We start from the raw sequence: 60,948 nt of genomic DNA on the forward strand, positions 1-60,948 counted from the left end.
CAACTCCTATTTCCCCCTGTTATCAAGAAAGGGAAAACAGTAACCTCTCCAGATCCTTGAGAATATAAATTCCTGATGGTGCACAGCAGGTCCTTGTTAAAAGGTTCCTAAACTAGGTATTCATTTCAAAGAGCATAACATTTCTATCATTTTTGCTTGCCAGTGGAAATGTAAAAAGTTTCTTTTTATTTTACTGTGAATACCTAACTGCAAAAGAGTAAGTGATTTCATGTAGAGACCACAGGGGCTATTGCTTGAGAGGACATAAATATTTTTTGCTCTCAGGCACTCATGTTCTTATTTATGACAGTTTACCAGTAGTAAAAGAACAGAGACCATGCCTGAGGAAAGATGTCTGCTTTACAGATACTTGGTAATGTTGCTATGTTTCCATCTCATGTTCTTCTTGGCTTTTGTGAATTCTCTCCTGGATAAGATTTAGCCTCCAGATTCTTGGGTGAAGACAGTGATTCCTCCCTAGTAAAGTAAAAAAATAAAATAAAATAAAAATAAATAAAACTGTAAGTAATGCTTTAGCTATTCTCACAGCAGCTTCTATGTAGCTTAAGGCTCATCATGGCGATCAGGATGCTTGTGTTTTCCAGATTCTCTTGCTAACAGTTTGGTGGCATGTTTTCTTCTAGCTGGGAAGTCTTGGTCTAGGGCAGTGATTCTCAGTGTGGGGGTGTAGCGGGTTATCCATTCACATAACACACTCTTCATTTCCCTGAGCAAACTTGCCCCCACAGGACACAACATAAATCATCAAACCACCAAACAAACAATGAAAACAATAAAGGGTTAACTCGTGCCATGTTTTTTTTTCCCCACACCCTTCCTGAGCAAGTACCCTGGTTCAATGCTGCCACCTTTAACCTCATAGCCTTTGCTCTCCCCCAGCTCCCTTCCCTGCGATCTTTTAACTGCCTCAGGGCCACCAGCTGGCCCAGTCCTCCCAGGCAGGCATGCAGTCATCTTCTCACTGGTTGCAGTTGGGTTGCAGCTTCTGAGATGTGCAGCCTGCTACAGGATGTAACCAGATTGTTTGAAAGGTGTCATGAGTTGTGAGGAGATAAGTGTAGCCTGAGCGTACACGGGTTTGTACTTCCCTCTCCAATGGAGGGAGTTATTGGCAGGGCAGTGTGCTGTGGAGGGACACAACAGCCCATCGGCCACCTCCGTGCCCTATAGAGTCAAGTCCAGTCAATCGATTACTTAACTGTATACGGATTTATTATTACAACAAAACCATTAAAGGGTAAGGACATAGATTATATATGTATGTACAAATTTACAAAACAATAAACCCTATAATTATATATACACACAGACACAGTTATCATTTAAAATACAGATGAACAATAGAACAAACCAGACCAAAGGATATCGATTGCGCAACCTTATAACGCTGTTGATATACAGACTATTACTTCAAATTATTCACATAAACTGTAAGACACAGTCCACAAATATAATCAGCAGTCCTCAGACTACCTGGGTGCCCTCCAGGGCAGGGGCCCCACCTCCAAGGTACCACTCCAAGGAAAGGAGGTGGGAGGAAGAAAAGGGAGAGAAATACTCCAAAGACTCCTAAGTTCCCCCGCTATCACCCAGGAGCGGCCCACGTGGTGCCCCTTTGCAGCCCTCGGGGGTCCCTCCCCTGTGGGGACCCTCTCTCCAGGGTAACTTACTACTCCACAGTCCCGGAGGGTTGCCTCTTGTTCTCCAGGTCAAGCTCTGTTCCCCACTGGGCTTTCTTGTTGCCTGACTGCTGCCACAATCCTGGCTTAGGCCCACATGCACCTCTGTGTGTAGTGGGCGCTTCGCCTTGTGCTAGGGGTTGGAGGCCTGGACAGCATTGTGCAGCACTGGGGCTCGGTCTGTTCCTGGACCCTCTGGGCAACATCATCTGCACTGAGCTGCTGCCCCGTGTCAGCGGCTGTAAACCCTGAGCCACCTCAAGCAGCTCCCAGGATCTCTCACCCTCTGTGCAGTGCCTCCTCCACCGAGCTCCCAGCCTCTTTCAGGGGATTGAGGACCTGAGCCACTCAAGCGCTCCAAAGATCCTGATCCGTGCACCATCCTGTGCACTGTGTCTCTGGCTGCACGCCAGAGGTTGCAGACCCGAACCACCTCACACAGCTCCCATGGTCTGGAGGCCATGCGCCGTGCTGCACACTGAGAGCCTAGCCACTGGAGCTGTGCCCAGCCGCTAGAAGTCTTCGGGGGCTCTTCCTGGGCTACTGCTTCGTCCTGCTGAGCAGTTCTCCTCAGCTTTTCTAAGCCTCTCTCTCCTCTATCCCCCACGCATCTGCCCCTCGTGCTGGGCATGCGGCTCCTTTTATATGCTCCAGGGCTCCGCCCCTGAAGTCTTCCGGACCTTACAGTTTGCAGTCTTCAATCAGGTCCGGGAGAGCTCTTCTGCCCCTCCTCTCAGGAAAGGGGAGTGATGTTATTTCTCTTGCTGCCTCCTGATTGGTGGATGGGCTCCACCAATCAAAGCAGCAGGATCTCAAGCGTGGGACTCAACCCAAGCTCTGGAAGGTAAGCCTGCTACATAAGCAGATAAGTGCAGTATCAGGGGGCGCTTGTACACGTGACAGGGGTTTAGTCCTCAGGGTTTTATTCCATGCCTCCTAAATTGAAACAGTGGGTTTTTAATTGAAACCTACCATTTTCATTTTTCTGTCACATTAAGAAAAGGGGCCTGATCCTTTTTTTTGTCAGAGCCGGAGCCTGCCCGCGGCTGGGGGCCAAGCTGCTGGCAGGGTAAGTGGCCACTGAGCTGTGGGGTGGGGGTGGGGAGAGCAGTGCTTCCCTCTGCAACAGCAGTGCCCCCCCAGTTCACCTGGGCGGGCTGCTCGTGGGACAGGTGCTGCCCAGCTCAGAGGCAGCACCCAGCTCAACCCAGGTTTCCACCAGGCAGGCTCAGGGCCAGGTGCTTCCTCTGAGCTGGGGCAGCACCTGGCCCACTAGCAGCCCACCTGGGCAGCCCCAGGAGCTACTGCCACGGTGGAGGGAAGGACCAGGGCCCTCTGCAGCTCAGGGGCCACTCGGCCTGTCAGAAGCTCGCCCCAAGGCTGCAGGAGAGGGGGGCAGGCTCCACCAAAAAAAAAAAAAAGGATCGGGCCCCTTGCTGCTTCTGCCCCTCAGCGGGCACCTGCTGAAAGAAGCAGCGGCAAGGGCCCGATCCTTTTTTTCTGCGGAGCCTGCCAGCCTCTCCCACAGCCAGGGTGAGCTGACAGCCACAATACATCATTGCAAACTAAGCTACATCCAAATGTAGTTTAGTTTGCAATGATGCAAACTCACGTAACCCCCCCCAAATTAGTGCATGTGTAATGTGTAACACCATTAAGCCACACATTTTTGTCACATGTACATTGTGACGACTGTCACGTATACAAGCACCTAGGCTTGTCCCTGCTTAGCCATTCCCCTACCTCTACTGCCTGGCCCCTCTGCAAGGAGGTAAGTATTGTAATATATATATATATAGTTTGTGAAATTAGGTGCTATGTCATTCATAAAAGTCCAAAAGTGTTGAGAGCCCACTCATAAATAGCCTACACCTGCACCTTGAGTCCTGCTTGTTCTTTGACTCTTCAGAAAGTTCATTTTATCTAGCTTGAATGCAGGTGGCAACCAACAATGAATGTGAAAGGCAACCTGCAAATTTCTCTCCTGTGTGACAGAATTACCACAGATACCAAAATGTGCACAACTCTGCGAATGGAAAACATGATGTTCCTAGGTGCTTGAGGCTGCCAGCAAAGACAGGCAGGATCACAACAGGTTCCTCAAAAACCCATTCAGATGACTGAGGTTAGTGGAAGTAAATGATGAGAGCTCAGTTCCATGTGAAAGGCAGCCCAGTGGTGAATGGCAACGCCTTGTGTTTAAAGTTGTCACTTAGCACAAATTGTATACTAGCAAGGAGTGTCTGCGGGTGCTTGTTACAGTCTGTTACCCTCACAGTTCTGGATGTTTTTTACTCCATGGACCACTGTCTTTTTCTCCCCAGAAATTGCCAATCAAGTTAATGATTGGAAGAGGCGTTTTAAATTTTATGCAAAACTCATCTCTGTGTTCGCTTTCCCTCAGTAAGTTTGACACACACACAGTACACCCACACACCCCCAAACAACTTCCAGACTAGTCAAGCTATATTTTCTACAAAGAAGAGAAAGAGGAGAGAGGATTGTTGTTGTTTCTATTTTAAATACCTGTGAGGCATGAAAATACAATTGCGGTGGTAGCATATAGGTCCCTAGATATCTCCAAATGGTTAATTTAGGTAATAATAGAAGACTATGCATGTTTGTTCTGCATAAAAAATCAGTTCTGATTAAGTATAAGAATGAGTACAGAAGAAATATAGTGACATCTGGTTCCTGCATACAAACAGCAACTACACTATAATACTGCAACTAAGTATAGTTGTTATGAAGACCCAGAGCTTGGAAAGTCCTGTCCACGTGACTGTTAGCCTTGTACTGAAGACCTTATGCAGGGAAAGGAAATGTCTTGGATAGCTCCTATGGGATTTAAGAAGCAAAAACAATTTAAAAATTCTGGACTTAGAGTGGTGAAAATAGAAATAAAAGATTGGGTCTGGACAGAGCATTTTGCCAAACTAAGATTTTATTTGAAAAACCTGGAGCTTAGATTCAAAGCAAGAATTTTAGCCTTTTGAGCCATTCACTGCTGTTGGCTGCTGCATGGCTTTTAATTAGATTAGAAACTCTAGGTGGCAGGGGTCATATCTCTGTTCTGTATTTACACAGCACCTAGCATAAGAGGGCCTTGATCTGTGATGGAGGATCCCAGGTATTGCGGTAATGCAAGCTAATCATAACTTCCCTGGAAATAGGGTAAGAAGAACTTTCAAGCAGGGATGTTTATTGTCTGTAAACCACCGCTTTGAGGGTAAGGAATGGCTTAAAATGTGAGGAAAAGGCTGTTGCAAGCTAAAACACAAAGGGGAGCAAAATTTTCTAGAGCTTGGTAAACTCCAAACACCCTTTTTTTGCTAAGAGGAGCTGTCTCTACTGCCATCCTTGCTTTGCAATTGCCATGTTGTGGTGGGACACACAACTAGGGGCATGTGAGTCATGGATAACAAGTCTGGTGGTTAAAGTGCAGAGGATAAGCAGGGAGCATAAATGGCCAAAGACAGTCTAGCATGCACAATTTTAGAGGAAATCACTGATTTGGAGTGCGGTCAGCCAGCACAAAAAGAGCCAGAATTTGGTTCACTAATTGGCAGGACTGGCTCCTGTGTCACCTGCTTCCCTCCACCCTTAGGAAAGGTGAAAGGGAGGGTAAGAAAATAGGTTGGAGCAAATTTTCAGCACATTCCTTACGAGAAACTATCCCTAGGGGACATGAGGTAGTACAGCTCTTTGGATGATCTATGCCATTGCAGGGTCACCACAAACTGCAAACAAAACTGCCTTAACCTCTTTCCTGACAGTCCCCCCTACATTGTTAGACTGAGCAGATCATAGCCCAGGAGGGAGAGAACTTGGCATGTTTGCATGCATTTGCAGTAGCTGGCCTGGCAACAAGAGTATACAGTCTCTCATTAAAAGCAATCACATGTCAGAGAAGTGATGGGTAACAAATGTTGCGTCTGTATTTAAAAAAGGCATTGGAAATGATCTGGGTATTATAGTCTAATATATTTTCTATCTCTAGCTAGCAAATCGGCTGAAATTTATAATTAAAACAAAACAGCAAAGCATCTGAACGATCATGAGCTGGCAAGTTAAACCCAGTGTGGTTTCTGCAAGGGAAATTTGCCTTGTTAATTCTTTAGACATTTTTGAATGTGTCAGTAAAGCAGTAGATAACGACTAACCAGATGACCTCCATTATTTCAAATTCCAGAGGGTCCCACACAAAAGCTTGAGAAAACGAAGCCATCAAGCTATGTGATGCAAAATGCTTCTCTGGATCAAAAACTGGCTAAAAGACCAAAAGCAAAGTGTAGGATTAAATGATCAGCTTTTATCAGGACAAACAGTTAACAGTAAGGTGTCCCAAAGTAGGGGTGTGCAAAGTGGGCCCTATTTGATTCAGATTTGGCCCGAATCAGGGACAGTTATTTGATTCGTTGATTCAGAGCACAGTCCCTGATTCGATTCGGCCGAATCTGAGTCTGAAGATTTGATGCTGATTTGGAGAATCAGCTGTGATTCAGACACAGCTTTAAATGTTTTTTCTACATATCTCAAGGTACCACCATGGCTTGTGAACACTGTGATGCTGGGGCAGATGGAGCGTCCCACAGGAGTGCCCGGGGGCCTCCATGTGCTCGGTGGCAGACCTGGAAGTGGACCAGATGTAGCTCTGGGTCCTCTGGGGAGTGCTCTGGGGGCTCCCCTTGTCTCCCCCGGCTCAGCAATTGGCCGCAGGGGGACCCCATGTGCCCCCCCCGACCCAGGAGGCACCAGTCACCAAGCTGGAGGGCCATAGGGAGACCCCTATGTGCTCCCCAGTGGACCCAGAAGTGGAGCAGAAATGCTTCTGATCTACTTCCAGGTCTGCTGCCGAACGTGGTGGGAAGTCCCCTGCGGTCCTGTGGGATGCTCCATCCATCCCACCATCACAGCTACCTAGAGGTATGTAGAAAAAACATTTAAACTGTGTCTATGTCCGAATCTCCAAATCTCTCCAAATCAGTTCTGTGGGTTCCAGTTTGATTGGGAGAAATTAAAGGGTCTTCTGATTCGATTTGGATTCGGAGATTCAGCCACCAAATTGGGCCAAATCTCTGCTGAATCAAATCAGGGACCAAAGTTTCACACAGCCCTATCTCCAAGCTCTGTACTAGGTCCTGTGGTGGTAAAAAAATTGTAACATTATGTATACCATTATAATTTCCACTGCTGTAGTTAAGGATCTGGAAAGCGGGGTGAGTAATGAGGTAAAATATTCAGAGTTATCTTAATAAAGGAAGGGATATTAAATTTCATGCTTTGGGGTTTGATCTAATCTCTGTTAAAGGCCAGGTTGAGATTCAGTGGGAAGGGAAGATTATTCCATATCTGCTACTATAGGGTTCTAGCAGCATCTTCTGAACCACAGAGGGGAAGCTACTTTTAGAGAGAGGTTAATAAACTAGATGAACCTTATGTCTGATCTAGTCTGATAATTCCTAAATTCCTTGAGAAAAAAGCCAGGGACCCAATAGCTGAAGGTACTGAGGTGCCTGCCCAAACAGATAGGGATCTGGTGAGATTTTCAAAAAAGGGATACAAGTTAGGCATCTAAATGCCTCATTACCCTTACAGCTCTAGTCCTATGTCTGTTATTCATCTGGAAGATGATTGGCAACCTTCAGCAGTGTATAAATAACCAACGCTAATCGAGCCCACATTCCTTACAGGTTGTTGCCTACGCCTTTTTGCTGATTCTTTCAAAGGAAAAATGTTACATTTTCACAGATCACGTTTAAACTGTTGTTGCAAGTGAACCAGTGAAACTGCTAGAATCTTTCCAGTGATAATCAGCTTAACTTTACTTTCTTCCCCTTTAATTTCTAATCATGAGAGCCTTTAAGACTTAAATTTTTACTGGAATAGCTTTTTATCCTTATGAACACATACAAAAACATTACAGTGAGACAATAGAAGTAGGGGGAAGTGGCTGAAGTGGTTGACTCAATGGGAAGTGTGTGTATGTTTGTGTTTGTATGTGTGTATGTGCACACATGTGTGTGTTGCAGGAAAATTACCCAGCCAGGGTGATATTTTCCAAACCCTTGAAGAACAAATTTCCAGAGTATATTTAGAGTATGTCGTTTGCTTCTGTATTTGAGAGTACTGGCAGCGGGTAAGCAGTGAATTTATGAAGTCTGTATCTGTTCCATTTTGCACTGAGGATAAAACTCTGGTGGGTATGTGCTCGTGTACTCACCAGTCCTTTGTGAAATGCATTAGAAAACTATAGCTTTTATATGAACTTTTGTATGGAATTAGATAAAGAATGATATACAAGCTCCATAAAACAGTTCAAGAACACTTTGGAAAGGATATTAACCTCCCTTCAGTTCTGTAAAGGCTTAGAGCAATTTTTTCAGGATCATGTTTTTCATGCCTATTAAATGTTATCACACATTTTTTCCCCTGATAAAGTATCTTGGCAAGAGAAAGGAGTCTGACGTGGACAGTCCAAATAGCATACTTAGTCTCCTTGTGCCTGGCATAGTATAGGGTTTGAGGCTTGTGGTAGGGACTATATAGCCCTGAAGGTAAAGAGCCCAGTTAAATGGCTTTGCAAAGGATCTCACCTGTGCTTGAATTAGCCCCAGATTAAGCCTGGAGATGGGGGTCAGAAGTTCCAGAGTTCTAATATGAGTTTGGCTACTCTCAAAATCAGGTCTTTTCATCAATAAAAATGAAGAATACAACTGCCTATTCACCCATCTCAGAAGGGAGTTATAATACTTATAGAGGTGACACGGAAGCCAGAGTGCCATGCAAAGATGAGTACTAGGGAACATGTTAATGAAAACCTTTTCTACATGCTCATTACTTCTTACAGTACCTAGAGATTTCACCCACTGAATGGTTAGTGGTAAACCTACAAAGAGGCTTAACAACTTTCATTCGCTTAACTTTTTTTCATACGCTTACATGCTGTGCACTAATGCCCATATCCACAAACACTTAAGTGCCCAGCTCCCATGGGATCTGTGCCTAACTGCTAAGACCATAGCTAGATGCAAGAAATAGGCATTATCTGCTCGTCTTGCTCAGACTGTGACTAGAAAGTGCTAAGAGGAGAAACAGTGCCACCAGCCAGTAATCAGAGAGAACTCAGACTTTGACCTCGCTTCCTGCTAAACAGACTCTTCTGCGGCCCCGTGGGACCCGAGAGGTGCACAGGCCAGATGGTGCTTTCAACCTAATCTCCTGCTCTGCAAGATAGCAGAGTCATATTGGTGCATGTGGGCTGCCAAAATCTGCTATTGCTCTCCAGGATGGCGTGTGCTGTCTGTCACCTGCAACTATTGCTTCCTCTGTTGCTGTGTGCTGTTAGCACAGAGCCAAGTCACAATACCTGCAGACCAGAATGAGACATAGCAGGTCAGAGTAGCAAAGGTCCCAAACTTTATTGTTACCACTTCTGCGCTGCCTACAGCTCTCCCCCTTTCTAGGGTGCCAGAGCTCCTGTATTGCCATTTCACTGCCGATGGCTCGATTCTAGGCTGTTGTGCGTTTAGTAGCGTACAATCTTCCATCCCATTGTCAAATTGAATTCAGATTAAAATGGCAATATTGTTTATCTATACATTGCAGTTGTACTAAGAGGCCTCAAATGGGCTGGGTTCCCACTGGGCCAGGGACTGTTCAAGCATAAAGCAAATGGCAATCTCTCTTCTGGAGAGCTTACACTCTAAAAGAAACAATGCAGAAAGCAGGGCTGGGTGGCACCTTAAACAAACCAGTTCAGAAAGGCATGAGATTTCATAGGCAACAGCCTACTTCTTCAAATGGACTTGCAGAAAGCAGGGGGTCTAAATAGACGGCAATTTAGACACAAAAGATACTGGAGTAGGGCACTGCTGAAAGAGGTGACGGTGGGTTGAGTAGGTCAATAGGGATAAACGAGGCATTTAACCCATTTAGAAACATAAGAGTTATAGAAGCAAATCCACCTAATAGGATAAGATTCCAGTCTGTTGAGACCATACTTAACATAATCCAGTCTGTGGATGATTTCTTATTCTTTAACTCTATGTTCAAGCTGGTTTTTAAACTTTTGTTGTTTAAGAACAGCTATTCTGAGGTCCATGATGGAATATCCAGAGAGGTTAAACTGTTCAGCCATGGGCTTTTGGGTCATTCTGGAACTGATGTATGCTCTGAGCCCATTCATTCTTTCATGTAGGAATCACCTTGTCTGTCCAGTCTCAGTTAGTAGCATTAGAGCAGATACAGTTTGAACATATGACTTGGCTGAGAAGTATGAGTGTAGTTAGGGGCAGATCCGGGGGGGGTGCAGTTGCACCCCCTTTTGGCTGTGTTGCTGAGCTTACCAACATGAGAGACTACAAGACCATGGGGACAAAGCTCAAGGATCTAAGAGCACGAGTGGTCTTCTCCTCAATCCTCCCAGTCAGAGACCGTGGCTGTCAGAGGGAGGTGTGCATTGAGGCGGTCAACTGAAGGCTTAGGAGATGGTGTCACCATGTAGACTTGGACTCTTCAACTTTGGTATGAAGTTCAATGATAGCGGTCGACACGCAAGAGGTGGTATTCACCTCATAACAAGAGGGAAGAAGCTCTTCTCTACAGGAATCACTGACTTGTTGAAGGGGGCTTTAAACTAGGCCTGTTTGGGGTGGGGGGGAGGAAAGGTTCCACTGCTCTACACAAATCCTCTAGCCATAACAACACAGGGGAGGGCATTCACATAGTGGACATCCAAATAGGTACTAATGTCCCTAGATACTGGCAGCATGTCAGAAAACCCAAGGCAACTAGGGGAGAACTCAGGTGTCTTTATGGGAATGCCAAGCATGGGAAATAAACAGGAGAAACTGGCACTCCTTCTGTTAGGCAAAGAATTTGATTTCATTGGGCTGACAGAGACCTGGTGGGATGACACTTATGATCAGGCAGTGGATACTGAGGGCTATAAGCTTTATAGGAAGGATCGTGTTGAGCAGAAAGGGGAAGGCTTGGCCCTCTATGTGAAAGAGCAGTACCCCTCCCTGCAGGTCATGTCTGACAGCAGGGAAAGGTCCCTTGAGACCCTCTGGGTCCAGATACAAGGGGGGATCAGGAGAGGGAGACCGGATGGTGGGGGTCTACTACAGGCCTCTCTCCCAAGAAGACAAGAGCAATCAGACATTCTCTGGAGAACTGACTGAGGCAGCTAACACTGAAGACATAATTGTCATAGCTGACTTCAACTACCCTGACATCTGTTGGGAGGACCATTCAGTTAGCTCCAGCAGGTCAGCCAATTTCTTAGCAGCCATAGATGATCTGGTTCTGACACAGGCTGTGAAAGTCCTGACTAGGGGTAAGGCCACTCTGGATTTAGTGCTGACCAAAGGTGGGGACATGATAAGTGACCTGAGGATTGGAGGTACCACTGTTGGAGGCAACAGTGATCACAACTTGATTTAGTTCACCATCCACTGAAAGGCTGGGAAATCAATTAGTAGAACAGAAAGGGGAACAGACTTTGGCAAACTCAGGAAGTTAGTTGGAGAGCCCCTCTGCGACCAGCGACTGGACCATTTGGGAGTTCAGGAATGGTGGTGCTTCCTTAAGGGAGCAAGTCTCACTGCTCAAAAAGAAGCCACCCCCACACAGACAAAAAGCAGGAAAGGATCCAAGAGACCTGTTAGGCTCAACAGGAATATTAGGGAACTACTGAAAAAGAAAAAAGCAGCTTACAAGCAGTGGAAGAATGGTTCAGCAGCCAGAGAGGAGTACACTTATATCACCAGGGTCTGCAGGTATGAGACACAGAAAGCCAAGGCAGGCATGGAGATCAAGTTGGCAACCGAAATAAAGTACAACAAAAAGTGCTTCTATAGATACGTAGGGAGCAAGAAAAAATCGGGCTCCACTGTGGCACCCCTACTGAATACAGAGGGCAGACAGAGCTCCTACATACTTACTGCACATCGATATTCCTGAAATCAAACAAGGGCTGGTCACCTGTCCAGAGGCCCAGGGAATACAGGAGACATCACACACTACACTAAATCAGTCCCGAACAGGTGAGGGATCTCTTAGAACACTTGGATGTTTTCAAGTCTGCTGGGACAGGTGACCTGCATCCACGAGCCCTAAAAGAACTGGCTGAGCTTATAGAAGGGGCATGGGCGAAGCTGTTCAAAGAGCCGTGGAACTCAGGAGTGGTCCTGGATGACTGGAAGAGGGCCAGCATGGTACCTATCTTCAAGAAAGGAAAGAGGGATAATCCTGCAACTACAAACTGCTCGGTCTGACTTCAGTCCTGGCAAAAAAAAATTGAAAAATTTGTTAAGGAGGCCATCAATTACAAGCTGGCAACTGGTGGGGTATTAAGAAGTAACCAGCATGGCTTTGTCAGGGGTAGATTATGCCTGACTTACCTGGTGTCCTTCTGTGACCAGGTAAGTAACCATCTGGACGAGGGGCATGAGGTTGATGTCATTTACTTGGGTTTCAGTAAAGTCTTTGATTCTGTTTCCCATGAGATTCTCTCAACTAAATTAGAGGATACTCTGCTGGACCAGTCTACAGTGAGGCAGGTGGACAACTGGCTTAGAAGCTGATCCCAGAGAGTTGTAATCAATGGGATGGCTTCATGCTGGAGGGCAGGCTCCAGTGGTGTCCCCTGTTGATCTGTGCTTGGACCTGTGCTCTTTAACATATTTATTAATGACTTGGATGGTGGGGAGGGGGTGCTCAGTGATACAAGATGACCTTGACAGACTGGTTTTATGGGTTGCACACACTCAGATGAGGTTTAACAGAGAAGTGCAGGGTTCTTCTCCTGGGTAGGAAGAACGTTCATCATATCTACATGATGGGTGGTAGTCCAGTGGCTAGCACAGCATCTGAATGGGACCTGGCGGTCACGATCGACTGGAAGATGAACATGAGTCAACAGTGCAATAAGGTTGCCAGCAGGGCACATAGAACCCTGGCATGTATCAGCCGATGTGTCACCAGGTCCAGGGAGGTGTTTCTCTCTTTCTGTTTGGTGTTGGTGAGGCCACAGCTGCAGTACTGTGTCCAGTTCTGGGCACCACACTTCAGGAAGGATGTGGATATGCTTGAGAAGGTACAAAGAAGGGCCACCCATATGATTAGTGGCCTGGAGGATAAGCCCTATGAGGAGAGACTCTGGGAACTGGGCCTGTTCAGTCTGAGTAAGAGAAGACTGAGAGGGGACTTGATAGCCACCTACAAGTACATCAGGGGTGAGCATCAAGATCTCAGGAAGCAACTCTTCAGGAAGGCACCTCAAGGGAGGACAAGGACCAACAGGCTAATAGAGGGAAAATTTAGGCTGGACATAAGAATTTTTTCTCTGTAAGGGTTATCAGAATCTGGAACATACTCCCAGTGGAGGTTGTGCAGTTGTCTTCCTTGGAGGTGTTCAAGATAAGGCTGGATAAGCACCTTGTTGAGATTGTTTGAGCCCAGTAACTTCCTGCCCATGGCAGGGAACTGGACTTGATGATCTTACAGGTCCCTTCTGGTCCTTCAATTCTATGAGTCTATGTCAGCACAGCTCCTGCCAAAGCTGCATGTATGCCATGAGCCACCTGTAGCCCATGCCCAGGCTGCCCTGCGGCTCCTTTCCACTGCTGTCACCCATAGCTGTACCCCACTTGCTGCCATCCTGGATTCACCCCTGGATCTAGTGGTGTGTCTAGGCTGAAAGCTGGGGCATGGAGGTAACTGTAGCAGTCAGTTCGTTTCTGATATCATGTGGCAGTGTTGTGGTCATTGTACAGTGGTGTCTAAGAAATTAATTTACTGGATGGAAGATTTAAGTGTCAGTTTGATGAACGAGCGAAAGAGATGGAATTTCTCTAGAGATTGCTTCTCATGTGTCCATACAATTAAGATGTCATGGGGTATACCAGAGGAATAGAGAGGGTGTCTGTGGAGGGAGTGGTCTTCAAGGTCTGTCCTAAATACATTGGCATACTGGCAGACCACGTGTGTGCCCATGGCAGTGCCATTTGTTTGTATGTATAGGCAGGGGCGATGCATAGGGGGTGCACATGCACACTCTGAGCATGGCGGTGCACCTTCTGGAAAAAGGACCTGCGGGCAGTCACTGCTCACCACCCCACTGCCAACACCATCAGCAGTGTTTGCGGGCAGTAGGTAATTCCCACTGGCCACCACTGATGCTGCCAGCTGCGGGTGGTCACCAACCCTTGGTCAGCCCTTGCCACCCCCCACCACCGACAGTGCTGGTGGTGTCTGCAGGAACTCCCCCACTTACTGCCACCGTGCTCTTGCTGCTCCCGCCACCGCCATGCTCCCACTGCCACAATGCCCCTTCACCCACGAGGGGCATGCACCGTTCATGCGTATAGGGAGTCTCCAAATCTGAAGTAATTGTGTGTGAGAACAAGTGGGAGAGCGTGATGGAATTAGAAGCAGTGGCCTGGCCAGGGATAATCTTCTTTATGGCTTGTAATCCCTCCTCATGGGAGATGTTGCTGCATAAAAATATGACATCCATGGTAACTTGCTGGAAGCTTGTGAATAGAGCATAGTTTCTTTAGGAAAGCCATGGCATCAGTTAAATTGTTGGCAACTCTAGTGGCATATAGAATAGGATAGCCAGAAATTCCTTCCATAATGCTGCCAATGCCAGAGACAATGGTGCTACATGTGAACACCCTAAAAGTTATGCATCTACAAAGTTAGTTGGTAATGAACAGAAAGTATGGTCAAGCTTCAGCCTGGGGACAGAGTCTGTCTGCAGCTTGGAGAACAACATTTGCTTCCTAGTAGGGGTTATGGCTAAACATGTACTGGAATTGGGATTTCTGGGGAAGTATCCCTTCTGCCTGCTAGAACAGAACATGCCCGCTGTCACCCAAGCCTCCATGGGATATGACTTAACATTAGTACAGGGGTAACCCCCATGTGTTTCACTGCATCACTTGACTTTATATGGCTCAAAGAAGGGACGAGAAGCAATGGAGAGATGTGGATTTTAGCTGGAATAGTTTGTGTTTCTACACGTGCAGAATGCAGGGTGACTCAGCTGGAAGGGCTCTGAAACATTCATAAATATAGTATGGCAGCTACCAAGTGTTTCTGGAATTGCAGAGGATGTTGTGACTGTGGGCAACCACCTGGAGACTCGTGCACATTCATACCTTGAAAGATGACCCAATCCAAGTTCAAGGTTGGAGTATAAATATAGCCCTTGAGACCCAGTAACTTACCAACACAGGACCAAGAGAGGTGTCTGCCACCAGAGCTGTGGCTCCATACCTGTGCTGTGCTGGACACAGGCTGCAGATTTTTGTTTCACCAGCAACTATGGGCCAGTCAGCTGTTAATGAAAAGGATAGATAGATTGCTGCTAGCTGCGGAAATGCCAAAACTGATGGCAGGACTCTAAAGCTCATTCAAGAGCTGAGATATTGCTTTTCTGCTCATGCTCTGAAGAATACAGCAGACACACTACATAATATGAGAAATCATCTCTGAAAGACAATCAGAGAAAATCATCTGTGTGTGTGTATGCACATGTGCGCGCACATGCCACAAGATAGCAGTAGAAACATTTGACTGGGATCTTATTTACACGTATAGCAGAAACGAAGAGGGGAGCCTGCAATCGGGAACACTAATAGATCTGCTGTCAAATAGTTTTTGTTTGCCAAGTCATTCCTAGTATTCTGAATGCTAATAGACCCACAGGGAATTTTTATGCTAGGGTTTGCAATCTTCTTAACATCTGCCCTGTATGTTAAATTTTTGTTTTACTAGGATTCACCAGGTAAGCTTTCTTTGAGAATTACTTGGGAACTATTAAGACAGACAAAAAACTAGAACTCTTGGTAACTATTAACACTTACTAATCAGGTTTTTACTTACAATATCCTGAGCTGTAACTCCAGGCAAGGCTTTCTGAGAAGTTGTGAACACAGAATTCTTTCCTGTGCTTCAGCAAAGAGTTTAGTTGAGGATCAAGAAGAAGAGGAGTGTATTAGAAGTATATATAATATTGTCTCAAAACAGTAGAACCTAAATTATTCATATCCAGGTGCTTCATAGCCAATTTCTCAGGAGGTTGCTGAATTAAGGATGAGTTGTTGTCCTGAAGCTTTGGCTTCAAAGGGTATCACTTTGCTGCAGCTATATATGCCTCCTATTACTATGTTAGTAGTAATGAAGTGTAGTTATGAAGTGTCAGACCTGGACAAAAAGTCTGAACCTTACCAAGTCCATAGTGCACGCATCTACATGTTCATTACTATTTCATATTTACTGTACATTACTACTGCAATGAAGTACCTTCCTCTTTACAAGGAATCCACATTGTAGCTGTATTTGTCTAGAGGCAAAAGGAATAAAAATTCATGGAAGGATGATATCTTTTCTTTTATTAGACCAAGTAGATAGTTGCAAACAAATTATTTTATTAATTTGCAAGGGTTCGGGCACACTTACCCTTCATCAGGCATAGGAGAGAGCAGAGATTGTAAAAGTGCTTTGCAAGGCAGCTAGAAAACCTACCCCAGTGCTGTATCCCCCTTACAGCACGCAGCAATCTTCATTCTTCTACAGTGTAGCCTTGCTGATCTTTAACCATTCAAACGTGCCCTGCAAGGAACCCCCTCATGGCCATCTCTGCCCTACACCGCGTCTGTAGTTGTCGCTGTCGGTCGTGATGCTGCGTGGCACGCGGAAGTGGAACGTGCAGGAAGCATGGCAGGAGCATCTCGCCTGAATGGACCTGGAAAGTTTGGCACCAGTCAAGCAGCTGAGAAGAGAAAAACAACACGGACGTGCGAACCACAATTTTGAGAGAGGCTCCATATGCTCTGCTGCTCATGACTAGAACTAAAAAGCCCGGGGCCTGGCACCACACCAAATTGCTCTTCCCACCTCTGAAAACAGGTTTGTTATGTATGTTGTGACTAACCAACCTCCTGGTAGCCCTGGACAGATTTTATCATGAAGAGAGTAGCTGATCTGTGCGGCAGTAGGTAGGGCACCCTGGCCAGTCAAGGAGATGTGTGCGCTAATGACACAGCCAAAGACCCCTGCCTCTTTGAGGGTGTGCTACAATGTCCCTCCTTGCCGCCGGCCCCAGGAGGCCTGTGGAGCAGCCTTTCTTTGTGTTCAGAGGGGCATCAGAATTGGTGAAGAAACACTCTCTTGTCCAGCAGGTTTTCTGGGGTGTGTATGGACACAACTGCCAGCTAGCCCTTGCCCTTCAGCCTTGAGTTGGGGAAGGGGACGTGGACGTTGTAGGGATATTTCTGCAGCTACTCTATAATTCTCCACTTCCGGTTTCATGCAAATCTGTTTCCTAATCAGTGTGTGACTGATGAAGAATTTGTATGAGACTGTGGGAAGTGCTCAGCTCCAATCTGGTGTCCTCAGCTGCTTCATTGGGAGTGCGAGTAGTTTACACAGGAGGTACAATTCATCATATCAGACACCGGAATGAGAGTTAAGAGATGCAAACTTAACATTTCAAACGTGATTGTCTAAAGTGAGGCCTCAACAAGTTTATTTAGGGCCCAACATTTCCACTGACACCATTGCAGGGCCAGACCTTTAACACACAAGTGGCCTCCTGTCAGGAACACTAAGCTCAACTCCCACTCTTCTCCATCAGTGGGAGCAAGCTGAGGCCCTTTCAGTGTATTTTCGAAATCTAATTATCCTCCCAGCTGACGTGTGAAACTCTCTCCTCGCTTTGACTATGTGAAGTTTTCATTTTCCGATTCCTTCCCTTGTAACACTTGTTAATCTACAGGCCACACTGAGGTCGAGCTGCAAATGAGCTGAACCCAGCAGGAAAATGCAAGTCACATTCTAGCACCCTGACCTCCGAAGCCTCTCAGCCAGGGTGCCTGCTTCTGCGTGGGTGGCTCTCCTGGCTTTGGTGTGACAGGTCCCAGCATTAGGGGTAGGAATTTCAGTTCTCTGAGGAAAAAAACTAGCTGCTCCTCTTCTTGGTAACATGATGGAAAGGGAGGGTTAAAAGTGTTCTAGAAATAAGGATTAAGGAAAGATATTTTCTTCCAGGAACCCCCGACTCTGGTTCCCTCCTGTACTGTCATTCACTGCCCCCCTGTGCTGTTTCCAGCCACTCAAGTGACAGTCTCAGACAATCCTTTTCCTACATCCTGGTCCAGCAGGGAAGTGCATGCTTTCCCCGCCTTTCACCTTGGGGTTTGATGACATAGTCCCCTGTGGCAGTAAAGAGCCATACTCTTTGTGACATCCTAGTCAGCCTCTTGTTCCTGTGCCAGCAGATATGAACTCGGGGCCAGCAGCAGCTGAGACTGGGGAATCAATTTATTTTTGTCACACGGACCTTAGCCCCAGCTAAGAGTGGAGATCTCAGATCAGGAAGCTTTTCTTAAATGGGCAAAATCTAATTTTTCAAGCTTCTTTTTTGTACTTGCAGGATCAGTGGGGCAGTCTGCATACAGTGAGGATTACCTCCCTTTCTGAGACCTGACACAATGACATCAAGAGGAAGATGTCAACCATCTTTGTGTATGTGTTAGTTGTTGCAATAAAGCCCTTTTGAGAGCAAGACATCTCCCTGCCTTTTCCTGAGCTATGAGACAGCACATGGTGTCAGGAGTGGCTGAATCCTGCCACCAACAGGAACACAAATGCCAATCAACAACGGGGTGATTCCCAAATGACAGACAAAGCTCCAGCAGCCGGTGAGTCCAGCTCAGGGCAGAGGCTGGCTACAGAGACAGTTCAGGTAAAGTTAAAGTTATACCACCAGAACAGTTTGATTTCCAGTGTCCCCTGGAATGTGGCCTAAACGGATCAGACATTTTAACCACTTCAGGAAAGTGTCAGATCTGGACATAGAGTCTGAACCTTACCAAGTCCATAGTGCACGCATCTACATGTTCATTACTAGTGCATATTTACTGCACATTACTACTGCAATGAAGTACTAACCTAAATGCTCAGTAACTACAGTGCATGGCTTTTTTGTGATGCTTACTGCACAGTAGGTTATTAGTATGGTGTTTGACCAGCGCAGTGTTATTAGGCTACCACACAGTAAGCGTCTTGTGTAGATGTGCTCAGCATCATCTACTCACTGGGGGATCAGGCTGATGAAATTCTGATGTCACTTCCCCTTACAAATGCAGAGAAATAGCAATATCCTGATGTGGTCGGGGCATGAACTGAACATTTTTGGGGCAAAAGAAATGTGATTCCTGTAAACAGGAGCCTTCAGAACCTGTGGACAGCTTTATCATATCTTTGCATGCATTGGCTGAATCTTGCCAATACGGGGAGTTCAAGGAAGAACTAATTAGGGACCACTTAGTTGTGGGTCTTCACGATGAACAGCTCTCACAAAGACTACAGCTGGACCCTGATTTAACACTCCAGAAGGCTGTCCCACAAACCCGCCAATCAGAGTTAGTTAAGCAGCAACAAAGGGAAATCAGAAATGATTCCAAGCCCTATCTGGCATCAGCTAATATGGATGCAACGCACATTGTCAAGAAACTACAACCAAAAATACATAGAACAGACATACACAATGAACAAAGGGAGTGGTCCCACCAGCACCTACTGCAACAGCAAAGTGGGAAAGGGGGCCGATGCTGTATGGTGAGATCCCTGGGCATGGCTATGCTAAGTGTCCTGCTAAGGAAAAGATATGTCGGCGATGTAAAAAGAAACGTCACTATGCTTTACTTTGTTGCTCAGCCACAGGAGTCCATGAAGTTGCAGAACAGGACTCAGAGGATTGTACTGTGTTATTAAAAGAACTTACGGAGTCTTCTTCAGACCCAGGAGTCCGGATGACAGAAATAGAGATCAGTGGACAGTCGAGTCCATTTAAAATCGATACAGGAGCAGCAGTTTCAGCTCTACCTGATACTTATTACAGCCAACATAGGGATGGGGTCCTCCTTCCTCCTACTAAAAGGTTATGGGGACCAGGTGACATTACCCTTGAAGTACTGGGATTCTTCAACACAAACATGACACTTCAGCAGAGAACTATAGACCCAGGTAGTCTATATGATCCGTAATTTTGCCGTGCCCTTGCTTGACTTACTGGCCATACAGGCAACAATTGTCCATCAACTAGATGAAATAGCAAACCAGAAATCCTTGGAGCAGTACTACAGAACCAAATACCCATCCACCTTTTCAGGTCTTGAGAAAATATTAGGTAAATATAAGATACGCCTAAAAGCTGATGCATTAGCTGCATCAGAATGAGTACCCTTGCCATTAACAGGCAAAGTAAAAGCACTAGCATAAATGGAAGAAATGGGAGTAATCACAAAGCTTAAAGAATCTACTTCTTGGTTTCTGGGATGGTGGTTGTGCCAAAACCCAGTGGTAAGATTAGGAGATGTATTGACCTCACACAGTTGAACAAATATGAATGCCGAGAAAGATATAGTCTTCCTTCAGTGGAACACACCTTGGCTCAACCTGCCAGAGCCAGGGTCTTCACAAAAGTGGATTGTAGGGCAGGATTCTGTCAGATTTCTCTAGGTATTGAATCATCCAAGCTAACAACCTTTATTACTCCATTTGGATGATACTGATTTAAATGGTTACGTTTTGGGATCTCATCAGCTCCTGAATTCTTTCAGCTTGGATGTCACAGATACTGGATGGCCTAGAAGGTGTTCTTTGTCCTGCTGATGACATGTTGGTTTTGGGGACCAGCAAGGCACAAGGAGGAGGGGGCACAGGGAAGGCCTCCTTATTCTTCCTGAGAAAGTAGGGTAACTGGCTAGTCGGGCTGTGCAAAGCTTCGGGTGCTGATTTGATTCAGAGGAGATTCGGCCCAATTCAGTGGCCAAATCAAAATCGAATCGGGACCAGTTCAAAGGTCCAAATAAATTCAAAGCTCTCTGAATCGATTCAGAAAAGATTCGGACAGCTTTGGTGTTGCAGCAGGGAGGTGGACCTGGACTCTGAGCTGGCAAGTGGGGGGCAGAGGAAGGGGATCTGGAAGAGGGGGGAGGGGACTATGGGGGGAACCCTGCCAGGCCCCACCCCCTGCCTGTTCTCCCAGCCCCCGCCCGAGCACTCCCCAACCCCGCCCGCTCCCCCGGTCACCCCCCCTCCCCGCCTGCCCTGCCTGGCCCCAGCTCCCAGCTGGAGTTGTGGCCAGCAAAGGACATGAAGGTAACAAGAAGGGTTTCTACAAGTACATTAGCAACAAAAGGAAGACCTGGGAAAGTGTGGGTCCCCTACTGAATGAGGGAGGCAACCTGGTGACAAATGATGACGAAAAAGCTGAAGTGCTCAATGCCATTTTTACCTCAGTCTTCAGAGGCAAGGGCAGCTGCCAGACTACTGCACCAGGCAGCACAGTTTGGGGAGGAAGTGAGCAGCCCTCAGTGGTGAATGAACACATCAGGGACTATTTAGAAAAGCTGGATGTGTACAAATCCATGGGGCCAGATGCAGTGCATCTGAGGGTACAGAGGGACTTGGCTGATGTGATTGCCGAGCTACTGGCATTATCTTTGAAAACCTGTGGTGACCAGGGGAGGTCCTGGACAATTGGAAAAGGGCAAATACAGTGCCCATCTTGAAGAAAGGGAAGAAGGAGGATTCAGAGAGCTACAGACCAGTCAGCTTCACCTCAGTACCCACAAAAATCATGGAACGGGTCCACAAAGAATCCATTTCTAAGCACTTGGAGGAGAAGAAAGTGACTGATCAGGAACAGTTAGCATGGACTCACCAAAGGCAAGTCATGTCTGACTGACCTGATTGCCTTCTGTGATGAGATAACTGGCTCTGCGGATGCAGGGAAAAGAGTGGATATGATATACCTTGATTTTAGCAAGGCTTTTGATACAGTCCCCCATAACATTCTTGCAGCAAGCTGAGGAAGTTCTGTTTGGATGAATGGGCTGTCAGGTGGATAGAAAGCTGGCTGAATCATCAGGCTCAATGCCAAGTAAGTTGGTAGGTTGCATCAAGTAAAGTGCCCCGAGGTCATTCCTGAGGCCAGTTTTATTCAATATTTTCATTAACGATCTGGGACATGGGATGCAGTGCACAATAAGCAAGTTTATGAATAACACCAAGCTGGCGGGGTGTGTAGTAGATATGCTGGAGGGAGGGCTAGGATTCAGAGTGACCTAGACAAATTGGAGGATTGGGCCAAAAGATATCTCATGAGGTTCAACAAGGACAAGTGCAAAGTCCTGCACTTAGGACAGAAGAATCCCATGTACCGCTGCAGACTTGAGACCCACTGGCTAAGCAGCTCTGTAGAAAAGGACCTGGGGGTTACAGTGGACGATAACCTGAATACGAGTCAGCAGTGTGTCCTTGTTGCCAAGGAGGCTAATAGCATACTGGGCTGCATTAGCAGAAGCATTTCCAGCAGATTGAGGGAAGTAATGATTCCCCTCTATCCTGCACTGGTGAGGCCACATCTGGAGTACTGTGTCCAGTGTTCGGCCCCCCCACTACCAAAAGGACATGGTCAGTTTTGGGCAATTAAAATAGTTAGGGGGCTGGGGCACATGGCTTCTGAGGAGAGGCTGAGGGAACTGGGCTTATTAAGCCTTCAGAAGGGAAGAATGAATCTGGGGATCTGATAGCAATCTTTGATTACCTGAAGGGTGGTTCCAAACCTGAACCTGAGAAGGCTGAGGGGGGATCTAGTGGCCTGTTACAAACTAGTCAGGGGGGACCAGCAGGCATTGGGGGGAGCCTCTGTTCCCCCGAGCACTACCAGGAGTGACTAGAAATAACGGTCACAAGCTGGCAGAGGGTAGATTCAGGCTAGACATCAGGAGGCGCGACTTCGCGGTCAGGGCGGCTAGGGTCTGGAACCAACTTCCAAGAGAAGTGGTGCTGGCTCCTGCCCTGGGGGTCTTTAAGAGGAGGCTAGACGAACACCTTGCCGGTGTCATTTGACCCCAGTATTATTTCCTGCCATGGCAGGGGTCGGACATGATGATCTGCTCAGGTCCCTTCCAACCCTACCAACTATGAAACTATGAAACAAAGAGGATGGAGCTGGACTGTTCTCAGTGTTAGCAGATGACAGAACAGGGAGCAACAGTCTCAAGTTGCATCAAGGGAAGTTTAGGTTGGATATTAGGAAAAACATTCTCACTAGGAAGATGGTGAAGCACTGGAACAGGTTACGTGGAGAATAGTGGAACTCCATCCTTGGAGGTTTTTAACGCCCGGCCCAACAAAGCCCTGGCTGGAATGATCTAGTTGGGGCTGGTTTGAGCAGGAGTTTGGGCTAGATGACATCTTGATGTCCCTTCCAGCCCTAATTTTCTTATTCTATGATACAAGATTGGATGCAACACTTAAAAAACTCCAAGACGCCAGAATTATACTTAATGAAAAGTGTACATTTGCTACCTCTCAGTTCATGTTTGTGGGACATTGGATTATACCACAAGAAATCCAACCAAATCCTAGCACCTAGAACCCAAGGATGTCCCAGAATTATGCAGAATTTTAGGAACGGCCACATATTTGGGCCATTTTGTGCCAAAGCTAGCAACAATAACAAAGCCTTTAAGAGACCTTTTAAGTGACAAGGACATAAGGCTTTGGGGTCTGGTACAACAATCCGCCTTCAGTGAGATCAAATCAATACTCAGCTTATCCCTGTTACTAGCCCAGTATGATCCAGCCAAGAAACATATTGCAGCAGATGCTTCATCCTATAGATTTGGAGGAGTGTTTCAGCAATGTCAAGACGCTGGCCATTGGGTCCCTATTGCCTTTGTATCAAGTGCCCTTGCTCCACCTGAAACTTGATATTCACAAATAAAAAAAGAATTACTAGCAGTTACACGGACATGTGAGTGACTCAGAACTTTCCTCATTGGCCTGACTTTTACTGTAAAAATGGATCATAAGCCACTCTTACCCCTGTTGGGAGACAAATCTCTCAATGAACTTCCACTGAGAATCCAGAGATTTTGCCTCAGGATGCTGAAATTAACTTACAATATTGTATGCATTCCTGGAAAAGAGTTACAGACAGCTAATACTCCTTCTACCATTACAGACACCGCTCTCTCTAGAAGAACTCTGCCAAAAGTAAGATGTTGGTGTTTATGCGGGCCTGATTGCAGAGGGGATACCCATATCTGTTTCATTACAGACAAGGATCCAAAAGTTCAAGAAGCTGATCCGTTCTGCCAAAAGATAAAGAGGTACTTCATAAAAGGATAGCCTCAAGTAAGATTCAAAGGTTGTGAGCTGGCAAAATACCAACAAGAGAAACTCCGTCTCCATGTTGTCAAGGATTTAAGCATGTTCCACAACAGGGTACTGATACCTTCTGCTGTATGCCAGGAGGTCCTAGAGAAGAGTCAGGAAAGTCATGAGGGTACAACAAGATGTCAAGCCAAGTCTCATGAGACAGTTTGGTGGCTCTCCATCAGTGATGACAAACAAAAGTGGGTGGCTAGCTGTAAGGCTTGTGCTTAACACCAATCAGTAGGGCTGTGCAAAGCTTTGGTCCCTGATTCAATTTGGCAGAGATTTGGCTCGATTCGGTGGCCAAATCTCCAAATCTGAATAAAATCAGAGGACCCTTTAACCTCTCCAAATCAAATTGGAATCCTTCATATCGATTTGGAGAGATTTGGAAAGATTCGGCGATTCAGACATAGACACAGCTTTAAATGTTTTTTGTACATACCTCAAGGTACCAGGCGGCTCATGAGTGCTGCAGTGCTGGGGCACATGGACTGTCCCACAGGAACATGGGGGGCTCCCCAGCGCATTTGGCAGCAGACCCTGAAATGGGCCAGAAGCATTTCTGCTCCAATTCTGGGTCTGCTGGGGAGTGCGTTACCCCCACCCCCTTCCCCATGCTCCCTTCGGCTTGGCAACTGGTGCCTCCTGGATCTGTGGGGGCACCCAGGGTCCCCCATGGCTGATAGCAATTTCACATAAGGGACAGTGACCTTAATCAACTAATTGAATCACAGTCCCCGATTTGGGCTGAATCATGGTCCCTGATTCGGGCCAAATCTGAATCTGAATCGAATACAGCCCTTTTCACACACCCCTACCAACCAGTCCCTGTAGAGCCATATCTTATGACTGAATGACCATATCATCCATGACACATGCTGGGAGCTGACTTAAGGGGGATGTAGTAGTAAGGATTAACTCCTTTCCTGAGGGTTAACACGATGACATCAAAAGGAAACTTTTAGCCATCTTTGTGTGTGCATTTAGCTGTTGCAGTAAAGCTCTTTTGAGAGCAAGAAGTCTCCCTGTCATTTCCTGAGTTATGAGATAGCACACAGATTATGATAGATAGTCTGGGGGCATCTGATATTTTCACATCAGTGCAGAAATCAGTATAAGTGAAACTTCTCTACATATAACATCATTCTACTATAAGAAAAGGCTTAGTCTGTCTCTCTGTGTCTATGTCTGTCTGTCTGTAATGCTTTTGGGCAACTGTACATGCAGTGCCAAGAGGGTGGGCAGCAATTGGCTGCATGGGCCCAAGTTTGCACTGCTGCCAGGAAAGTTTGTCATCTAAAAGCCATTCGGTGATGCTAGTGCACCATAACTCCAGTTACTGCACAGTAGTGCTGTGCAGAGCAGGTAGTATTCGATTCGACAGCCATGTTGAATATTAAACTGGGTCCCACTTTGATTTGCCCTCTGCTTTGGGTCGAAGCGGGTGCACTTTGACTTGAGGTTGAAGCTCAGTCAAATATTCGAGCTATAGGCTATAATGGGGAAGGTCGAAGCAGGCTATAACTTTGGCATTTCTTGCCTGATCTTGATGAAACTTGCAGGAATGGTAGCTCCTAAGAAGCCCACAAAGCCTGCCAACGTTCAACAAGATAGGTTCAGGGGGTCCAGAGAAACTGAACCGCAAATTCTTGAGAGAAAACCTCCTGTGACTTCTGTGTGGAAAGCCACAGGGAGCTCAAAACTGCCGGCTTGCTAGTCCCCGAGGGGCCCACCAAGCCTGCCAGCTTTCACGGTGATAGGTGCAGGGGTTTGGGGGAAACTGCACCTTAGGCTGGTGACAGACAAAACTTGTGACACAGATGGAGCAAGGAGGGCGGCGTTCGCTCCGTCTGCACCTGGCGCTTGGGGACTCCGGCGTGGGAGGTTCACCTTGAGGACCACCAGCTGCTCCCCCAAACCAGGACCCAGGCGGGTGCGGTGGGTGTCACAACATCCGCAGCCACGCTGAACACCCCCTCGCTTGGCCCAGTGGTCGGTGGACAGGACAGGTATTCCCAGGCAACTGTGGCCAGATCCAGCCGCATCGGGCTGCGGGTTGCCCAGTAGGCCAAGGGGTCGCAGTCCAGGGACTCCACAGGCTCGGCAAGCTAGGCAGACACCACGGTGTGAGGGCTGTCTGCCTGATCCTGGGGTCTGGTGGCTCTGGACCCCTTAATATTTGCCATGGCCTTAGCCCGTATTGGCAGTGCCTGTGGTGGAGGGCAAGACTGGCTTGTGGATGGCAGGCTGGGTTCAGGCAGTGGATCCCCTGTCCCATTTCCCCCCGCCTCCGCCGCTCCGCCTCCATCACACTCATCTTAATAAGTACCTCCCTCCAGCGACTCAGTGTCTTGCTGCCACATATGGTGCCCTTCACCCTTGGGTCACAGATGGCAGCCAGCATATGCACTGTGTTGGACCCCGAGGGTTCAAGCCTTTTCCTAAGGCCTCCTTCAGCCGCCTCACCAGTGCCTGGACGTCTGGTGACAGCAGCCTGCCCCAGCCAGGGACATTGGCCCCCAGGAAGCTCTCCGTTTGGCTGCAGAGCTCCTTCTCTATGGGGACCACCTGGCTGAGGAAGGCATCAGCAGCACTGATGGTCTCAGTGGCCTCAAGGAAGGGCTTGAGGACCAGCAAGATCTGGGCGATGGCATCCCACTCGGCTTTGGTCAGGGGGCTGCTGATCCCAATCTCCCCAAGCAAGGCCAGCTCCTGGACGGCCTTCTGTTGCTCCACCAGCCTCTCGAGCATCAGGTACGTGGAGCTCCACCGAATCTCCACGTCCTGGATGCTTCTGCGCTGCGGGACATTAAGCTCTGCTTGTTTGTCCCACAGTATCTTGCCCCCCTTGATGCTCCGGTGGAAGCAGCCTGCCACCTTCCTGCATCTGGAAACGAGCCTGCTGGTGTTGCTGGCGCCATCACCGGCAGCCCTGTCCCCCTCCAAGGCATCCCTCACAATCAGATGTAAACTGTGTGCCACACAGCGAATACCAGCAAAGTTGGCATCACAGGCTGCCTTGACCATATTGGCCCCGTGGAAGCCATGGGTGAGCTCAGCCTGCGCAACCACGCAGTTCCTGCCCCCCTTATCTCTGCTGCTGTGTGGGACTCATCCATCACCTTGGCGTGAAGCAGAGCCCACCAACGGCCTGACTGGCCACACCAGTGCCCTGTGAGGGAGAGGTACGCATGATCTCCACCCCGGCTGCTCCAGATGTCCGAGGTGAAGTGTACGGTCACCTGCGGACCTGCCTTGTGCAGCTCCTCCCTCAAGTGCTCCCTGCGTGCTTCGTAGAGGGAGGGCAGCACCGTCCTGCTGAAGGTGGTGCGTGCGGGCACCTGGGAGAATGGAGCCAGCAGTGCCAGGAGCCGCCTGAACCCTGGCTGCTCAGCAAAGGTGACGGGCTGGCCATCCAGAGCAAGCATCTCCCCAGTGGTCTGGGTGACCTCGCTCGCATTTGCAGCTGGCCCCTTTTGCCCCCCAAGTTCCAGGGTGCCCTGCCTCTGCTGTGGGGGGAGGGGGACTGTGGAGCGAGGGGGGGCCGTTCCTGTGGCAAAGGGGTGGCACCTGCGGAGATGATTCAGCATCCCCAAGGTGGTCACGCGCTTTTGTTCCCTTGCCCTGGCTGATTTTGGCTTGGCAGTGCACACAGATAGCAAACGCTGCTGATTTTGTTTTCTCATTCATTTTTCAGACTGATCCCTTGTAGAAGGCAGAACATTCAGTCCATTTACACAATGTATGTAAGTACGGGAATGTCCTGCACTGGCGGGCAGAGGGGTAGCTAGCATTTTCAGCTCTCTGCATAGGATAGTGAGGGCAGAGGGGGTTCCACACTGCTGCTCCTGCCACAGCACATGCTCCCACCGCACACCAGCTGCTGCTCCTCGGGGATTGCCATTCTAGTGCCCCCTCTACACTGGTATGCAGGCCCTGTGCCCTACTTAGGCTACTTAGGGTTAATTTGTAAAAGCAGCTGATTTCACAAGTACCTACCACTAGTGTGATGATGCCCTCATGGTATAAGAAATTAAAATGCTGTTTTGATACTGCACTATAGTGATGGATGGATAGATGTTACCTAGATCATTGTTGTTATTACAAGAACTTACAGAGTCTTCACTGTCTGGCTGTCTTCTAAAGAGCTTGGACCTTCAGCTGTTTGTCTGGAGCCCAGCAGACCTCAAATCTTCTGTCTCTAAGCTCAGCTGAATTGGCTTCTTGGTAAATTCAGCTTTTTTTTTTTTATTTTCCTTCCGATTCATTCAAGTCTTTGCTCCAAATATTTACTGAAGCTTAATAGGAAAAGCTATCAAATGTACAAATAGGACTGTGGGGGCTGAAGAAAGATAAAGGCAGGAGGGATTTGGAACATGGTTAACAAAATCACAGACCACAGCAAAAACGAGCTCAAAGCCCCTGAGAAAGGGAAGTTTGCATCTGAAGTGAATTTATGCCTCACAAACTCTTTTTAACTCTATGGAAGCAGAAATTTTATTGATGGGCTTGATTTTTGCATTCACTCGTAAGCTAGCAACACATGCACTAGAGTCATATTTTTTAAACAATTCCAGTCTAGTCAAAAATACTCTCACGTGAGCGAGGTTGAGTTGGGATTTGAGAGAAGACGACAAGGTGTCCAAGAGTGAGACGTGAACATGGATGTACCAAACTAGAGCTGCATTGGCTAGGGATGAGAAGGGTCACAGGGTAGTAAGACTCTTGAAGGGAGCTTGGGTTTTCTAGCCTCTGCCTTGTCAGCTACGGTAGAAGGAAGGAGGAGTGTGTTTCAGGAGAGTATTTTTTTCAGTTAACATTGGCATTGATACACTTTCTCCTAGCATTTCTACATGTGTCTGAAGGTAACGGATAGGTGCATTTTTAAATAATAGAAATAAAATATATGAAAACACTTTGTAATATACAGTTGTGAAGTATGACTGAAATCTCCCAGTATATGCTGGGGCCTTTCTTTTACCTGATTGCCTTCCAGCCCAATTCACTGCAATGTAGTGGCTGAAAAAAGGCCTTCTTTAAAGTGCTATGTTTGCACGCCAGTGAACCTGTGTGTTTCCATCTGCACAGTCCTTTTTAAAAGTGGTACAGATCACCAAGGGCTGGAGGGCCACCTTCATGAATAATAACCAGCAGGCAATCCACCTTTGGCCGTGCTCTTATCTTTTGCAGCATTTCCTCAGAGTGAAAGTATTAAGAAGTGGAGTAGTCCTGAGTAGTCAGTGTGTGTGTGTGTGTGTGTGTGTGTGTGTGTGTGTGTGTAAATATAAAGGTTGCTTAACATTTCCCTTGTAACCCCTGTTGCCATTTCCTTGTAACTTTGGCAAATTTCAGCTGTTCAGGCTGACATTTTCCATATATATAAAGATCACACAAGGGTGAGTTGCCCTAATATGTTCAGAAAGGTGTCATTAAACAGTGTAATAAATGGCTTTCAGAGACTTCAGAATCTATGTCTAAACATTTTATATTTTAGCTCAAAACTCGGGACTTTTCTATTTTTCCGTATTTTCACTTATACAAAATACTCAAAGGTGAATGGAGGCTATGATGGTAGGTGATAAATTCCTTGAGATGACCAAAACTTCCGCAGTGAAATTGCTGTATTCATGCGTATGTAGATTGGAAGGCCTGAAAGGACAACTGTAATCATCTAATGCAACCTCCTGTATAACATGGAAAATATGAATCCAGTAAACTCCTTTGTTACTTGAACTATTTTTTCTAAAGCCTCCAACCTTGGCAGTGCTGGAGAATTCACCACAACCTTTATTCCAGTGCTTAATTACCTCCATTGTTACAAATATGTAGAGAAAGTGCTCCATGGTACAAAGTCACGTCTTATAAAAGCTCCTACATTGCTCCTCCTCTGGGTGTACCTGGCTTTATCTTTCAGTTGTTTATGATACTTCTGTTGGTTTGAGAAACTCACAATCAACTAATACCCCATTTAGGTACCAGTATATCTAGTCTGTGATCAAATCACTCCGTAATCTTTTCTTTGATGCACTAAATAAACTGAACTCAGGGGACACAACGGTGGGAGTCTACTACAGACCTCCCACTCAAAGTCCTGAGCTTGACCAGGAGTTCGCCCGGGAACTGACTGAGGCCGCTTGCTCCAGGACCTTGGTTGTCATGGGTGACTTCAATTATCCGGACATCTCCTGGGAAGATCACTCAGCAAAATCCGAGCGGTCGCAAAGCTTTCTCTCATGCGTGGATGACCTCTACCTGACTCAAGAAGTCTATGGGCCAACGAGAGGCAAAGCGCTGCTCGACCTGGTACTGGCTACGGGGGACGACCTAATAGGCGACCTAGTGATCGATAGGAAGCTGGGTGACAGTGACCACGAGCTGATCACCTTCACCATCCGCCGTAAAGCTGGCAAGTCAGTCAGCAGCACAGAAGTCCTTGACTTCAGAAAAGCTGACTTTGACAAGCTCAAGAGGCTTGTCGGTCAGGCCCTCAGGGACCATGACCCCAGGGAGATGGGAGTTCAAGAAGAGTGGTTGCTTCTCAAGGAAGCTATCCTCAATGCACAAGCTAAATCTATTCCAACACGGAGGAAAGGCAGCAAGAAGGCACAGCAGCCCTCCTGGCTCTCCAGGGACCTAGCGGACCTCCTGCGGCTAAAAAGGAAAGCCTACAAAGGATGGAGGATGGGATTCACCTCCAAGGGGGATTACTCCGCGCTGGTCCAGTCCTGCAGGGAGCAAACCAGGAAAGCCAAGGCTGCAACTGAACTCCAACTAGCTTCAAGCATCAAGGACAACAAAAAGTCCTTTTTCAGATATGTGGGGAGCCGGAGGAAAAGCAAGGGCAACATTGGACCCCTGCTAAACCAGATGGGGCAACTGACAACTGACGCCCAGGAAAAAGCCAACCTATTAAATAGGTACTTTGCGTCAGTCTTTCATCAGTCACATGGGATGCCCATGCCTGCTGTGGGACAGGGAGATTCGGGTGATGGGGATTCCCTACCCTCCATCAATGCTGACCTCGTGAAGGAACACCTTGAGAAGCTGGATACCTTCAAGTCAGCCGGCCCTGACAATCTGCACCCCAGGGTCCTCAAGGAGCTGGCGAGCGTCATAGCCCAGCCCCTGGCACGGATCTTTGAAAACTCCTGGCGCTCTGGTGTAGTGCCCGAAGACTGGAAGAAGGCCAACGTGGTGCCGATCTTCAAGAAAGGGAGGAGAGTGGATCCGGCTAACTACAGGCCCATTAGCCTGACTTCTATCCTGGGGAAGATCTTAGAAAAGTTTATTAAGGAGGCCATCCTTGAGGGACTGGCCCAGGCTAACATCCTAAGGGATAGCCAGCACGGGTTTGTTGCGGGTAGGTCTTGTTTGACCAATCTCATTTCCTTCTATGACCAGGTGACCTATCACCTGGACAAGGGAGAAGAGATTGATGTCATATATCTTGACTTCAAAAAAGCTTTTGATCTGGTATCCCACGATCACCTCTTGGCCAAACTGCCCAGTTGTGGCCTTGGCTCCACCACGATCCGCTGGCTGGGAAATTGGCTCCGTGGTCGGACCCAGAGGGTTGTGATTGATGGCAGTCACTAATCATGGTGCCCTGTGACCAGTGGGGTCCCTCAAGGCTCTGTCCTAGGATCCATCCTGTTCAACATCTTCATTAATGATGTGGACATTGGAGTCAGGAGTGGACTGGCCAAGTTGCCGATGACACCAAACTTTGGGGCAAAGCATCCACGCCAGAAGATAGGCGGGTGATCCAGGCTGACCTGGACAAGCTCAGCAAATGGGCAGACGAGAACCTCATGGTGTTTAACACCGAAAAATGCCAGGTTCTCCACCTCGGGAGGAAAAACCTGCAGCTTCCTTATAGGCTCGGCAGTGCTACGTTGGTTAGCACTACAGAAGAAAGAGACTTGGGGGTCATCATTGACCACAAGATGAACATGAGCCTGCAATGCGAGGCTGCGGCTAGTAAAGCGACCAAAATGCTGGCGTGCATCCATAGATGCTTCTCGAGCAAATCCCGGGATGTCATTCTCCCCTTGTACTCGGCCTTGGTGAGGCCGCAGCTGGAGTACTGCGTCCAGTTTTGGGCTCCACAATTCAAAAAGGATGTGGAGAAGCTTGAGAGAGTCCAGAGGAGAGCCACGCGCATGATCAGAGGTCAGGAAAACAGATCTTACGATGACAGGCTGAGAGCCACGGGACTCTTTAGCCTGGAAAAGCGCAGGCTCAGGGGTGATCTGATGGCCACCTATAAGTTTATCAGGGGTGACCACCAGTACCTGGGGGAACGTTTGTTCACCAGAGCGCCCCAAGGGATGACGAGGTCGAACGGTCACAAACTCCTGCAAGACCGTTTCAGGCTGGACATAAGGAAGAATTTCTTTACTGTCCGTGCCCCCAAGGTCTGGAACAGTCTGCCAGCGGAGTTGGCACCTTCAAGAGTAAATTGGCACCTTCAAGAGTAAATTGGATGCTTATCTTGCTGGGATCCTATGATCCTATGTGCTTGCTTATTCCCATGCTTATATTTCCAAGGATATTAATACAGATAAACATCAAATTCAATACCTAGGAAGTTAAATATCTGGCCCTTCTGGCCAGAGCATTGAATTGGGAACTTGTCATCAGCTAATGACACATTGTGACCCCAAATTCTTTTGCGAATCACTTTTTACCAGGATAGAGTGCTCCATCATTAAAGTTTGGCCTCCATTCCTTCTTCCTAGATATTTAACTTGATGTTTATATGTATTAATATGCATCTGGTTTGTCCCACGCTTCTCTCTAATGGTGATTTGCTGTCATTATTTACCTCTCCTGCCATCTTTGTGTCGTTTGCAATTTTAGCAGCAAGGTTTTACTTATTGATACATATAATAGCAAGGGGACAAGAGCTGATCCCTTTCGGGCCCTTCTAGAAGTACCTGTTTGATGATGATTCCCCACTGACAGTTACAGTATGAGGCCCGTCATTTATATTAAACCACTGAATGTGTGCTGAATTGATTTTTCATTGTTTTAGTTTCTTAGAGAAAGTGCTCCATGGTACAAAGTCACGTCTTACAAAAGTCTAAGGGGATGTCTACATCACAGCAGCAGCCTATCTAACACATCCTTCCCACCCATCCACTTCCACTCAAGCTTTCTGAACCTGGTACTATGCTGGTGATGCCATTCTGGGGGCATCCCCCCAGTTGCTCCCAAGACCTTGGCTGCTGGGAAGGGAAAGACACTGTTGTACTTCTGGGGTTGTAGCATGCAAATAAGAAGCAAAGGGGTATGGCAGTAGGAAGCATCCCTGCCTGGGCACATGGGACATGTGCCTGCTGCAGTGTAGAAATTTCCTAAACATATTACTTTCAGCAGCCAAAACTCCAGTCTAATCAAACAGTGTATCAAGTTAGTTGGACAGGGCCTATTTTACATGACCCCATGTGATAGGCATTAATTATATTCCCTTTATAATTCTTCATTAATCAGGTCCTGTGTCAGCCATTCCATTATTGCACCATGACTGTGAAATACATACAGAGTGACAGGCCTATAATAACCTAAGTTGTCCCCATTTACACTTCAATATATTGGCACAACACTGGCTTTCTTCCAGTCTTCTGAAATTTCCCCCAGTGCTCCAAGAATTACTGAGAATCAGCAATAACAGAGCAGAGAGCTCCTTAGCCAGCTCTTAAAAATGATTAAAATCAACTGGAGTTTCCCCGTGGATTTCATCAGGACCAGGATTTCACTAAAAGTGAGTGGTCTGACACAAGAGTGTAACAACCCCGGTTCCCAGCATTGTGTTCTCTTGTGTGCATTAGTACAGTATCCAGGTTGTTGGTTGTAGCTATGTTGGTCTAATGACGTAGGCAGGCAAGGTTCTTTGAGTAAATGTGATATCTTTAATTAGACCAGCTAAGTAGTTGCAAAAAAGTTACTTGTAAGCTTTCGGGCACAAACACCTTTCTTCAGGTATTGTACAGCATCAGCTCTATTCAGTATACTGCAGCGCACCAACATATAAAAGGGCTGTTCAGTTCAGACTACAAACAGAACTGTAAACATGTAAAAGCAACTATGACCACAATGCCTGTTGTATTTCAGTATCAATAACTATATTCAACAGCAAATGCTCGTAATGGATCAAGCTCAGCTAGAACTTGAATGATCTGGCACTTTCTTTGGTCAGAATCACCCCCTTTTAACTGTTGCTACAAGACTTTCTACTGTGTCTCAGCAACCAGTTTAATAACATGTCCAGTCAAATTAATGGCACATGAGGACATTCTCCCGCCATACAGTGCATGCAACTACCTTATCTGACCACGTTATAAAAGTCATTCAATAACATTTCATGGAAAAAAATCTGTCAGGTCAATCTGTTTCTTTATGAGGTTTCTTTATGAGGTTTGAATCAAAGGACAATTATTTGTGACCTTCTCTCCTCCCTAAAATAAAGACAGCAAATGAAAGGAACAAATAGCTTTAAAAACGGTGGTGCCCTAAGCCTTGGTAATAAGCATTCATGTGATAAAAGAATATTCAGCCGGTAGTGTTCACCACACACCTCATTTAATCTATTTATTAAGCTTAAGTACAGGTGTTCTAGCCTGTTGTTTGGCCTATCATAGCACTGAAAGGAAAATGTATTAACTGTAAATACAGAAAAGGTTAGTTAGATGCTTTGGGGGGTATAACAGTGTCAATAAATGGCATAGGAAGAGCAATAATCATGATAGTATATTCTTCATTGAAATTCATTTGAAGCCTGTTGGCACTGGATTTATGACTCAGTTTTGATACTTTGTTTTGGGCAGACCTAAACCCTCAGACTGACTATGATTTTTTTAAATTTGATAATAGGCAAATTTTATTGCTATACAGTGATAGTAGATAAGAGTAATGCAGGCAAAGAAAACAAAATACCACCCCCCCCATTTCTAGTTATCTACCAGTTTTTAAGAATGCAATTTCTAAAAGCAAATCTTTAAATATTATTTTTTAGCCATCAAAGCCTACTTCTAACCATTTACAGTGTTCTGTCTTGAAGGTGTTTTATAACTGTTAAGTAATTAACTCTCCCCACCTCTCTGCAAGGTAAATGAATGTGTATTAGTATTCCTATTTTAGAGACTAGGTCTGAGATTTAGAGGTAAGGGCTTTGAGCAAGAACTATCTTTATATAGGGGCTAGCACTTCTGGACCCTAATTTGAGCTTTTGGACACACTTCAAAGTAAATATATTGAATAATTATTTGAATATTAAGTGACTGGCCAAGGCTTCAGAGCTGGGATTAGAATCCATGCTCCTGTTTGTACTCAGATCATATCTCCCATCATGTTTTAGACATGAACCTCGGGAGTGATCTTTTATATACAAATATTGATCTCTTACATTCCTTACATCACTAGAATGAGAAATAGAATCAAATTCTGAAGTCCTGAGTCCTGGGCTTCAGGGTTTTCCCTGCACTGTGGTTGTTAACTGTGGTATTAGGAAATACATGAGTGCCACTGATCGGTAGTCATTGCTCACAGAAATGTATGGATTTCATGAGTATGCAGTTTATTAAATGAATGTGAATGTGATCTGGGTCAGGATAATGCAGAATGATAGACACAAAGTTCCCTAGTATCATTTGATAACCCTTTCAAGCAAGTGCCCTTGCCTGCACTGTGCTTGAGGCTAGCACAAATAAGAACAGGATACAACTAAGGGCATCAGATGCCTGAAACTTAATGCAGCCCTGGCATAAAATGGGAACATCTCTGAGTGATTTAAGCAGGAATTGTATTACCCACACCAGAACTGAGTTTATATTTGTCATTTATTCATGGTTAAGTTCAAAACCTTGCACAAAAAAGAACAATGCGTATGATGGACAATGCAAGCAATGAAATGGTAGGTTGTAACTGTTGTGTAACAGAGCTGCCCAGACCTCTTGAGTCTCAATCCTACTTTCACCAGCTGGTAAAGCTCTGTTCTGGATGATGAGCAGAGTATTAGTTTCCTGCTGTTCTTGCCATTGCGACTTTGAACCAAAAAAAGGTTGTAATTTCTCAATAGAAACTAGTTTTCCTTTTTTTTCATAGTCATGTGCTGACAGAGCATGCAAGCTGATCATCATCAATGAGAATGTGGTTCAGCAGTTTATTTGAATATCAGATACAATCAAGCTACTATTCAAAATAGTTTAAATAGTTTGAAACCATACAACAAATGTATCAGAAAGCTTTTTATTAGAGTTTGTTCATGTTTAGCACAAAACTTTGATCCGAGAACCTGCTCAAGGGGACTCCCACTCATTCTCTTGTTCTATAATTAATACAAAAAAAAAAGAAGAAATATCAGTGTAAGAGACTTTGGGTGAAATGCTGCCCCCTTTGAGATCAATGAGAGTTTTGCCTTCAGCAGAGCCAGAATTTCACCCCGTGTTTCTGATAGCTGGAGCCTGCTTCCATTATTTCCATCTGCAACTGATGGAGCCTTAGGGACACAACGGTCACAATGCTGAAAGCTAAACAACACTTCACGAGCCAGGCCAAGATGTTTGCCTAGTTTTGAAGACCTAGGAGTAGCTTTACGGTCTGCTGTTTCATGAACCACCACTGATCCTAGACACCCCTAGAAAGCTAACCACTGATTTATAGCAGGGTTGTTGTTTTGTTTTGTTTTTTCTCTTATCTCTGCTTCTGGAGAGATCAGAGTTTGAAATCGTGTCACTCTGATTCCCATCTTAGAGTCTTCTCTAATTCCAATTTGATTGTACAGATTGTACCTCGAGAACTGACACTTAATGGAAATGTTCTGTATCTGAAAGGTTGTCATCTTAAGGTACAAAAATCTATCTTTAATTCTGTGATTGTGTGAAATGCCGGCTGCTATAATTATGTTGTGAAAGGGTGCTAAGGAAGCAAAACAATCTCTAGGAGCCAAGGCCAATTCTTACAGGAGAAAGGGTGAAATAAGGATATTATTTCCAAATGATCCTGCCTGAGAGGGAAGGCAGGTCTGGTGACTGGCTGTACTTAAAGCACAGAAGCCCGGCGGCTGTCCAAGCCAGGCTTCCCCTCTGGTATATTCCTAGAAGACTTAGGCTGCCAGCATGAGACTACACTGGTCACTACATGCATGTAGTCCCCAACCCAACATCAGCTGTCACTGGAGACTTTCCTTTGACTTTAGTGGGAACTGAGTCACACCCTTAAAAAGCAAAACCCAGCTCTTAACTGATGCGAGTTTTGAAATACATTTTTTTTTCTCCCCAAGTAGCTGCAGAAGATCTGCCCTAAAACTTTTTAAACTACATCCAGGAATTAGTATAATGTCCCTTGTGTGACACAGATATTACACTTAACATTTACAGATAAGGAACATCTAATTGTAACTAACTCAGGAAATGCATGAGACAGATGTTTCCAGTTCAGCAGCATGAAAATGAGAGAGGTGGGTTCACCCTGCTTTCTCTCTCTCCCTCCTGTGCATCATGCATTAAGTTTCCACAATAAATAAAATGCAGAAAAACTTGCTCCATAGAATCTAATGGCAAACCCTCCCCATTGACAGACCCACTATGCAGAAGCTTTTTCTTGCATCTCTCTCACGTGTTTGGATTTGGGGGACACAGCCCTTTTTTGGGGTAGAACTTATGTCTGTTTGCAACACATGCTTCATTCTTCACCTCTGAAAGGCACAGTCTTTTCAACAAAATAGTAAGACCTGGTTTCACACAGTCACAAGAAAGGTGTCTGACTTTGCACATGAAAAGGTGAAAATTAAAGTTCTGAGATGCAGAGAGCAGCCAGCGGGCACTGGGTTGTAGATAGTCCCTTGACATCACACTGATTGCCTTACTTTTGTCCCCAGACTCCTCCTGGCCACCATCAGCAAAGAGGAGAGGATGCAGACAGCCACGTACCGGAAAAGGATATTCTGGTATAGTATCTTGTGTACTGTTTGCAGGACAAGTGCTAAATGAGACTGACTTGAAGTGTGGAAAAGTAGAAGGTGGGGCAGAGTCTGTGAGGACAGCTGAATTTCTGGAGCAGTCTTTGAGTCTGGCGATATCTGCGTTGCTGGCACTGAGTGTCAAGGCTTTTCTGCCTGTGTCGGATTTGCTAAGAAGGGTAGACGGTGAATCAGGGTGCTTTTCCTTCCTTTTCTTTCCAGCTGCTCAGTGCTGTCTGGAGAACAGGTTCCTGAAGGCATTGTTGTAGTTTTTGTTGAACGCTGTGTAGATCAGTGGATTAAAAAAGGAATTCGAATAGCCGAGCCATAGAAAAATACTCTTCCAAAGGGGAGGGATGTCACAGGAGCAGAGAGGGTTGATGAGTTCTGTGATGAAAAAGGGGATCCAGCACAGCACAAAGACCCCAATAAGGATGCCCACCATGAGGGCAGCTTTCTTCTCCTTCTGCTCCCTCCATGTGTCCCCATCAGTCTGGAAGGTAACACTGGCATGACGAACGGTGAAGACCATCTGTGGTTGCTGGGAGGCTTCCTTCACCTGCCAAGCACAAGCGCAAGCTTCAGCATATGCACCTGAGCAGCTGCCAGTTGTCAGACCATGTATATCACAGATGTCACCAAAATGAGACTGCGAGAGTGGGGGATGCTGAGGATGTTTGGCTCATCTTACTGATTCCAGAGACTCTGGCTGCATATCCCTACTCTGCAATAGGGAGCCGTGAATAACTGAGGTTAGGAAACTGAAGGTGGCAATGAAAACTGCGTATACCCAATTGCTCGCACATTATGCCAATCAGATGGTGTAGATTTCACAGAGTCTAATTCCATCAATAAGATGGGACAAATGCTCACATATTGTTCAGCGTCCTGGGTGCTGCTTCTAACTACAGGGCACCTGATGGGGAAGGAGGAAAACAAGCTGGGGGAGCAGGCACCCTAGGGTACCAGAGCAATCCCTACGGCTCCTGAATGCATTTCAAGATAAGCTCGCAGCAGCACAATAAGTCAACAATTTCTAAGGGGGGTGGGGGTGGAGAGAGGGGCAATGTGTGCAGACACAGCTCTTTTCTAACAGAAAAAATGATGTAATTTGAGGGGGGGGGTGTAGATAACCACATCCTTCCTGGTTGTGTGTGTGTGTCCACGCATGGAGGGCACCTCTGTTTTCCCACCTGCTCCCAGTTCACATAGGAGCAGATTGCAAAGCCCCAGCTTGCATGGATAAGCCACGCTGGGGAAATGCAGCGGCCTCACCTTTACCCAGAGCCTGCAGCCTGGTGGGTAGAGATGCACCTCCCTGACCGCCTAAACTGCCGGGGCCTCCAGGTGTCCCAGAACGACCTGGGGTCACCGAACGAAGCTAGCGGGTCGCAGGTTTAAAACGAACACCCCCCCCCCCAAAAAAGGAAGTTCAGGGGACCCGTTGCCAGCTTCCCAGAAGGGCCGCGACACGCAAGGGGCAGCGCCGGAGGGCACCGCCACCCCCACCCCGGCTCCCCCGCAAGCGCCCACCTGCAGGGCTCCGGGCGAGAGCGGCCTGATGGAGTTGCTCTTGCGGGAGCCGATGCGGAACTTGGCGGCCTTGTAGATCTTCCAGTAGACGAAGAGCACCACGGCCAGCGGCACGTAGAAGGCGCCGAAGGTGGAGAAGACGGCGTAGGAGGGCTCGCGGCTGACCTGGCACTGCTGGCTGCCCGCCGAGTACGTCTCGCCCCAGCCGAAGAGCAGCGGCGCCAGCGAGATGACGGCGGACAGCGCCCAGGCCAGGCCGATCATGAGGTTGGAGAGGCGGCGGCGGGCGCGCAGCGTGTAGTGCAGGTGCCGCGTGATGGACCAGTAACGGTCGAGCGCGATGGCCGCCACGTTCCAGATGCTGGCGGTGCAGCACAGCACGTCCACCGACACCCAGGCCTGGCACAGCGGCCGGCCCAGGCGCCAGCGCCGCCCCGCCAGCTCGTGCACCAGGCTCAGCGGCATGACCAGCGCCGCCACCAGCACGTCGGAGGCGGCCAGCGACGCCACCAGGTTGTGCGGCACGCGGTGGAAGGCGCGCACCCGCAGGATCGTGGCCAGCACCAGCCCGTTCCAGGCCAGCGTGGCCAGCGCCAGCGCCGCCAGCAGCACCAGCGCCAGCGCGCCCGGCACCGACAGCCGCGCGCCCGCGCCCGCGCCCGCCGCGCTCCGGTTGCCGCCCGCCGCCGAGCAGGTGAGGTTGGCGGGGCCCTCCATGGCGCGGCGCGGCGCGGCGCGGCGCTCACCGCCCGCCCGCGCCGCCGCCGCCGCCGGGGGCCTCGGCAGATGAGAGCCCGGCGGCGACGTCAACGCGCCCCGGCATCAGCTGACGCCCGCGGATAGGCCCCCTCCCGCCGCCCCCGGCCCGACGGGGCCCCCGCCGCGCAGCGCGGCGCGGCGGCGCCCTTCTCCCGCGTCGCCCCGCTCTCCTTCCCCTGCTGCGTGCGAGCGGGTGCGCGGCGCTGCCCGCTGCCGCGCCCGCAATCGAGGAGCCCTGCTGTTGGGCAGTGAAGTGCTCCCGCCTCCGCCGCAAAGCCCTTCCTGGCAGGGAGAAAGGAGGGGACGTGGCAGCTGCCTTAGCCCTGATTTCGGGAGAAAATGAGCCCCTGCTTGCTGTGCAGATCCGCGCGCCGCCCGCAATAGCACCCTCTCCGGCCGAACAGACATGTTTGTATAATCGCCCAGAACTTTTCTTTCTTTCTTTCTTTAAAGCGGCTGTTACTCAGCGAGGGCGAGTCACGTGTGTTGCGTGACCGCGGCTCCGCCGGTTCCGCAGTGCTGCCCCCCGCTTCCCAGCGCTGCCAGCCCGGGCAGAAGCGGAGAGGGCCCGGAAAGTCGGAGAAGGGAGGGGGTGTACAGAAGTCGCTTCCCCCCCACCATATAAAGTGCTTTGCCAGCACTTAACAGAAGTGCTCGGCTTTACAGCGCTTTAAAAATGGGCACAGCACTTGAAATTCACCCTTGTTAAATGTGCTGCACTGTATTTTACAGCACCTTACCAACCTACAGCATTTCTCATAACTCCTCTTCGCCTACCCAGAGCCCCTTCTCTGTGGAGCACCTCTTGCCCACTAGCCTGGGAAGTGCAGGGAGGTCCAAAGCTCCTCCCTCCCAAACATGCACTTCTGTCATGTTTAAAATCATTGGAACGTAATAGTGGTATAAAAGCGCTCCAGATTACAGCACTGTAAAACGTGCACGGAGCACTTCCATATACACCCAGAGTGTTTCTTGGTTGTTTTTGGACGGAGACAGAGGCTAGGATCTAGAATGACCGTAACAGACTGGAGAAATGGTCCTCAATCAGATATGCCAGACACGTGCAATGTTGGGATGGAATACTTGCATGCAAAGATACAGACTGGGGAATAACTGGCCAGGCTGCAGTGTTGCAGAGAAGGACCATAGGCTGAATATAAGACAACAGTGTGTGCTTGTTGCAAAAAGAGCCAACAGTATACTGGGGCGTATTGACAGGAGTGTTGCTTTCAGATCAAGAGAAGTGATTCTTCCAGTCTATTAGCACTGATGAGGCTTCACCTGGAGGACTGTGTACAGGTTCGGGCCCCACACTTCAAGAAGGATGTGGACAGTTTGGAAACAGGCCAGAGCAGAGTAAGAAAGATGACTAGGGGTCTGGGAAGAATGGTGTCTAAAGAAAGGCTGAAAGAGATAGGGTTATTTAATCGGGAGAAGAGAAGGCAAAAGTGGGACTTGATAACAGTCTTCAGAGACCCGAAGGGCAGTTACAGAGAGGATGGAAATGGGCTTTTCTCTGTGGCCATAGAGGACAAGAGTAGGAGCAGGGCCCTCAAGCTACAAGCAGGTGAAATTTAGGTTGGATATTAGGAGGAACTGTCTGCCTATGAGAGTGGTCAAACATTGGAACAGGTTGCCAAGAGAAGTTGTGTCCTCTTTGTCTTCGGTGGTTAGACAGACACTAGGCTTGAATGGTTTAATCAGCAATGATCCTGCCTTGAGCAGGGGGCTGGACTTGTGAGCCAACCCTGCTTTCCTATGCTCCTACAGTCCTCAGTTGCCAGTGATTCAGCAGCCTGAAGGAAGCTCACCGCCCCTGCTAAAATGGGGACTTTGTGGCTAATCCCAAGAAGTTGTACAAAATGCACTGTTAAAGGAATCATCTGTACTCTGTGTGTGTATTTGCTTATAAGCCGAAACCACAGATTCTTTTGTTTAAGAATAATGAAAAATACCTATAAGAAAAAATACGGAAATGCTGCTGTACAACCTGAAGGCATGAATCTCAGTTAGGCATGTTCAGTACATCAGATCACCTTTTACTAGGATTTTCCCTGTTGTATATGCTAGACTTAAAATATTGGTAGATTTCTGGGGATCAAATGACTCGGGGATCTTGACTGGAAATAAAACCTTCCGTCTCTAAGAGCATGGATAAAGATATATATTACAGAAATATGCAAAGGGATGGGGACTTACGGCATGTCATTTGTTCTGTGGTACATCTGCTCCTCTTGCCCCTCAGTTACTGAAATCTAAGATATGGTAAGTAACCCCTTTTTTATTCAAAGCTAAAATTATCACAGTCTAGCTTTCACTTAACTGGTGGTTAGAGTGGGTGCAGGGAAAGTTACTAGTAGGGCTGTGTGGAGCTTCGGTCCCTGATTCCATTTGGGGGAAATTCGGCCTGATTCAGGGACCAAATCTCCAAATCTGAATCGAATTAGACGACTCTTTAATCTCTCTGAATCAAATTGGAACCCTCCAAATCAATTTGGAGAGATATGGAAAGATTCAGAAATTCGGACATAGACACAGCTTTAAATGTTTTTTCTATGTATCTTTAGGCAGTGAGCAAACCTAGCTAGGTTGGTGGCTCTGTGGTGCAATGGGTAGTGCATTGGACCTCTAGAGGGTGAAGGGATGCAAAGGTTCTGGGTTCAACCCCCAGCAGAGTCATACTTCCCTCTTGCTGAGGTCACTTGACCCCAGCTGACTTCCTACCTATGGTGTGGGGGCTGGACCCAGTGATCTCATGGGGTCCCTTCTAGCCCCTAATGTCTGTGAAATCTATGGATGCTGTGGCACATGGAGTGAAGTATTTCTGGGTTTGCTGCCAGGCACATGGAGGGCCCCCCCAACACTCCTGTGGGATGCTCCATGTGCCCCAGCAAAGCAGCATTCACAAGCCACACTGGTACCTTGGGGTATGTAGAAAAAACATTTAAAGCTGTGTCTATGTCCGAATTGCTGATCCTCCAAATCAGCATTGAATCTTCAAATTCAGACTTGCCTGAATTGAATCAGGGACAGTGATCTGAATCAACGAATTGAATCACTGTCCCTGATTCAGGCTCAATCTGAATCTGAATTGAATAGGGCCCACTTCACACACCCATAGTTACTAGCAGCTGATGGGAGTCAGACCCTACTCCCTTTTAACTCTCTGTAACATGGTCATTTGTCCGCATTCTGAGTCACGTGCCTGAATCAATAGTACTTGGTAGTGCTAGAGAGCTAGTGCTTGAAAGCAGTAGTTCTCAACCTTTTTTGTACCAGGACCCACTTGTAAACACTGATGGTCAATACTAACCCAGTGCTGCTCACTCCCGACCCTCTTCCCCTGCCTCCAACCCTACCGGTGTGTGGGGCCTGGGGGTCCCCAAGCAGCCGCTTTCAAGCTGGAACTCTGCCAGTCTGCAAGGGAAAAGTCACAGTTTCCCATGTTTTTCTCCTTTAAAGGAGAATCCATTTTCAAAGTTTGTTGGTCCATTTTTAAAGTTTGTTCATGACCCTTTCACATATTCTAGCGACCGACTTTTGGATCATGGCTCATGGGTTGAGAAATTCTGCTTTAAAGGACAAAATCCTGCTTGCTTTACCCACATGAAGAATTCTGTTGATTTCATGTGGTTTCAAATTCTGTTGATTTCTGCTCTCGTGTAAATGCTTAGCTGATTGATGACCTGTATGGAACAATCATATCTCAGTAAATCTTCTTGTGGGCAAGTGTCCACGTCACAGAAACAATCACCACCATTGATTGTCACCACCATTGCCATCATTGAAGGCAAAGTGAAGTGATGTCAAAGCCTGAGCACAACATGGGAGCTGAACTACCCACCTGTGTCTAGCAGTAGCCCATGTGACTGAAGCAGTTTGGCAGAGCAGGAGGGGAAGCTTGCTCAGGAACTGCTTGTTCCCAACCTATTCTGTGGATAAGAAAAACATTTGAGTCTTCAGAAATAGCGTGTTTAATGAGACTTACAATGAATTCAACTTGCATACCAACTGTTCCTGCATAGACCCACCCTAAAAGCTTTGCTAATTATAGCCAAGATTGATCAACACTATAGCTCTTAATGAGAAGAGAAAGTTGAAAGAGACTCGTGTAATCTCCATGCCACTTTTATGCACAGAAAGAGGAAAATCAGGTTAATGAGGCAATGTCAGTGGATCGGAGGATGGAGGGAGAAGAGAAAGAAAATAAGAATACTGAAAAGAAAAGTATTTAGGTGGACATGTTCAGGAAAGGGCTGTGCCTAATCCATTTAGAAGCTGGGCATGGTCAGTAAGAAGCCACAAGTGAAATGTTTGCACACAGATGTCGTAAGCCTGGACAGTAAAATGGAGGGACTAGAACACCTGGTGCAGGATGTGAAACCAGATATATAGGAAGAGCAGAAATGTGGTGGAATAGGAACCATGAGTGAAACACCAGCATTGAAGGATATGCACAGCTCAAGAAAGATGGAAATAAAGGGAAAGATGATGGTTTAGAACTGTATGTGAAGAAATAAGAAAGTATAGCATTGATAAACCAGAATCTCTTCAGCTTGAAATAACTTTGGGGAGGATGGTAAGAAAGTTACCATTGGGACCCTGGAGTTTCATGGATGATAGATCTATTAATGGTTGTTGAACAGAACTATTGGCGATGCTCCCTCTGGCATCTCTAAACCTATAATGATAGATGACAGGGAGGGTTCAATGTTTGCTTTCTATAGGGATAGGTGACAGGATACTGGGCTAGATGTACCATTGGTCTCACCTAGTATGGCACTTCTATGTTATTAGGGTGCTGAGTCTTCTAGAGAATCCTAGGGTCAGATTTGGGATGAATATAGAGAGTAACAGGGAGCTGGAGTTCACGTGTCCCCTTAAGAAGAAATCTGAGAGGCAGCTTGCAGGTGGTGGAGGGGGATGATTGGGAACTCACCTGATGGGAGGGGGCTGGGCTTAAGCCCTATAAGCCCTGAGCCTGAGCTGGTCTGGTAGTCCTGCCCTGAGAGCATGAAGTGAGGAGCTCCTGGCAGCAGAGCAGCAGGGCTCCTGAATAGTCTGAGAGGAAGCAACTCTTCAGGCCTGGGAGCAAGGGAGGGTACCAGGAGCAAGAGCGACTTGTTTGTACAGGCAGGTGGCCTTGAGTTTATGTTAAGCCCAGAGGAGGTTTGGTGCCTGCCAGAGGTTGCAGGTGCTTTTTATTAGTGTTTAGCTTTGCGCCCTGCTGAGGGCAGTCTCAAGGCCTATTTAAAGAACTGGTAGCCCAGGACGGACTAAGAGTGAGGCCCAGGGTGCTTGCCAAGGGGTGCAGGTGCTTTTAATTGAGTTACACTGGCAGCTTGAGGCCTGCTGAGGGCAGGTTTAAGGCCCACTTAGACAACCAGTAGCCCAAGAGGGCTGAGAGTGGGGCCCAGCAGCCCAGAGAATGGGGATCAAAAGACCCAGAAAGGGGCTAGGAGTGGGATCAGAGGAGGCCAGGGCAGGGCTGAAAAAGAGGGGACCAAAGGAAGTCTAGAGTGGCCATAGAGTGGCTGAGAGTCAGACTAGAGTGTCCATGAGTCCAAGAGGGGCTGAGAGCCAGGCCAGTGGGTCTCTGGGCCCAGAGAAGGGGTGAAAGGTGGACCAGAGGGCCCATAAACCAAGACACAGGTTGTGTGTAAGGCCGGGAGGTCCAAGGACCTAGAGGACCTGCATGTGGGACCAGGGGGTCCAAGAGCCCAGGAAGGGGCTGAAACGTGAAACCAGGCTGAGTGTGAAACCAGAGCATCCAAGAACCCAGGGAGAGGCTCCATGTCTAAGAGTCTGGACAGAGGGGCTGAGAGGACGTGAGTGTCTGGGAGCCTGGAGAGAGGAGCTGAGAGTATCAAGGTAGCCCAGAGAGGGGCTAAAAGGAATTAACCTCAAGTGACATCAGTGATTGATAATACTGATGAGGCATAGGGAGTGGTGTAGGGGAGGATGGAGCCATACACTGAGCCCTTAAGGTTACAGGTGTTCTGCACTGGACAGGCCAAGAATGCTGATTTCATGTGAGGCCTGAACTGAGGAAAAGGGATCCAGGAGAGCCCAGCAGTGATATATGCAGAATCAGGCTCACTCTAAAGCCCACAGGTATCCACCCTTACTCTCAGGGCTCAAATTACATTTTGACTCTTAGCGGGGTCTGCAAAAAAATGGGCTGCCCATCACAATGCCCTAAGAAAATCAGAGACCTCCAGAGGTTATTATTTTGAAATCTTACAGGGGGCCTCTCGTCTCTTATGAGTGGGGCGCAGACTTCCTGAGCTCCCCTGTAATTCAAACCCTGCTTAGGCTGTCTCTAAGAACAAGGGATGGCCAGCGAGTGATCAAGGGAGAGCTACCCTAGAGCCTGAGTCAGCAGGGGCTGCATGGCCACTAGGGGGCATCATGGCCACACCTGTGGCCAGGTCCAGTCATGCAGAGATAGCTGTAATAATATTAGTGACATACTACCAGACACTGTTTCATTATGGGAGATCGTAACCTCCAAGGTATAGAATGGAGAACAAATGTTATCTATAGTGGTAGGGCATAGATATTCCTGATATTCCGAATACCCCATTTCTTCACTGCATAATAATTGAAACAGCAACAGGCAATGCTAACTTAGACCTGGTTTTGGTAAGCAATAAGGAAGAACTGGTCATGGAAAATAACCTTGGGTCAAGTGATCACTACTGTAGTTGATTCAATGCAAGTTAAGTAAACAGATCAACAGAAGTAGGCCTCTAACTAAGGTTCACAATTTCAAAAGGATCTTTGATAAACTAAGGGAACTAGTTTTGTGACATGGACTAAAGAGCTCAAGGACTTGAGTGTGGAGGACGTCTGGAATTTCTTCAAGTTCAAGGTTCAAAAACTATAAATAAAGTGTATCTCCAGCAAAGGGAAAATTATGGGGGGGGGGCTTCAGAGTAAATGGGTGGGTGAATAATCACCTCCAGAAAGAGATTAGGAATAAGTGGAGAGTCTCCAGGACTGGAGAAAAGGACTAGTTAGGAAAGAAACTGTCTCTCTGAGGACAAGAAATGCAAGAAATAAAGTGAGAATTGCCCGGCATCAAGCTGAGTTAGACCTTGCACGTGGAATCAAATTAAACAGCAAAGATTCCCTGGCTATACAATAAAAGGAAAACAAGGAAAGAAAAGTGGAGCTACTGTGTCAGGAAGATAGGGTGAAGCTATGACCAGTGTGAATACAGTAACCTAAAGCAGCTAAGCTGAAGCAAAGCATTGTTTCAGCTCAACAGTAGGAACAAAACAGAACAAGAGCAAGTTGTTTTTAAGACAGCGGTCACTGAGCACATCACTCTTGCTTAAAGCTTAAATGGGTCTGCCATATTTAGTTCCACTTCTGAGTTGGGTTTCAGTCTATTTGCCTGCAGTTACTTTGTGTCTTTCCTGTTATTTCAAGATTGCTTTTTTATCTCCTCTATCTCCATCACCCTGTGACTCTTGAACCTAGTCATAGTTTCATAGTTTCATATTTTCTAGGGTTGGAAGGGACCTGAGTAGATCATCTAGTCCGACCCCCTGCCATGGCAGGAAAGAGTACTGCGTCAAACGACCTCAGCAAGGTGTTCATATAATCTCCTCTTAAAAACCCCCAGGGTAGGAGCCAGCACCACTTCTCTTGGAAGTTGGTTCCAGACCCTAGCCGCCCTGACAGTGAAGTAGTGCCTCCTGATATCTAGCCTGAATCTACCCTCTGCCAGCTTGTGACTGTTGTTCCTGGTCACTCCTGGCAGTGCTCAGGGGAACAGTGACTCCCCCAATGCCTGCTGATCCCCCCTGACTAGTTTATAACAGGCCACTAGATCCCCCCTCAGCCTTCTCTTGTGGAGGCTGAACAGGTTCAGGTCCCGTAGCCTCTCCTTGTAAGGCCTGCCCTGCTGCCCCCTGATCATGCAAGTGGCCTCCTCTGGACCCTCTCCATGTTGTCCACATCCCTCTTGAAGTGCGGCGCCCAGAACTGGACGCAGTACTCCAACTGCGGCTTGACCTGACCTCTTTGGACCTGCTCGAGATGCATCTGTGGATGCATGACAAGGTACGGTTGGTCTTCCTGACTGCCTCCCAACACTGCCGGCCCATGTTCATCTTGGAGTCAGTTATGACTCCAAGATCCTTTTCCTCCTCCGTGCTGACAAGAGGGGAGTTCCCCAACTTGTGGGTATGGTGCCGGTTGTTCCTCCCAAGGTGCATCACCTTGCACTTGTCTGTGTTGAAACCCATCCTATTCTCATCCGCCCATCCTTGTAACCTGTCTAGGTGTGATTGTAGCCTGTTGCATCCTTCCAGTGTGCCCACGTCCCCTCACATCTTAGTGTCATCAGCAAATTTGAACAGGGTGCTTTTTACCCCATCGTCCAAGTCGCTGATGAAGATGTTGAACAGTGCGGGCCTGAGGACCGAGCCCTGGGCGACCCCACTGCCCACATCCTTCCAGGTTGAAAAGGACCCATCCACTACCACTCTCTGGGTGCGGCCCTCCAGCCAGCTGGCGACCCATTTGAGTGTGTGAGTGTTGACACCACAGTCCCCCAGTTTCTTAATAAGAACGGGGTGAGAGACAGTGTCAAAAGCCTTCCGGAAGTCCAGGAAGACTATGTCCACTGCTACCCCTGCATCTAATGATCTGGTGATCTGATCATAAAAGGCCACCAGGTTGGTCTGACAGGACCTGCCACCGACGAACCCGTGTTGGTTGCCCCTAAGCATGCAGTCCCTTGCTGGCCCCTCCTGGATGTGTGCCAGCATAATTTTCTCAAACAGCTTGCCTAGGATCGAGGTAAGACTAACTGCCCTATCATTTCCCAGGTCCTCATTCTTCCCCTTTTTGAAGATGGGAACCACGTTGCCCCTCTTCCAGTACTCCGGCACCACACCAGAGCACCACGAGTGCTCGTAAAGCCGTGCCAGGGGTCCTGCAATGACCTCGGCCAATTCCTTTAGTACTCTAGGGTGGAGATCGTCTGGACCAGCTGACTTGAATACGTCCAGTCCCTCCAGAAGCTCCCTAAGTAGTTCCTCACTAACCCTAGTCAAACTCATTTATGCCAGCAAGGGGGTTGAGGATAGACTTCAAAACAAGTTTCTGCCTTTTCTTGTGAGCATTAGCTATTGGGTGCTTTCTGGAGTGTTTATCCACTTTCCAGCCTATTTGCAGGTCAGCACTTGCTGGAATTAACTGCTGCTATTATACAGTATAGCAAACAACACAATAACAGTCAGATAGACGGAGCATATCATCTTCATAAAATATTACAGGTGGCTCTCACATCCTTTACAGTTGTAGGTAAGGTTGTGCTCTGTATAAACCAATGGACTATTAATTTAGTTGTATAGCTCCCCTTATGCCTAAGGTGAATCATTCATCACCCCTGTAATTCCAATGAAGTCAGCAGGGTAAAACTGTGGATGAAATAGGCCCAGCTTTATCAAGGGTGCTTTACAGTGAGCTATGGTGAAAACCCAGTAACTGTGGGCTGAGCCTTCAAAGATATGGAGCACCTGCAAGTGATATTAACTTCACTGGCAGTCCAAGGTGCTCAGTACACATCCACATGATACGCACATGCAAGACAACTATCATCATTTGTGATCAGGGCAAGAGAAGTGTGCCTTTCTTGCAGCAATTATAATAGATGCTTTATCGTATGTCTTATGATTCTGGTGAGTCAAGTTAAACGATGAGCACTGCTGTATGCACAAATACATGCATCACTTCTGGGAGTTGGTTACATGTTTACAGGCTGACATTAGAAGTTATTGTCCACATTTGTTTTCAAGTGTTTCTGACATTAATAAAAAAATTAATGTAATTAATTATGTAAAAGTTGTTAAAATGAACTGGGCTTATAGGAGCTGTTAGCATGCTGGACTTCCTCCAGCAGAAGTATATTTCACTATGCGTTAGTCTTTAGAATAGCAGATGCGTACAGAAATAATAGGAAGAAATTGTGTAACTGGGTATCTGTAGCTTAATACATGAGCTTTGGAAATCAAAGCTGGCAATGCAAACTGTCAGGAATCTGCCAGAGAGACAGATGGCATGATGACAGGAAATGGATGGTTCTCTAAAACTCAATTATCATTCAAATTCTGACCCTTTTTCATGATGCCAAATCATGAAAGAAATTTGTTTATCACAAGCTTTTCAGCATTGTGGTGGAAGATTGGCACTGGTGCTAGTAAATTATTGAAGTGGTGAGAAAGTTTGCAATATCTTTGAACTGAAGGTGGCCTTCTCTGTGTGTTTTGTTTGCCTAAATGCAAATTGGTTTTGCCACAGGAGGGTTTATGAACATTATAAATCCTTTTAGACTATGGAAATGTTCCTGATGACAGCAGAGAAGTAAATGCTACCTGCTCTTCTCAACTGAGATGCAATCCTGAAGCTGGCTTCTTTGTCTTTGTTTGAAGGATAAGGAAAGAAATTGTTCTAAATAGCTTTCTAGGCCATGATGGCCTCGGTCAACCCCATTGTTGCCAGGTTGTTTTTATTGTTGAAACACGATGTCAGCCTTGTAGTAATGAAACCACTGACTTCAGACATAAAATATATGTGACGTCTTCTGTGGGCAATTCTTATCATACCTCCAGCATCTTGATTTTCGTTTTGTGATACACAGTTGATTGCCTTCCTGAGCAGCCATGCTATTACTGTCTACCAGCCAACGAAAGCAGCGTAGCTGTTCGCATAATTGATTTATCAGAATGCACTGCCTTCTCAGACGGTGAATTGTTTTCAAGAGAATCATCTGAGACAGTGTACCACATCCACATTCACATATTGTTTTCCCCTTTGGCGGTGGAGTGTTTGTTTCCCTGCTTGATTACTAACCACAAATTGTCAGTTTTCTCCAGACTGCTAGGGGATTTTCTATGACGCAGCCTTTTGATACTGTGCAGGTTAGCAACACTGCCCTTCACTTGAGGAAAATATTCTGTGCTTTCAAGTCCTAGTACTGAGACATGGTGGGCTCCCTTCCTGGATGAATTTCCTTAGTGCGTAAAGTGAGCCCTGACAATAGTCTGTGAATGTACTCATTAATGTGCTTATATCTGGACTTACTTGTAGGGTAGTTGGGAGCCTCATACAGCTAAAAAGTCATGTGTAAGCTACTAAAATACTTATCATGGAGTCTGATCATGCAGCTTTTTCTCCTACAAGTAGAATTGGGAGTACCTGTGCATAAGGGCTGTTTGCATTAGAAAGGGTTTTCAGGAAAGTGTCCTGAAACCTTCAAGCACAGGATATGCTGGCTAGGGACAGACATTACACATAAACCGGTTTAAGTGATCAGAAACTGGTTTGAACCTGTAACAGAACAGAGGTTCAGTGCACATAAACTAGTTTGAAAATGGCTGAAATGGGTTTGAGATAAACCTGGTTGAATGTAATAGCAGACTTAACTGATTTGGGTCAAACTAGTTTATGCGGTTTTTGCCAGACCACTGACAAAAAACACAACGGCCAATCCCAACTCTTAAAGAGATCTGAGAAGCATGTCACCAGACTATATCTGCTTATTGAGACTGGAAACCTGTGAACCTACGGGATGAAGGAAGTTATATCAACATGAGTGCCTTTAGTTCTCGTTATCATTTTTATAAGCAGCAGGGTTATTTTTCCTGTCCAGTAACAGTAAAGTTACAAGATGTTTTCATTGCCTGACAGTACACTTTAATGTCAAATTGCTATTTTTTTCTGCCTTGCCTCAGATCTGAAAACAGCAAATTACAGCTGATTCCAAGAAGTCTCCAGGTAGAGGTATGTTTTATCAATATATTCTGCATATAAGTATTACAGGCTGGATTTGACACTCTGGTTAGAGAGGAAAACACTGTAAAGAGTTGAAAGGAGAAGAAAACTCCATGAGGTTCCCTGCAACTTGTTAAATCTCACTTTGTACCCTACTGCTAAGTTTTTAAGACCCCAACTCTCACACCCCCTTTGAGAAATGCTGACATAGACCTTTATAACATGAGACTTCCTTTCTTCTTCCGTGCTTTGAAGAGCAGTGAGATAGTGAACATTGTTGATTTTTGCAGGATCATTATTAACACCCACTGAAGTGAATGAGATGGTCTTGTTTTAGGTTTTCATAGATTCATAGTTTATAGAGTCAGAAGGGTTCCAATGGATCTTAGTGTCTGACCCCCTGCCCCTGGCAGTAAAGAGGACCGAGGTCAGATGACCCCAGCCAGGTGACTGTCAAACCTCCTCTTGAAGACCTCCAAGTTAGGTGACAGCGCCACCTCTCTTGGAAGCCCATTCCAGACTCTGGCCACCCTTACTGTAAAAAATGTCTTTCTAATGTCTAACCTAAATCTACTCTCCACTAGTTTGTACCCATTATTCCTAGTTACTCCTAGGTGTTTTGCAGATGCTTCTGCATTGGTTATATTTATTTTTGTACGTGTGTTTTTGTTGTTTGGTTTTGTTGCAATCATATTTTCTAGGACCTATTTTTTACTTGAAAAGAAAGCTGTCTCTGCCAAATTATAAACTCACATGCCCATGTCCCCAGATAATCCTTTGTGCCCGCTGAGAGGCATGCCCCCCAAAATACTGTATTATAATAACAGATTAATGGCAACAGTATCATAAAAAAGCAGATTGGTTGTGAAGAACTGCAAAGCGATAATTAATGATGCATAAAGAACTTGGACATTTTGCGTGCATCCAGGTTAACAGTAAGGCTTTTGTTATGTCTGTGAATGGGAGTTAACTATCTGTATGTCTGTTTTCTTTTATGTGGAAATCTATGGTAGCTGATCTCTTTGAGCATCAATAAAATACTGAGGCTGAGATTTGAAAGCAGTCTAAAGGATCTTCCATTAAAATTAATGTGACTCTTTATGTTTAAAATGAATAAACATACTCTTGCCTTTGTACACTTAATAGAAAGTATGTGTCCAAATATTGGCGATTGCTATGCAGATCTCAGCCTGACATATTTGAGATTTAGGGGCTGACTTAGATTTTATTTTATTTAGCTGGATAGGAGACTTCTTGTGGAGGGGCTTTGTTGTTCGCATGCTTTATCCATTCAAACTTACATTGGAAGGGCCTGCCTATCTACTGCAGGAGGTATCTATCTGAGTGAAGGCAGAAGGCAGGTCAATATGGCATCTTAAGACTAACCCGTTCAGTGAGGCATAAGCTTTTGTAGGGTATGACTTGCCTCTTCACCTACTGTGAACACTTCTTAGAGCAGGGGTGGGCAAAGTCTGGGCCACGGGCTCTGGTTCCCAGCAGCCCCTGCCTATGTCACTGCAGCTGGTTTCCATGGAGACCCCAGGAGCAGCGGAGCTGTGACAGCATGGGGCCACAGTTTCCATGGAGACTGTCCTCAGCAGTACTGGCAGGGTGTGTGGCAGGGCAGGGAACTGCTCGGGGGCCGGGATCTTGCGGTGGTGACAGCGTGGTCCGGAGCTGGGCCAGAGCTGCAATCTGCTGCCCGCACACCCCGCGCAGGGCATGCAGGCAGGGGATCATGGCTCTTCCCCGGCTCCAGACCACTGCGACATCCCAGCATCTGCCCCAGAGCAGCTCCCTCTCCCTGCCAGCCACCAACCCTGCCAGAGCTGCTGGGGTTAGTCTCCTGGAAACCCCAGCCAGCTGCAATGCAGGTAGGGACTGCTGGGAAATGGAGTCCAGCCACCAGCCAGATCAGCCATTTTGCCCACCCCACCCCTGTCTTAGAGTGTTTGAGATGCAGATGATGGCTAGGCTCTTCCTGGTGAGGTAAAAAAAACTCTCTCTCGGTTCGTTTTCTTTGGAGGCTCATTGAATAACAAATCCTTAGGCACACATTGTTGGTGAGACAAAAGGTATATATTTGCAAATAGGGTCAGAGGGAGAAGACAAAAGATCAAAACCCTCTGCCCCCGAGTACAATCATTAGCAGGCTTTTATCCCCTCTCTTCTGGCACGTGTACAGAAACAGGAACTCTTACAACTCATTTCCGGTTCATACAAACATGCATGAGAATACGTCAGATCATGCATCCCATGTGTATTATAATTAGCTACTTAAGTATGCGGGGCGGATAGGCTTAATATGTATTAGGTTATTGCGCTTGCCCAGAAAGCACTGGAGGTTATGGAGGGTTTAACCTCAAGGCTAAGATGGCAATTATTCTTATCTTAGCCTAAGAACCGTGGGAGCCATGAAAGAAAGTGTGATTTAGTGTAACAAAGAGATAGTAAATTTGCAGAACAAAGAGAGCTCTTGGAGTTTTTCCTTCAGTTTCCAACCCCCCCCTTCCCTCTCTCATTAAGGAGACAAGGAGGGCTGGCAGCCGTGCTTATTCAAAGGACAACACTATTGATGGGAGCTAACAGCTATTGATAATGCATTTTTAATAATATTTCTAACAATATTCCCCCCTCAAGATGCTTTCTGATCTTTACTTCATTTGGGCATATCAAGATAATTACGAGGAATTTTTCTGAGGACCATGACTTTTGCTACAGTCTGTGCTTTTAGAGGGACTGCTGCAACCTGCATTCCTTCTACTGTGGTGGTTATCAATCTAGTAAGACAAGGAATGAGACAAGGGATAAAAATCAAACCAGTTAGGGCACACAAAAGCACAAACCCTACTTTTTTCCACCAGGGTCCTCCAAATAATTGAAACCACCAGTCCTTATTCCATGTAGTTTCCCACGTTTGTATTGGTACATGGGCTATTTTCCTAATCTCTTTGGCAATTTCTAAGACCACCTTCCCGTTATCATCTATTTGGAGGCAACAATTAGAAAGGTTGAACTTTCCACAGACTCCGCCATCCTCTGCGAGTAAATAGTCTAAAGCCATTCGATTTTGGTATATGGCTTCCCTCATCTGAGAACTTTGTCGAGCCAGCAACTCGAGAGCAGTGGCGGTCTGGTTAGTAATTACTTCCAAGACTGCCTGCAACCGGATGATTCTATTCAGCATATATATTGGTGTCCGGTAGCCCCAACTCCCATCATTAGCCCATGTAGCTGGTCCATAATACTCAATAATCCTCTGAGGAGGCCACTCATCCTCCTTCCACTTTTGGGAGCCACCCTGTGTCAAACTTACATCAATACTTCTCTTGGCCCTGTTCCAATCATCATACAAAGAGACTCCCAGCTTATTTCCACCCTCAGATGGTAACAAAAAGAAAGATGGTACAATTACTCCAATATAGCAGGTTCCTGTCCACCCTCGTGGTAGGACCGTATAGGCACGCTTTCCACAAATCCAATAATGTCCTTTTAGGGCCCTGTGTTCCCCTCCCAAGGCTAGGGGGTCACGGCTGTGGAAAAGAAGGGGATAGTATTTGGTGCCCTTATGCCCTAAAGGGCCAGTGTGATAGTTACTCAGTTTAAACTGACATTTCCATACGCCATCTTTATCCCTATACTCGCACTTGGTTATTTCATTTGTGTCATTCAAGGCACTCCAATATGCATTAAACCTTGCCACTGTGCCATTCAGGTGTGCCCATTGCCACTTATAAATGTAGGTAAATCGTTCGCCTCGGGTCTTTTCATATGCCTGACATCTGGTAGGGTCAGGATCGAAAGGTAATATTCTTGTCCTTTTGAGATTTTGCATCTGCAGGGAGATTGGGAGCCTAATGGCAGCAGAATTCCATTGATCAGCATACCTGCTGCATACTCGGGCCCATTTTAATGTCCATGTACACTGACTATGTCCTAACCTCCTTCCTGTACCATTACTGCTAATACAGTACTCTCCCAATGCCACTTGGGAAAGATCCCAGCTGTGGTTCTCATCCCATTCTTGACCAGTACTCTTAACATCTGCTTTGTCACTGACTAACCATTTTGGGGCCAAAGGAAAAGCCCTCCAAGGCCACTGTTCTCCGGCCTCTTGGAGCCCCCCACAGGCCCAGCAGTTGGTAAGATTAAAAGTACTTGCAATTCTCTCCATCATATCAACATACAAATTTGTCCCTGGGGGAGTAATTTGGGAAAGCGGGGGCATAGGCCAGTGGCTAAGGCTATGCAATCCTGCTTCTTTCATTATGCAGATAACAACAAGGCACATTATAATTCCCACCATATTTTCCCTTTTACTTTCTGGACTAATTTTCTGAACTTTGATTAAGCCGTCTCAGGCGCACTTGGAGATCACCAGTAGGTTCACAGCTCCACTTGCTGGCTTCTTGTTCCGAAGACGACTCAGCTTCCGGAGTGAGTTCGTCTTGGGAGTTGTTGTCCTCTGACGCTTGTGGATGTCGTTTCACACGGGTATGGTGTATCCAACGGTCATGCCAGCGATCTTTACAGAGGTGTGGGTTGTTAGAAGTACCTGGAAAGGGCCACTCCACCTCTCAGTCAGAGGTTCCTTTTTCCACCGCTGCACCAAGACCCAGTCTCCCGGGGAGAAGTCATGTACCGGTACGTCTAAAGGCAGATGCTGAAAGGAGGCTGCATACCTGTGAAGAGAAGACAAGACAGACTGCAAAGCAATAACGTACATATGAAGCTCACTATTACCTAATTCAAAAGTTACATTCTCTCGCATCCCAGGAGGTAAGACTCGAGGGGGCTTGCCAAACATAATTTCATATGGGGTCAATTTAAGGCCCCGTCGGGGAGTGTTTCGAATGCAAGTAAGGGCAAGCGGCAATGCTTGAGGCCACTTAAGACGTGTTTCAATACAGATTTTGGTGAGCAAAGTCTTTAAAGTCCTATTCATATGTTCCACTTGTCCTGAACTCTGTGGTCTCCATGGTGTGTGTAATTTCCAAGTAACCTTGAGAGTTTGCGCGACTCCTTGAACCACTTTTCCCACGAAGTGTTGTCCCTGATCCGACTCAATGGACTCAGGCAGGGAATACCGTGGAATGATCTCCTGCAACAAATACTTCACTACTGTAGCCGCAGTGGCAGTCCTGGTGGGCCAGGCCTCGACCCAACCAGAGAGCTGGTCTACCATGACAAGTAAAAACCCGTGATGTCCGGACCGTGGGAGCTCGGCAAAATCAATCTGCCATGCCTGTCCAGGGTACGCTGCCCAGGGTCTACCTCCCATTGGCACAGGGGGTTTCCTTCGGGGGTTTACTTTCTGGCATGTGATGCACTTGGTAGCAATGCGCTGAGCTTCTACATATAGCCCTGGGGCTACTGCTTGGCGAATCACTAGATCACCCATGGCCAAACCTCCCATATGGGTTCTTGCATGGAGCTGTTGCAGCACCTCCCGAAGCAATGGCCTGGGTATCATGACTTTCCCTCCTGGTACTATCCACCACCCCTGGGAGTTCTTTTCTGCACAAGCTCTTTGTGCAAATTTATCTTCTTCAGGGGAATACTGTGGGACTAAATCTTGGATGTCTGGCCATATGGCATGGGACATGGCCTGCTTGGATACCTCCTCCGCTTCTCCCCCAATAAATGCAGCTTCCTTTGCTGCTGAATCAGCCTTTGCATTTCCAAGCTTATGCTTTTCCTCAGCAGCCTTCCCATGGGCCCGCACATGAATGACTGCTACCTCTTTAGGCTGGTGGAGTGCCTCTAGTAGCTTGATAATCTGGGGGCCATTAGCAATTTTATTCCCAGAGGCCGTAATAAAACCCCTTTCTTTCCACAATAGTCCGTGTGCATGGACTGTAGAAAAAGCATAGCGAGAGTCAGTGTATATATTAACCCGCTGGTCTCTCCCCAGCTGTAATGCTCGGGTGAGCGCAGTGAGTTCCGCGGCCTGTGCTGACCATGAGCTCGGCAATGACTCCCTCCATACTACCTTATCCAAGGTTACCACTGCACATCCTGTTCGTCTTTTTCCATCGATGACAGAGCTGGAGCCGTCTACGAAGTATTCAACATCTGGGTCCTCAATTGGGTCCTCAGCAAGATCAGGTCGCACCTGTGTGGTTTGATTTAGGACCTCAAGGCAGTCATGCACCGGTTTCCCTGGCTCCGGCAGCAAGGTTGCAGGGTTTAAGGCTGTAGTATGTTTGAAAGTAAGTCCTGGATTAGAGAGCAAAAATATCTCATACCGTGATTGTCTGGAGGGGTTAAGAAATTTCCCTCCCTCAGTCCCTAGGATCTGGGGAACTCCATGAGGAGTGAGTATTTCCATATCCGCACCCATGACTATCTTCTGGGCTTCTTCAACAACCACTGCTGTGGCTGCCACAGCCCGAAGACAGGCTGGCCACCCGAGTGCCACTGGATCTAGAACCTTTGAGTAATATCCCACGGGTCTCCAGGTCGGGCCCGATGGCTGTGTCAGCACCCCTGATGCGACCCCTCGATTCTCATGAACATACAGTCGATATGGCTTTTTACTGTTTGGGATGGCCAGGGCAGGGGGCTGGGTTAATGCTGCTTTAAGCAGATCAAAGGCATGCTGCATTTCTTTATTCCATTTCCATTTAGTGAGACTCTCCTTAGTCAGGGATTCATACAGTGGTCTAGCCTTCCCACCGTAATCTGGTATCCATAGTCGACAGAACCCAGTTAGCCCTAGGAATGCTCGCAGCTCCTTGGGTGACTTAGGTGGGGTTAGACCTTGGATTGCCTGTATGCGATCTGCACTTAGGGCTCTGACTCCTTTTGAGAGCTTATATCCCAAAAATGTGACTTCAGGCTGACATATCTGGGCTTTCTCTCTAGAAACTTTATATCCTTTTTCCCCTAGAGTGTTTAGGAGTGACCTGGTGGCTTCCTCACAGAGCTGCAAGTTTGGGCTTGCAACTAGCAGGTCATCCACATACTGGAGGAGAGTCACTGCGGGGTGTGATCCCTTCCACTCCTCCAAGTCCTTCTGAAGGGCAAGTCCGAAAATATGAGGGGCTGCTACGAATCCTTGTGGGAGAACTGTCCACATGAGTTGGGCTTTATGGAAGGTGTCTGGATCCTCCCATTCAAAAGCAAACAATTTTTGACTGTCTCGGTGAAGGGGAATAGAGAAGAAAGCATCTTTCAAATCTAGCACTGAAAATATTTCAGCTTCCCCCGGTACTTGTGTCAAAATCGTGTGAGGGTTCGGGACTACAGGATGGTCTGAAAGGACCTTCTTATTTACTGCCCGTAAGTCTTGGACCAGTCTGTATGAGACCCCATCTGCCTTCGGCACTCCAAGGATGGGGGTGTTATAGGGTGAAGACCCTTCCACTAGCCATCCGTACCTCTTGTATTTCTCTATTAACGGCTTGAGTCCAGCTCTGGCCGCTCGGCTGAGTGGGTACTGCTTTACCCGAACGGTCCCCTCCCCATCCTTGAGTACGATCCTTACCGGGGAGACGAACTTAGCTCGCGCAGGGGTTCCATCAGCCCATACCGAGGGGTCTACTCCAGTCATGTGATCTTCTGGACTTACTGCAGGGCGTCGGTCCTCCAGGAGAGCCATCTGATAGTTCGAGCTCTGCTTGACAGGTAGCTGGACCACCATCTGATCGTCTCTGAAAAAGATCTCAGCTTGCAATTTTGTGAGTAAGTCCCGCCCAAGGAGTGCAACCGGGCAACTTGGAGAATACACAAAGGAGTGCTCGAGCAAATGGTCTCCCACCTTGGTGAGGAGTGGTTTACAAACAGGGAGTCGGGTTTGCATTCCCTCAATCCCTTCCACAAGTACATGCTGTTCACTAGTTCCTGCACAGGGGGGGTTTTCTGGAATCATTGAAAATGTAGCCCCAGTATCCACCAAGGCTTCAAAGTTTTTGCCACCAACCCTAATGGTTACCATGGGATCTTCTCGGGCTCCAACCCGAAGGGTAGTGGTCTTAGATCCCTGTCCCCTTCATTCTGAATCCTCACCCTTGTCTTCTGCCCGCATGAGGTGACCTCTCGGTTCCCTCTCTCTCTTCTCCTTCAACTTCGGGCATTCCCTTTTCCAGTGTCCTTTCTCTTTGCAATAAGCACAAACGTCTGCTCCCACTCTTTCTCCTTTCCCCTTCTGCATCCCAGCCTTTTCAAAGTTCCCTCCAGTTATAGCAGCTGCTAGTGCTGCCATCTGTCGCTGAGCCTTTTTATCCTCCTTGCGCTCCTGCACTTGCTCACGATTCCCATACACCTTATATGCAATTTCCACCAGCTCTGAAATCGGTTTCCCAGCACCTCCCTCAGTTTTCTGTAACTTCTTACGGATATCAGCAGCAGATTGACCAATAAACATAAGATTTACCATGCGCTGGTTATCTGGGGCTTCTGGATCCAGATCCGAAAACCTGCGAAACGCCTCATACAGCCTCCCAAGGAAAGCTGAGGGATCCTCCTCTTTTCCCTGTCTCACTTCATACAACTTAGACAGATTGGTAACCCGAGGCACTGCCTTTCCCATTGCTTCCACTATAATTCCCAGATACCGTGCACTCAGCTCTCTGCCTTCGGCAGTGTGATTATCCCATCTCGGCTCTTCTACAGGGAAGGTATCACGCAGAGTACGACCAGCAGCACCCTCTAACTCAACTCTGGCTGTTGCAATACGCTCTGCTGTACCTAACACTAATCTCCTTTCCTCCGGGGTTAGGAGGGTCTGGAGCATCATCTGGACATCAGCCCAAGTGGGTCGATGAGTCTGCCCAATAGATCGAAACAAATCCCTCATCTTTTCAGGGTCTTCACGAAAAGAGGGGCTCTGATTCTTCCAGTTAAATAAATCTGAAGTGCTAAATGGGGTGTAGACAAAAGTTGCAGTGCCTCCTTCCCCAATAACCTCTCGCATCGGACAGTTCAGCACCGGCTGTGACTCTACAGGCTTGC

At 47.1% G+C, this 60,948-nt stretch overlaps 1 protein-coding gene across 1 annotated transcript; it reads right to left on the reverse strand.

The window, feature by feature from the left end:
* Nucleotides 1–34,142: 34,142 nt before the first annotated feature.
* On the reverse strand, nt 34,143–40,267 carry HTR5A (5-hydroxytryptamine receptor 5A). The gene is made up of 2 exons (XM_090047651.1): nt 39,445–40,267; nt 34,143–38,470 (listed from the first exon to the last, which is right to left on the reverse strand). Exons 1-2 carry the CDS (start codon nt 40,159–40,161, stop codon nt 38,138–38,140), a joined length of 1,050 nt encoding a protein of 349 aa, XP_089903777.1. The 5' UTR covers nt 40,162–40,267; the 3' UTR covers nt 34,143–38,137.
* Nucleotides 40,268–60,948: the final 20,681 nt, after the last annotated feature.

Source organism: Crocodylus siamensis, chromosome 5 (genome assembly GCF_052110815.1).
Source record: "Crocodylus siamensis isolate JL-2025a chromosome 5, ASM5211081v1, whole genome shotgun sequence".
Taxonomy (NCBI): Eukaryota; Metazoa; Chordata; order Crocodylia; family Crocodylidae; genus Crocodylus; species Crocodylus siamensis.

Excerpts from the sequence above, each read along its gene's own strand:
- HTR5A (XM_090047651.1), bottom strand. The coding sequence starts at position 40,161 with ATGGAGGGCCCCGCCAACCTCACCTGCTCGGCGGCGGGCGGCAACCGG. Across the intron at positions 38,471-39,444 it reads TCTCGCCCGGAGCCCTGCAG|GTGAAGGAAGCCTCCCAGCA; the intron begins GTGGGCGCTTGC and ends TGTGCTTGGCAG.